The sequence below is a fragment of the Peromyscus eremicus genome, chromosome 4, assembly GCF_949786415.1.
Source record: "Peromyscus eremicus chromosome 4, PerEre_H2_v1, whole genome shotgun sequence".
Taxonomy (NCBI): domain Eukaryota; kingdom Metazoa; phylum Chordata; class Mammalia; order Rodentia; family Cricetidae; genus Peromyscus; species Peromyscus eremicus.
Window position 1 is genome coordinate 9,542,432 of NC_081419.1, and position 71,859 is coordinate 9,614,290.

General features: G+C 48.9%; 1 protein-coding gene across 1 annotated transcript; it reads right to left on the bottom strand.

The window, feature by feature from the left end:
- Positions 1-803: 803 nt before the first annotated feature.
- Positions 804-29,888, bottom strand: Ggta1 (glycoprotein alpha-galactosyltransferase 1 (inactive)). Its single transcript, XM_059259055.1, has 7 exons — positions 29,785-29,888; positions 22,077-22,165; positions 19,634-19,669; positions 17,411-17,473; positions 15,531-15,632; positions 8,013-8,150; positions 804-3,578 (listed from the first exon to the last, which is right to left on the bottom strand). The coding sequence occupies exons 2-7, from the start codon at positions 22,154-22,156 to the stop codon at positions 2,885-2,887; spliced, it is 1,113 nt and encodes a 370-aa protein (XP_059115038.1). The 5' UTR covers positions 22,157-22,165; positions 29,785-29,888; the 3' UTR covers positions 804-2,884.
- Positions 29,889-71,859: the final 41,971 nt, after the last annotated feature.

Sequence of the window (71,859 nt, forward strand, 5' to 3'; positions counted from 1 at the left end):
GCAAAGCCCATAGGCAGCGAAGACCTTAGGTAAGGCCGGAGCCAGTCAGGACCGTCCCTAGGAACTAGTTTCCCTTGGCACCTTGCTCTTTCCCCTACTCTGCTTTACCCTAAAGGTGACTGCCCTAATGTAGCAGTTCCCGAATTTTTGGTAAAGCACCTGAAATTCACTGTTTGGAATACTTGGGTCACATTCCCATCCCTCAATCAGTCATTCCCTCACACGAGCTGGAAAGAACAGATGAACTTAGCCAAGATAATCTCCTCCAAACATAGCTCCCATATCCAGACATGACGGGTTCCCTAGAGCCCAGACTTCTGGGGACAGGAGAGCCACAAACCCTGGCTGAACACAGGGCAGCCAAACAGTGCCCTCATGTACTCTGCCTCTTACCACATGGCTCTGCCAGGCAATTTCATGTGTGTACACACACACACACACACACACACACACACACACACACACACACACACAGCTTTATAACTTGGGAGTGACAGTCAAGCCTGCTATTTGTGGCTATCTCTGTAATAGGGCAAGTCCAGGAGGTCGCGACGGCTTTTCTAAGCCTAAAGTCCTAAAATTCTGTATCATTATAGACAACCATAATTGATACTTTTGAACATCTCTGGGAGAAAATGCATAATCCATGACCAGACCAGAATATACTGAGAAAATAATTTATTCAATTGTAAACCAGAATTTTTATTTTAAAAATGTTTAAAACATTACCTTTAATAACATTCTAAATTTACTCATTAAGGATTTAAATTTAGATGAATATTTAAAAATCATGAAATTCCCTCAAAATTTCTTCAGCCTTTTGCTACACTTTCAGAACAGATCATTTCTTTGGTTCAGGACTTCACACATCAAACTCTCCCTCTTCAGTCTGGATCCAGCACAACCTGAACGACAGGGAGGTGGGGTTCTTAGCCAGTGTGCAGTCACCACTTCCTTCTGCAAAGCCCACTCATTCAGGAAATTTGTGAGCTTTTTTGTTGCTGCTGGGTATATGACTTTTTTTTTCAACAACTGAAGAGTAAGAGGTGGTGTAATGTGGACAAAATGTAAGACGGTTTTTTATTGAAGCTCTTCACACTATACATTGAGAGTGCAACGGCTTTTTAAATAAATTGCTTGAGAATGGAAACAGATGGCACAACTGGAAGACAAGCAAAATAAATATGCACATATGGAAATATGAATATATGCATACATGGAAATATGAGCCAACAACCCCCTTACACCGATGTGCTTACATTACCATATAGAGCAGTGGTTCTCAACCTTCCTAATGCTGCCACCCTCTAATACAGTTCCTGCTGGGGGATGCCTTTCTGTATGCTATGGTATATGTTGTTCCCATTGGTTAATAAATAAGCTGCTTTGGCCTATGGCAGCTTAGAGGCAGGCGGGAAATCCAAGGAGAGAGACAGGAAAGAGAAAGGTGGAGTGGGAGAGACGCCAGCCTGCTGCCCAAGGAGCAACATGGCAGCAGACCAGTAAAGCCACAGAATACGTGGCAAAACACAGATTAATAGAAATGGTTAATTTAAGATATAAGAGCTAGCTAGCAAGATGCCTGCCGTAGGCCATACAGTTTGTAAAAAATATTAAGCCTCTGAGTGATTATTTTATAAGCAGCTGAAGGACTGTGGGACCAGGTGGGACCAGAGAAACTTTTGACTACAAGTTCCTCATGTTGTGGTGGCCCCAACCATAAAATTATTCATTGGTACTTCATAATTATAAATTTTGCTGTTATAAATCAAAATATCTGATATGCGACCATTGTAAGGGTTGTGGCCCACAGTTTGAGAATCACTTACAGAGAAGTTAAGCTTCTCTCAGAGAAGGGAACTGAACGTTTAGCAGCTCAGTTATGGTGACTGGGTCTCCCATTGCTATAGTCAGTTACTCATGTTGTCCAGTACATCTGTCTGGCTATCACACTTGCGTAGTGTAGACAGAGCAGGGGGAAGCAAGGTCACATGATGGAGGGCTTTCTCTTCATGTCAGCCCTCCAGACTGGAACATGATGGGCTGAGGAACCTTGAGGTTCAGAGTAGGTGGTAGGACCAGATGATGACCGAGTGTCCTCCGGCAGAAATCGGGTCCTCTCCTTCCGTAATGCCACCCACTCACCTTCTATTCCATTCCTGCTATTAGTCATTGTCAAGAACGCTGCCTGTATTTACACCTCAATTCAAGCACCAACTCCCTGCCATGTCCCTCAGCACAGCACAGCCCCTAGGTGGTCAGCCCCATAGTACTGGGACTCTGGACATGTGCCACCACGATGCCCATCAGCGCTCTCGACCTTCCTCATGCACAGAAGCCAAACAATAGCTGAATGGCATCTGGGCTGCCAATGGCTGGATGCCAGTGGCTGTAAAAATCCTTTGAGGACCATGCTGGTGTCCTTATACAGTTCTCTTCTGCAAAGTCTCTCTGTGTTGCTTTAGAATCCCCACAAAGAAGGCAATGAACCGAGGGGACAGCACCCCCCACTCCGATCTAGCCCATTTTGTTGCCAAACATTTCTCTTAGCACCCTGTTCTCCAATAGGCTATCTGGCATACTACGTAGAATGTTCTGGCTTTTTCTTTACCTATGGCAAATCAATTTTGATTTCAGCCTATACAGTATTTCCCCCAAACCCAGAATATATAAGAAATCACTGAGAATTTACATCTGATTACTTACCATAGACTCTTTTTCACATATTACAAGGCTCAAAGTTGTAAGGAGAAATAGTATGTGTTTGCCATGTTGGTGGGTTTTGGTTTTGATTTTCAAGTTAAAAATTAACTGTTACTACTTTTTTGAGGAATTAGCCAGAATAATTCTGTCAAATTTAGAAATCTACCAGCACAATTTGAAGTCAGACATTACTTCTAACCAAATTATACTCCTTTGTCTGCCAAGCTACCTTGACATTTTTAATTTCTGAAGGCAAGCCTATCTGATAGTCCCAACAGTACTCTGGGGATAAGACTTTAGTGGGTTTGTTGAAAAGGAAGTATTTGTTAAGGTGGCTTTCATCATGCCACTCGGCTTCTATGTTGTTTTCCTTGTCCTGGAGGATTCCCTCAAAGCACTCCCGGGTGAGGTTGAGAACGCGAGTGGGCGTTCCTCCAAAAATGGCTGCATGGTAATAAAAATCCCCCTGTCCAAATGGGATGTACGCCGCCGACAGCTCCCGCCTCTCATAGGTAAACTCATCATGATCGGCCTTGTACCACCAGGCCTGGAGCTGAGCAACCAACTGACCCAGAGTCTCCACACCAAAGTTGTCTTGAAAGACCTGATCCACGTCCATGCAGAAGAGGAAGTCGACTTCGTGCTGTATGTGGGCCAGGATGTGCTCCCCGATGGTCTTCATGCGCATCATGCTGATGTCTTGCCACCTCTTCTCAGATTTGATCTCAAACACTTGTAAGGAATGCAGAGGACTCAGGTGTATAAAAGGCATTCTGGAGGTATCGTCTATCATGACATAAAATATGACCCTGTGGCCAACCATGAAGTGCCTGTTAGCGGACTCTAGAAAATCTTCCAAGTAATGCTCAATGTACCTGAAACAGAGAGGGACAAATTTAAGCCCACGCTATGACACTCAGATGGTCTGTATTTTGTGTTTAGGAGGGGAATGACTTCTCCACACACCAGTTACGTGTTCTCATGTAGAGGACACATGTTTGTACAGCACCCTGCTGTTCTCCACCAGCTGGTCTCCCAGTCCTTGAGGAAAGTGGAGCAACTTCTTCTACCGCCAACTCCGTAAGAACACCTGGGCAGGCACAGCCCTGTCCTCTTGCTCTTGGAGGCCAGCCAGTCTGAGAGTGTGTTCTCAACTGCTCCGCTTTGCACTAAGCTCCATGCTAAGGCTCTGTTCTCCTATTTAGAAGCCCTGCTGTCAAAGAAAGTGCAGCTCTTGAATAGCCTGAAATGGCCAATGTGGCTACTCCCAGGCCAAACACAAAGTATGTTGCTCAAGTTCACTGAGGATTCATAACATCTTATCTTCTCTGTGTTAGGTTAAGTCTAGCCACAGCACTGTCCCATCCGCTCTGTGGTACAGGGAATGGTGTGTAGAATGTAGATCTACACCTACACTGCGTGGTCATTCTACAAACCTCCCATTGGTTGCCCCAAATACCAGGGTATCATCCAGACAAATAGGATGCTATGAATCCATCCAAATACTTGAACAGTCTCTGATTTCACCTCCTTTTAACTTTTTTTTTTTGAGAAAGGTTGTCATGTATACCAGGCTAGCCTCAAGCTCACTATGCAGCCAAGGATGGCCTTGAACTTCTCATAGTCCTGCTAGGATTACGTGTCACGGTATCTGCAGTGTCTGGGATTAAACCCAGAGCTTCACGCACATCATGCAGTCAACCATCTAAGCTACAGTCTGGCTGTATTTTAACACTTTTGTCTTTTTAAAAAAGCACTCTTGAGAACAATTTTGAATTCTGAGCAAAACTGGGCTGAAAGTATTGGGAGTGTCCACATCCCTCCCGCCTAGACGGCCTTTCCTGCTAGGACCGACCACGTTCCAGGTATCAGGCCTGTGGCGGCTGTCACTTCCACACTGATGCATAGTTTATCCCAAGGTTCACTTTGGGAAAGGCGCAAAAGCACAATGTAGGGTGTACCCACCGCTGTGGTATCACTCAGAATAGCTTCACTGCCTTAAGAATCTTCTAGGCTCTTCTTTTTTTCCCTTCTCTTTCCCCCAGCTCCTCAGTCACCAATTCTGTTCCTGACACTATAGTTTTGCCTCTTCCAGAATCATAAGCAGAAGGAGGTCAGAACGGACCTGTCCTAGGGTTATGTTGCTCTGGTGGAACACCAAAACCAAAAGCAAGTTCAGAAGGAAAGAGTTATTCAGATCACACCTTCACATGGTAGCCCACAGAAGCCAGGACAGGAACTTAAGCAGGGCAGGAACCTGGGGACAGGAGCTGATGCAGAGGCCATGGAGGGATGCTGCTTACTGACTTGCTCCTCATGGCTTGCTCAGCCTGCTTTCTTATAGAACCCAGGACCACCAGCCCAGGGATGGCACCACCCACAGTGTGCTGGGCCCTCCCCCATGGACCACTAATTAAGAAAATGCTGGAGTCGCCAAAGAGGAGGAGCCTCAGTTGAGAAGATGCCTCCTCAGACCCAGCTGTAGAGCATTTTCTGTGACAGGGACCAGCAGTGCCAGCACAGGAGCCTTTCCAGATCGGGTTCTTCACTTAGTGACAAGTGACAAAAATTTCTCCTTGCTTTCTGTGGCTTCATAGCTCACTTTTTAGCACTGAATAATATCCTGTTGTCTGAATTGACCACAGTTCATTTTTACATTCACCTGTCAAAGGAAAACTTGTTTGCTTCCAAGTTTTAGCAATTATGAATAAAGCTCCTAAAAATATCTGTGTAGGTGTTTGTGCAGACATGTTTTCAACTCACTTGGGTCAATACCAAGGAATCTGATCACTAGATCATGATAAGAGCATGTTCAGTTTTGCAAGCAACTGCCAAAATCTCCTCCAAATGGCTGCACTGCTTTGTATCCCCACTAGCAACAAACAAGGGTTCCGTGACTTCACATCTTTTCCCACATTTGGAACTGTCGGGGTTTTTTCCATTCTAATAAATGAGACCTGTCAATTTGACTATTTACTCATTTGAGTGACATTATAGTGATGCTCCTACAAGCTCAAGCTACTTCCCAAGTCACACCAAGGAGACCGCAGAGATGAGAGGCGTCACATGAGCCTTTTCCAAACCTCGAACTTACACACAGAGAATACGGATCAGAGTTAGTTACTGAGCGCACAACTAGCCAATCACAACGTTCTGAATGCAATAATGACTGCTATTTTCTGTTTTGTTTTTCTTGATGCTTGGGCTGCTCTTTGCCATTGAAATAAACTGCACTTTTACTGTTGGCATTGGGAAGCCCCGGGTTTCTAGGACCGATTCTTCACATGAGGCAAACACAGCTCAGTGGTAAGAGAGGGCTCTGACATGACCCCACGGCTGGGGGTCAGGGCAGACTTCTGTACGCTGAAATTTAGAAAAACCAGTGTGCCCTGAAGCTTGGGAAACAGTACTTAGGGGTGTGTGGGGTGGAGTCAGTGTGACACCCAATGACATTTAAGAGGTTAAAATACCACAGTTAGCTCCAGGCACTGAAATAAAAACAAAGCAAATCTCACACCTCCCTGAAGGTCCGGATGCATTTCCTCTGCGATTCACTGTTGCAGACTTGCCTAGCTGGGAGCACAGCTTGCCTAATGGGGAGCACGGCTTTCACCAGGAGGTGGGAGGGACTCAAGGGGCTTTTTTATTGTTTTGTTTTCCGTTTTTCTGCAAAGTTGTGGTGGGATGGTGGATAGTATCATGGTACAGTGGGTTCGTTCTGTTCTTTGGGGAACACCAGGCAGGATCAAATCAATGTGCAGTGTGGCTGTCTTATCCCTTCTGTGACGAGGGGAGCTTTGCTGAGTGGAGCCCTGAATCCCACCCCAAAACAACACAATTTTATTCTTCTGGTGAAATGTCCAAACTGCACACCACTGTTTCCCGATGGCATGCCATTAGGCTCAGGGACTCAGCACACCGAGCAATGTTGGGACTTCCCAAAGACAGCCATGGGCACTGGGGGTCCTGTGGCAGCCTCACGGTGCCTTCTTTGAGGTCCTTGTCAAAGCCCAAGCTCAGGCCAACCTGCCCCTTCTGCTCTGTTTGAACATGGCAGGGGGCTGGGCGTCCTGCATATTTTGTGGCTTTTTCGTAAGAGGCATCAACACAGAGGCCCAGAGGGCAGATAAAGAGGCATGTCCAGCAAGCGTTCCTGTACGTAGGGGTGCTTGCTGCCAAACCCGAAGACTTGAGTTGGATCCCCAGAAGCCACCCTGTGGAAGAAGAGGGCTGACTCCAGACAACTGTCCTCTGACCTCCACACGCATGCTTTCTTTAAAAGCACACGTGATTCTCTCAGAAGCCCACACTCTCCAGCATGTCTTACTTTGTTGGTAGCTCTCTCATAATCCTCACTCAGCCTTTCTTAAAACATCCTGAAAACTCGGGCGGTGGTGGTGCATGCTGCCTTTAATCCCAGCACTCGGGAGGTAGAGGCAGGCGGATCTCTGTGAGTTCAAGGCCAGCCTGGGCTACAGAGAGAGTTCCAGGACAGGCTCCAAAGCTACATAGAGAAACCCTGTCTCAAAAACAACAACAACAACAAAATCCTTAAAAATGAAACTCTGCATAAAAAAAAAAAAAGAAAAGAAAAGAAAAGAAAAAAATTAGAAATTAAACCTAATGTTTTATTTTAGGGGAAAACATTTAATTCACTAAGAAAACAAAATGAAATGGTTTATTCTGTAAAACCAATGGCACAGCTCAAGCTTCGGTAAGAATGATTACAATTTTCCTGCATCAAATGTTCTGAATAAGGAAACAGAAGCTGGGGCAGCCAGAACCTGTCCAGTCTTAGCAGGTTCTGCCCACCCAAACACCAGGGTCAAATCCTCCAGGATGATCAGGTAGACAGGACCAGAGGAACCCACGAAAGAGCAACAGCCACACATCGGCATGGAGGTCACGGTGCACAGAGCACACTCCTGGAGCTTGTGTAAGCCCCTGTCCATGGCCCTGGGCGTGCCGAGCACAGGAGGAACACTCACATCCCAGCCAGCCAACAGCTGGCCCTTGCCGCCTCCCTAGGAAAGCCCTGGAGGTGACTCAGGGAGGAGGGAGCGGTAGGTATGCTGTTGGCTCTGGGATCAGTGGCACTGAAGACAGTTTCCCTCCCCTCTGTGGTGGGAATGGGTGGACTTAACTACTATTGATTTTGTTCCTCAGCCTTTATCAGAAAAGAGACGGGAGTCTCCTGTCTAGTAACTCCGACAAAGTAAGGCCTCTGTGTGGCTATGGGTCCCTCACAAACAAGACTTTGATGGTAGAACAAGAAAAAAAATGAAAGGCCAGTCTGCCAGTTTGCTTACTTTCCCACAGCAAAAACCGTCAGCCCCACGGTGATTCTCCGTCTGGCGTAATACTTTTCCAGCACGGCTCTGTCGTAAGTGCCTTCCCACACGATGGGCGCCTTCCACGGAGTCACCGACAAAACCTCCGGGCGGTTCCTGGAGACAGAACATGCAGCACCGTGAGTCAGAACCTCTATGGACGGTAAGAGGCTGGCCAAGGAAGAGGAGGCCAGCAAGATCCGTGGCAACCAGCCCTGAATCCTGAGTGAAGCTTCATCCCCAAGGGCCTGAATAGGTGTGACGTGGGCGTGGGCAGCACTGGGCCCAGGCACCTCTGAAGGCTGCTTGGGCACCTTCTCGGATTCTCACTGTCTATTCATGTAACTAAGGCTGACCTCAAACTCCCTATGTAGCCAAGGATCACCCTGAACTACCGACTCTCCTTTTTCCATCTTCCAAGTGTGGGATTACAGGCATGGACCACCCCTTTAGGAGGTGCTGGGAACAGAACCCACGTTCCGTGTGCTTGGTAGGCACTCTACCAACCGATCCACATCCCAGACACCTTTGCGTTTCTCTCCAGGCCCTAACTGACATGTTTGGCTTTTTATTTGTCCTTGGGAATATCATCAGAGCCTAAGAAGACCTCAGATGTGATGCAGGGGGATGAGCAAAAGAAGTCGGAGCTGAGAGAGAAAGGCCAGGAAGGGCCCCAGACTCAGGGGATGCTGGTGTCACCGTCCTGCAGGATGGAGAGACTCTAGAGACTGCGTGTCCCCTCTCTTCAGCTGGCAGGCTACTGAGACGATGTTCTTTGAGGAACGGGGACTTCTCCAGCAGTCTCCTGCTGAGGGAAGAGAGAAGCCCAAGCCTGTACCAGCCAGAGGGGGAGCTTGTCTCGCTACGAAGAGGTCTCACAATCCTAACCACTTGTGAAACCACGCCGAAGGCCAGGCTGCTGTGGTGATAAGGACGGGTCAATGCTGGGCAGTTAGTTATGCACACCTCTGCCTAGTGCCTAAACCTAAAGGGCAGTCAGTGCCCCAAAGACAGAGCTGGGGGTCACTAGACCACCTTATGTGTCCCTCTTCCCAATGGACACATCAAATGATCCCGTTCCTCTCATTTTCACTGTTCTCTCACTTTTTTAGAACTTGAAAAAACTGCACATGTGGGATGCATGTATGGATGCATGTTTGCATGTATGCATGCATGTTTGCATGTATGCATGCATGTTTGCATGTATGTAAGTGCGGTGAAGGCACACTTAAGGTTGGTGTTGGGAGTCTTTGTTCACTGAGACAAGCCTCTCAAATGAGCCTCGCTCGTCAGTACAGACTAGTCTAACCAGTTAGCTTGTTCTGTGGAATCCGCTCTCCAGCTTCGAAGCGGTGGGATCACGGGCAGGCTGCCACACCCACCTGGCGTTTTACATGGGTTCTGGGAATCTGAACTCATGCCTGTAGAGCAGACGGAGCTTATCCACAGGCCATCTCTGCAGTCCTGTTCTTGTCTCTGTAATTAGTGTATAGCCAGGGTTGCCCTGGGGTCACACTGGTGTTACCAATTTCATTTTATAGACAAGGACGCAGAAGTGCCCAGAAAGGAAGGGACTCTGTGGAGCACAGCACAGCCAAGGCCGGAAAGCAGGACTCTGGCAAAGTCCTTCCCCTGCCCGCATTGTGTCTTCGTTAGGAACACAGGAGGCTTGTTCTCATTACTCAGAAAGCTTGATTGAGACCCAGCGGCACCAACACAGGCAGCCAGGCCACAGTGACTGAAGGCTGAGTGCAGGAAGGACAGAAAGCAGCAGCCTAGCAGGGCAGAGTCTAGGCAGGAGTGCAGTGCAGACTCATACTGGATCTCCAGTTCACTTGGGACAGACTGACACACCAAGAGGGTAGGCCCTGGCTGGGTGGAACACACCCTGACCAAACTTACTTAGCTTTGCACAGCGTTTGTCTGACATTTAAACCTAAAGCTCACTGGCTCCCATGTTGACATCCCGCCATGCTGTGAGCATGTGGTGGTGGTGGTGGTGGTGGTGGTGGTGGTGGTGGTGGTGGTGGTGGTAGGACCCAAGAGGAACATCCCCTGCACCTTCCACAGTGGCTGGAGGGCAGAGTGTGCACATAGCTGCCATCTGCTGCACAGAGCTGACGGGCAGAGTGGAGAAGGTGCCCATCACCAGGCTCTGCTCTCTGACTCTTGAGGTGATCCTGCCCCCCACCCTGTGTTGCCTCTGGCTGGCCTTCTTCCCCAGGACAGCTGGAAATATCTCCTCTTGGTGGAGTGGCAGGGTAGGAAAGACCTACCGGCCACCTGCTCTCCTGGCCACCTGGTGCCTTGGTGCCAGCTTGCTTGGAGTCTCCGACTGAGACTCGGCTCCATCTTTAGCACACCAGGTGTGCCCGCTGCAGTGTGGACACACGTGCTCGGGCACACGTCAGTCATGAGAGGTGCCACAGTGGACTCTGTACCAACCCTAGCCGGGTTTGTCCTTTTCACGTGCCTGTGACATGTTATATCCATTATCTAGGCACGAAAGCAAGGTTCAGGGAACTTATTAATTTGACCAAAGACATGTAACTGGTCACAGATGTTGACAATTACCTAAATGAACATGGAGCACTTCCTGTGAGTTTTGGTACCATGTGTTCTTCTGAGGCAGGGTCACATCTGAAGTCAACTGTACCCACTCTCATTAAGCAATATTATCTGCCAGTGCCCCAAACCAGAATCTACAGAGGGTTACATTATGCCAAAGTCATGTGCAAGTAACTAACTGATTCCTTTCTAATCAATTAAGAACTTGTAACAGGAAGACTAAGTAATTTGCCTGAAGTCACACAACTACTAAGTTAGGGACCCGAGACCCAACCCAGAGAGGCTTTCTCTGGAGGCCAGTGCTTTGAGCCCCAGTCTCTGCTGCTCTTTAGATGGACACTTGCTGTGCTGATAAAATCAGGTTAAACCCCAGATTTGTCTTTGTCCCTTCAGTAGCTACTGTGGCATCTCGTCAGCACTGATGTGACGAGCCTTGTGTCACGGGTGTTAGGCGATCGCAGGGCCCAGCTTTGTGGGAGCTCACTTGTAGAGCCTTGCCCTGGAAGCACATTTAGTCCTGCTGCACTCTGGCTTTATTGAATGACAGGATTTCAAAACAAAAAGGGAAAACAAACATACACACATTCTATTTCTCAAAAGCAGCATTTGCGAACTCCACCCTCCTCATATATCGCAGCCTTGTTTGCCGGGCTGTTAGTTTTGGCTAAGGACATCTCAGTAGCTCTAACCAACCAACTTCCTCAGTCTTGCTGCTGTATACGAGCCACGGTATTACTTCTGCTGTATACGAGCCACGGTATTACTTCTGCTGTATACGAGCCACGGTATTACTTCTGCTGTATATGAGCCACGGTATTACTTGCTGCTATATATGAGCCACAGTATTACTTGCTGCTATATATGAGCCACAGTATTACTTCTGTTGTATACGAGCTACAGTATTACTTCTGCTGTATATGAGCCACAGTATTACTTCTGCTGTATATGAGCATGCAGTATTACTCTCTTTTTAATGAAGAGAGGGAGCAGGCACATATTTAATGTTTCATGTACCAGGAGCTACATACAAGTCTTTCACTCCTACATTTAATCTCTGCCAGCACCTACTTTACGAGTCAAGTGAGGCGGGGAAGGGGAAGGGGACTGAGCCATTGGTGACTTAATTTATACAAAGCGCCAAGCTGAAGTTAAACAGAAATGACACCTAGTCCTTCCCCTTGAGAACCTCTGAGTCCCAGTGGGTGTTCAACCCGCCAGCACCTCTCAGCTGCATGGCCTATCAGGCCACGTCTTCTAGAAACCGAGTAAGAATCCCAGCGTCCACTTTGGTTACTTGAGCAGAAAGACAAATCAGCACTATTAAAAATTAATGCTAAATTAAAAATTAAAACATTCCATTTCCCAGCAGTTAATTGTTCAGTTCCATGGACAATCCCAGCATGTTGGCAACCCTTGACTGAGAAGCCAGAGGACAGCCTGGAGTGCAGGTGCGAGGAGGTGGGAGGAAGGCTGAGGAGGAGACCAGCTTCCAGAAGCAATCTGTGCCTGAAGCAGCTGAGGCATCAAATCCCACCCCATCCCCCAAGGAAGCCGCTGTGATAGTCGGCTGCCTTAAAAGATCACCACGACAGAGCTCTAAAAGGAGGGAGGGAAACTGCCAGCAAACAGCCACACAGACGGCTGTGTGACCTCTGGGCGCCGGATCCACCACACAGGACAAAAGTCCAGGGATCACAGACCTCCTGGAATAAAGCATTCGGGTCTCTGGGTTACTAGGGGTTGGTCTTCAGTGGTATGTCTTTATGCACAGGTACATTAATGGTATCCAAGGGCGAGCTAGAGAAGTATTAAAATTCTGTGAATTAGGCCAGCAAGAGGGCTCAGCAGGCAAAGGCATTTGTGGGGAACCTGACACGTGAGTTGATCCCCAGGACCCACACAGTGGAGGGAGAGAACCAACTCCCACAGGTTGTCCTCTGACTTCTACGTGAGTGCCTGGTCACATGCACACAAATAAATGACTTAATACTTAAAATTTTTAATAACCACACAGTAGACGGAAGAAAAGATGTGGAACACACACCACCACCAAAGAGCTGATGGCAGCGTGAATGGGGTGGCAGCTGCGGAGTGGAGGAAGGATGTGGACAGGATTTGGGAGCAAGAATTGATAAAAGAATTAAGACCTGGCGGACAAAGGAAAAATTCTCCCAGACTGAGACTGAACTGTTTGCTGAGACTGGAAGTGAGAAAGAACAGGGTGAGGAGGAATTGAGGAATCCACGTGGGTCCTATGAAGCACGCAGGGATGTCAGGCAGGCAGGCAGGCCGACACAGGTCAGGGCTCAGAAGAAGTGCGTGAGCGAGACTCAGCTGGGAGAGTCAGCCTCTCCATGCTGTCTGACGGCAACGGACGGAGGCATGACAGAAAACAGAGCAAAAGAGGAGGTGCCGTGGGGAAATGGCCATCCCTGGCCGTCCATCCCTGGCCCTCATCCCCACAGCGGCCATCCCTGGCCGTCCATCCCTGGCCCTCATCCCCACAGCGGCCATCCCTGGCCGTCCATCCCTGGACCTCATCCCCACAGAGGCCATCCCTGGCCCTCATCCCCACAGCGGCCATCCCTGGACCTCATCCCCACAGCGGCCATCCCTGGACCTCATCCCCACAGCGGCCATCCCTGGCCCTCATCCCCACAGCGGCCATCCCTGGCCCTCATCCCCACAGCGGCCATCCCTGGCCCTCATCCCCACAGCGGCCATCCCTGGCCCTCATCCCCACAGCGGCCATCCCTGGACCTCATCCCCACAGCGGCCATCCCTGGCCGTCCAGCCCTGGCCCTCATCCCCACAGCGGCCATCCCTGGACGTCCAGCCCTGGACCTCAGACCCATCTAAGAGACTTAGCAAAGAAGCCGTGCTCCCGACTTCCTACACTCACAGTGTCTCCCAGGCAGCTACCCCACTGCCCAGCCTATCAAAAGACACAGACAGGCTGGAATTCCCAGTCCTGCACAGTGGGAATTTCTCCTATTCCAAGGAATAAGTGCACTTGCCCAACAAGCCCAAGATCCTTCCGGAGGACAAGGCAGCCTTCTCCCTTCCTCTGCAGCTCCTCATCCTGTTCTCCACCAGCTCCTCCAGTGCGAAGACAGAACAGACCTGGGCCCATCCCTCCCCCTGGATGACCTCAGCTAGGTGCAGGTCCCTGCCACCTGTACTGTGACGGCACCTCATCCCCGTCTCCAGTTCACACCTTCAGCCAAGCTCACCTGAGAGCACCCGAGAGTCTCCATCCAGATGCCCCTTGACACAAAGCACACAGCGCCACCTCTCAATTCCTAAGCCCGTGTCCCTTCACGTCCTTTCCTGGATGCCACCGTAACCGCTCACAAGTCTCCCAGGCCCCGCGGTCACCCTGGGCAGCTCTGTTCTTAGTCACTAAACAATATCTTTCCAGTCAGTTGATCACGTGACCTTAATAATTGTGGCAAATGCTCGTTTTACATCTACTCCACCTTCTCCCCACTTCCTGCCCTTTCCCTCCCTCCTTTTTGTATCAGTACCTGGGATTGAACCTAGGGCCTCATGCATGCCAGGCACACGCTCTGCTACTGAGCTACACAACCCCAGGCCCAACATCAGAAACTTCCTAATTGTACCATTGTCCCCAACACAATGCCTGCCACAGTATTTTTGTAAAGCCATAATTTATGGTGAGAAATACAGATTTGGTTGTGATCAAGTGAAGAAATAGTTTATGTTATATCCAAACACATACATATATACACACAGAAACCAATTCCACTTATTAGTACTCGTCTTTAGTGTGGTGCACTTTGATAGTCTATTTCAGTCTTATGTGTACACGTCTGTGTGATGTGTATGTACTACATGGGCATGCACACTGCACGCACCCATGTGGAGACCGGAGGGCACCCCAGGTGCACACTGCACACACCCATGTGGAGACTGGAGGGCACCCCAGGTGCACACGGCACACACCCATGTGGAGACTGGAGGGCACCCCAGATGCACACTGCACACACCCATGTGGAGACTGGAGGGCACCCCAGATGCACACTGCACACACCCATGTGGAGACTGGAGGGCACCCCAGGTGCACACGGCACACACCCATGTGGAGACTGGAGGGCACCCCAGATGCACACAGCACACACCCATGTGGAGACTGGAGGGCACCCCAGATGCACACTGCACACACCCATGTGGAGACTGGAGGGCACCCCAGGTGCACACTGCACACACCCATGTGGAGACTGGAGGGCACCCTGGTGTCAGTCCTCAGTCGCCCGTTTTTGAGGCAGGGTTTCTTGTCCTCGCTTCCTCCACCCGGCTGCTGGCCCACGTCCTCCCAGGAATTCTCTTGTCTGTGTTTCCCGACTCGATGCAGGGCACCAGCATCACACACACATGCTACTGCATCTGGCTTTGCATGGACACACCCACACGGCAAGCACTTTATCCACGCTGACACCTTAGTTCTTATTTTGTTTTAAAAGCCAGTTTAGGCTAGTTTCTGAAAACATGAGTAGGTAATGACCAGAAGTTCGGGAAATACCAGCTAACATATCCTAATTTCTGATAAACATTTGCTGTTTGCTGTGTAACAAGTTCATTCACAGCCCTGAATCTCTTAGCTCCTCATTCCTACCTCATGGATGAGTTAGTTAACTGAAACTAAAGTTTTCTTGGCCCACTCCAGATCTTGCACATTTCCACAGATCCTATGTGGCCCGTGTGCTTTACCTGCCACTGGCCATTTCCTGTTGCAATTACCATAGTGCTCAGTCTGTTTGGTTCAAGGTACCCAGAGCTCAGTTTCTTAACCAAAGCCCATTGATGAAGATCCAACAGATGCTAAGACACCCCTTTCCCACCAGTGCCGCACTCAGCACGCCCCAGGGTGCCGCCTCCCCCAGCTCTGTGCTTAGTGTCAGTCCTTACTTTGGATTAAACCAGTCCCACAGCCGAAGCTCCTCAATGCTGTCTCCATTTTGTTTCTTTTCTCTGCCTCTTCCTACGTCCTCTTCTTGGTAACTGTGGGACCTGTGTACAAAGAGAATGGAAGCTGGATGAGGCAGGTGGCCGGGCAGGTGGCCGGGCAGTGGGGCTCTTTCATGACTCGTGTCTCGGGGGGGGGGGGGGGGAGTGCATTCTCCGTTGCTTACAGCACTAAGCACCGATTTTACAAACTTCAGGTAAAGGCAGTATTTGTCTCTTGCCACATACAGGTCAGCAGTTAGGTTCCAATGACCCTGTAACCGTCGGTTATTCCAGGACATTCCCCCGAGGAGTATCCTGCTGAAATGTCTATTCTGAAATTTAAACTCCAGCTGAACTTCACCCTTAACTGGGGGAGGGCACAGGAAGGAGGAGGGAGACGGGGAGACTGACTCGGAATTCCACTTAGAGTCCTGTGAACTGGTGAGATGGCCCCTTCAGTGACACCGTCTGTCACGAAAGCCTCAGAATCTGAGTTTAATTTCTAGAACCCACAGTGGAAAGACAGAATTGTCTCCCGAAAGCTGTCTTCTGGCCTCATACGTATGCTGTGGCACACATGTATCTGCATGCATACACACATCCCCCCACACACATACACACACACACACACACACTCATTCACTTCCACAGCCACACACATATATATCACTCATACACTCACACACACACACACACACACACTCATCACACATATATCACACAGACATATACACATCACACAACCACATACACACACACCATATATACATACATCACATACATATCACATATACACATTATACACACATACACACATCACACACACATCACACATACATACGTCACACACATCACACACACAGAGTAATGGAATGTTCCCAAGTCCCTGCCCTGAGAAAATTCTTCCCAGAGTCCTGGGGAAGATGCTACATCCGGTGTGAGGTATCTGAGGGAAAAGAATCTATGCACACCATGCCCTTTGTTAATTTTATTCCTCTATGACAAAATTCTATCAACACAGCTTCAGCTCATCTCTGTGCCCAGTTTTCCTGTCCTCATGGATCAGCATCTGAGAAGCTTACACTGTTTGCCAATACAGTCAGTAGTATATGGGCCCACAAGAACTTCACAGAAGAAGACAGCTGAAATACTAAAAGCTAAATAACACCAAATATTCCACAATAAATGGTTTCCTCTAGAAAAATACCTTGAAATTTCTAGGTATAGCTTTAATACATAGCTGAATCTCTATAATATATTCTTGTGGCCTGCAAGAACACAGTACATATACCACACACACATACACACACACACAGCACACACACATACAGCATACACACACAGCACACACACATACATACATCACACACACACAGCACGCACACATACATACATCACACACACACAGCACACACACATACATACATCACACACACAGCACACACACATACACACCACACACAGACACACAGCACACAGCACATACACAGACACACAGCACACACATACATCACACCACACACACACACATACATTACACACACAGCACACACACATCACACACACACACCACACACACACACATTACACACACAGCACACACACATACACATCACACACACACCACACACACAGCACACAAACATACATACACATCACACACAGACACACAGCACACACACAACACATATCACACACACAATAACAACAGAAATTAAAAACGACAACAAAAGAGACTCCTTGAATGAGTTCAGTGAGCCAGAAAGGGAGTGAGAAGGCCACGGCTCTGAGTGTCAGGGACGGAGGAACCCGGGACGGAGGAACCCGCCCCGACCCCTTACCTGTTGCTAAACCAGCTTGGGAACCACCAGTCCTGCCTGCTGCTGTCACCAACCTCTGGAATTCTAGGAAATGAAAAAGAATATAAACACTTCTAGAAAATGAGGCATTCCCCAGGGGGAGGGAGGGAGTTTCCAATGCTTTCTAAGTGTCAGATATGACACTTAAAGTGAACCTCACACTGCCAGTTCATAAAACAGGGAGAGGCAGAAGCCTGAACCAGAAGGCGGCGGGCAGACCCGAGGAGCCTCAGCCGGCCACTTCCAGGAAGCCCCCAGCACCCGCCTCGTCCCTGGACCCCTGAATGACGAGGTGCAGGGATAAAAACAATGTTGGGAGCCTTCGGACACATCAGCCGTGGTCCAGAGCTCTGCTTGCTAATGGAGCGGCTGTGCCAACGACCAATGAGACAGCCGACATGTGAGAGTTTGGTGAACTGGACATGGCGGTAATGAGGGGTAATCCTAAGAAAAGCAAAACCAAAACCAAACTGTTCACCTTCCTGAGAATGAGAGTGCAAGTGTGTGTGCGTGTGGATGTTACAAAGGCCAGTCTGAGAAAAATTTCGATTGCCCAGTCATTGACAGCTTCGGGAAGTCTGAGGACTGCCAAAGGAGAAGTTAGAAAACTAGTTAGAGGCCATCTTAGCCCTGATTTGAGATAGTCTGCATGCTCTGTCACTGTGAAAGTCTCTGGGATGAGAAGAAAGGGGGAAGTTGGATAAGGTGGCAAGGTAACCCTGAACAGGGATACAGTACTGGGGGGAGAGGGTCCTGCTGTGTAGTTCAGGCTAACCCTCCCTCTTGGCCTTTGGCTGAGATGAGAAGCACACTCCACCACTCCTGGCTAAGAAACCCACTACAGAATTCATCTGGAAGTGTCTGAGATGATTCATGAACCAAAGGCATGGTTATAATAAGTGGGAAACAACCTAAGAATAAAAATCACAGGAAATAAAAAGAAAGGCCAGCAAGATGTCTCAGTGGGTAAAGAGGGGCTTGCCACCAAGTCTGAGGACCTGAGTTCAATTCCTGGAACCCACATGGTAGAAGGAAAGAACCAAATTATTCTTGGATCATCACATCACATGCACACACACACACACACACACACACACACACACACACACACACATTTTTATAAAAGGAAATATTGGTGGCTGGGAATACCGCTCCCTAGGGAAAGTCCTTGTTTCAGAAGCATGAGGCCCTGAGTTCAGATCCCCAGCACTCACAAAGACGTCAGGGAGAGTAGTGTACATCCAGAATCTCAGGACCTGGTGGGGAGGTGGAGACAGAGGATCCTGGGGCGGGCTGGCACTCTAGTGTAGCCAAAACTGACAACTCTGGGTTCAGTGGGAGACTTGGTCTCCAAAATTAAGGTAGAAAATAATAGGAAAGATACTCAAAGCTGCCTTCTGGCCCACACTGTACACACATAGGCAAGCATACTATAGATACACTTGCATATACCACACACACACACACACACACACACACACACACACACACACACACCAACCTCCCTCCCCCTTACACACACTGAGTTGGTAACCCCAGTATGTATTTTCACATGACCTTGGCCATCCTGAATAAAAGTGTCATTTTTGTTCTCATTTTTACAGTTGAGGTAAGGGCTTGGTGGGTTTGAGCATGTGGCCAAGGTCCCTCAGCAGGTAAGGATACAATTCAGATGCAACACCTGGGGATGGATTACACTCAAACGAAGACTAAGCATGTTACAAGCAGTTAAGAAGAATTTGTTCTGAGCTTTCTGGCCACCACACCAAAGACAGGAAAACAGAGCTTAACCTAGCTCCTCCCTCAGCCCCTCCACCTGGATCACAGGTGTGTGCTCCTCCCTCAGCCCCTCCACCTGGATCACAGGTGTGTGCTCCTCCCTCAGCCCCTCCACCTGGATCACAGGTGTGTGCTACAACACCCAGTTGCCCCATCAGTCAGGCAAGAATGATTCTCAGATGACACTATTTGAAAAGAGTCCCCTGATCAGAAATGAGGGCAAAGCATGTTACTATTCTATAAAGACCGGTCTGGGGACTGGCAGAGTACAGCCCTGACCCCAGGACCCTAGGCATCTGCCTCCCTCTCATTGCCTCTCTCCTCCCCACCCCCACACTGTGGCCTGAGCACTCCAGTGGCTGGGACGCAGAGAATCAACTGCAGGTGGGAGACATCCGGTAGATATGAGGAGTTCAGACCACTTACTTTGTGTGACATATCCACAAGAAGGAGCCTTCAGGGCTAAGAGCAAACAAGAAACAAAAACATGTCACTTTATGTTTAATTCTCAGAGAGACTGTCGTGGTTCTAACTCTTCCCAGGCTCCACCTTCCCTTGAGACCAGCGACAAAGGCCCTGGGGTTCCCACAAGCAATGCCAAGGAAGGGCAGGGACATCTGACAATCTCAATTTCTGTTTTTTTGTTTTGGGGATTTCCCCTCTCTTTTTGTCTCTTTTACGGTTGGTCAGCTGTTATGGACAGGAAGGTCCTCTTCTACCACACATTCTCAGATGCTGGGCAATGAGGAAGGTGGGAGCATCCAGGCCAGCCATCCCACGCTGAGGATTTATCTTCCCCCAGGAAACAGAGCCTGGGACATTCACCCCAGATCCCTTCTGCAGAGCAGATCCCAAGGGCGCTGCTTTAACCAGCCAAAGCAGTGAGGCTAACTTGATGCCATGAAGGCTGGACCAGGGACTGTAGAGCGTGACCTCTATGCAGTACTCTCTAAGTACTTGCTGGGCATGTCCTGCACACCCAGTGAAGGGACTCTCTGCAGGCCAGGGCAGATACCGTCCTTAGCCATGACGGCTATACAATGTAACAGAGAAGGCAGGCCAATCACACAGCTACCAGCTGTGGCTGGTCTGGAAGTCACTATGTAGACAACCTTGGCCTCAGACTTGTAGGATCCTCTTGTCTCTGCCTTCCAAGTACAAGAATCCAAGTACAAGTCCCTAGCCAAGGCGTGCAAGAGAGAGCATAAGAAGTAAAGGCCCTTTTCCGGAGGACCTGGCAAGCTTCCTGGAGAAGGCAATGTATTCTGAAGGATGAAGAGAAGTTCACCAAGGTGAAAAGACACGAGAGAAAAGTGTGAGAAGAGTGTGAGAGAAGAGTGTTTCAGAATGAAATAGCAGAACCTCCTAGAAGTGGTTACGTCTGTCACACTTTGAAACTCATTACCTTTTGCATTCTGACTGGAGGTTGCCCGACCTATGCCTGTACCTAAGGATACAGTTTCTTTTTTGTAGCCAAGACAGGTTTGCTGGCTCACCCAACTTTAAAATTCAAAATTCTGAAAGAGATAAATCTGGGGGCTGGAGAGATGGCTCAGAGGCTAAGAGCACTGACTGCTCTTCCAGAGGTCCTGAGTTCAATTCCCAGCACCCACATGGTGGCTCACAACCATCTGTAATGAGATCTGATACCCTCTTCTGTGTACATAATAAATAAATAAATCTTTAAAAAAAGAGAGAGAGAGAGAAATCTGATGTTAACCCAGACCACCAGAACTCTTGGGCCACTAAAACATTCCCACCGTGAAAACAGTCGTCTTCGAGACAGCTCCTACAGTTAGCTGTACACTGCACTTGTTGAAGCTGAACAGAGTTCAGCCAGTGTCCCTTCTTAGGGACCTGCTGGGGTTGTGCTACGGAGCTGTATCTCCCCCTGAGGCCACTGACACTGGAGCTTCTCTGGAAGCGGCACAATAGATTTTAATTCACAGATGAGTTTGATGACTGAGAAACATTTAATTCATCCTGCTCTCCAAAGCCAAGGGGAGCAAGGGAGGGAGAGGGTGTTTCATCCAGGCACAAATGAATCACTAGTAAAACTTAGTATTTTTGCACCAAAGCCAACCACTTGGATGGCGCCTTTAAACCCTAGAAATATTTTAGGATTGCAGGACTTAGGGCTGGTTTCTTGTGGAATTCCTATTTGAATTTTATTTATTTCTCTTTTGTCCTTTATTTTTGTTATTTTTAAATTTTACGTGTATGAGTGTTTTGCCTGTGTGTACTGGTGTGCACCATTTGTGTGTCTGGTGCCCATGGAGGCCAGAAAACAATGTAGGATCTCCTGGAACTGGATTAGAGGTGTTGTAAGTCACCATGTGGGTGCTGGGAATCAAACCCGGGTCCTCTGGAAGAGCAGCCAGTGCTCTTAACTGCTGAGCCAGCTCTCCTGCCCTTTATTTTTCTGAATCAGGGTCTCCCTATAAAGCTGTGGCTGGTCTGGAAGTCACTAAGTAGACAATCTTGGCCTCAGACTTGTAGGATCCTCTTGTCTCTGCCTTCCAAGTACAAGAATTCCATGCCTGCACCCCTGCCTGGCTTGAAATTTCTTGTATCTGCTTACATAAATTACTTGAGACTGTTTTTGGCTTAATGTGCCTTCTCTCTGGGTTTAGCCTACAGAAAAGCAAGGTACTAGGAGCATGGCAAGAAGGAAGAGAATTGCTTAGGCAGAAGTTACCTGGATGGTCTGTGGTTTTAACAACCATCCAGGGCTGGGGAGCACAGGAAGGGTGGAATCCTGTTTACAGCTCAGTTCTTCATCTTCACCCTGCTTCACTCAGCGGGCAGCAGTCACACAGAATGAGAACAGCCTTCCCATCGTCACAAGTCTAGCTGGTTTCGTAATTACCTGCTGACATATTCCCAAAACACGACAACCACCGTTGTGAGCACCAGCACCATCAGGACCACTTTTCCCTTGACATTCATTCTTTTCTCCTGGGGAGCGGGGAGAAAGAGGGGAATGAATGAAATAAATTAAATCTGGAGTGCGAGACGGCTCCTGGGGCTGGAGAAGCAGCTCAGTGGTTAAGTACACTTGCTGGGTTCAGTTCCCAGCATGCAAATGGTGCTCACAGCTGTCGGTAACTCAGGTTCCAGAGGATCTGATGCCCTTCCTCTTCTGGCCTCCATGAGCACCAGACACACATGTATGGGTGGTGTACATACATACACAAAGGTAAAACACTCATACACATAAAATATTTTAAATAATAAAAACAACACAAGGCCTCTGCCCACATCGTTTCTAACAAGATACATTTATGTGTAATTCACTAGAGCTGAGACATGTGTCCCTGCTCAAGGGCACAAACTAGTCACAGCAAATTAGGCCAACGTAGTTAATGAGACTGCATGCTCTGCGAATAATGCTGGAGCTGCAGTCCCAGCCCCACCCCTGCCCCTGCCCCCACCCCTGCCCCAGCCATATGGGCATCTTTGCAAGTGAGGAGGTAGGTGTTAACTGTTAGTTCCACAGAACTCCAGTTACCTCAGAGCACCTCTGACTCTGGGGGATGCGTCCCTGCTCCCCAGCTCTGTTGTCCCTGGAGTAGTGACTACACATTCTGATGCCTCTTTATAACCCAGGCCTTGCCCACTTTCCAGCCCCACCCAGTTCACTCCACCACACACCCACAAGCAAGCAAACAACTGGAACTACGGGAGGAAAATTGTGAAAGAAAAGGAAGCGGGTGCTGGCCAGAAAACAACAGGCTGGGAAGTACTTCAGTGTGGTGGTGAGGAAAGGCTAGGGGGGGGGGGGGCGGGGGCGTGAAAGGTGAGTGTTGGAGATGAAGACAAGGGGTGCCGCTAAAGAGGTGAGGGCCTCTGCGGGACGACATCCATAATAGGCTAGCCAGAGAGGAAGCTTTAGAACATAAACTGCACCTCCAAAATGCTGCACGAGAAAGAAGAGGGTGAGCAGGGGCAGACAGGGCTCTCGGATGTCCACCAGGAGTCTGGGAGGTACCAGCCTTTGGGGTGGTGAAGAAGAATTGGATCTACGCCCAGAGGACCTGCTCACCTGCTGAGGGGTCAGAGGAGGGTACCAGAACCTCGGCATTAGTGGGGAAGTCACGGACTATTCTAATGGCCAAATAGAGGGAGCAATTGTATTGTCCATCTGCATGTTGCTGTCCCTATATCAGGACATTCTGACATAACACTTTTAATACCTTACAACACTTGCCTGTGTCGGGAGAAATCGTTACCGGAGACTTGCAGGCTATCTGAGACTCCAAGAGCTCAGACAGGATGTGCCTTTGACCCACAAATGAGCCAGCCACTCAGGAGCCCGGCCTCCTTCATCTGGCCCATGCACCTCACAAGGCAGTAGGACCTCGCCTTATCACCCAGCGTATCAGACACCTAACTAGTCCTGCCAAAAGCACTCTGAGAAGATCTTAGCTGCTTTCTCCGCTCTCCTGGCTGTTCCTGTAAACCCCAATTTCCAACTCTCAGTATCACTGTGGTGGGTGGTGCTCCAGAGACCCCAGGAAGAAAGGCTAGGTAGGAAACCTGTAAGAAGGCAGGCTGAGCAAGCCATGGAGACCAAGCCAGAGCAGTACCCCTCCACGGCCTCTGCATCAGTTCCTGCCTCCAGGTTCCTGCCTTGAGTTCCTTCCCTGACTTCCCTCAGTGATGGAGTGTGACCTGAGAGGTGGTTTCCTTGGTTTGACAATGGGGATCACAGTGATGGGGGAGGATGCAAATTTAAGGCCAGCCTGGGCTACACACCGCAAGACTACCTCACATCACAAATAAGGGCCAGTGAGATGGCTCTATGTGTACACCCTCTGAGAAAGCCTGTGACTTCAGCCTGTACCAAAATGTACCATGGAAGGAGAGAACTGGCTACACACATGTACACAAATGTACCGTGGAAGGAGAAAACTGGCTAAGTATTTTCCTCTGACCACTACATGTGCATTCTGGCATACAAGCCACTACACACACACACACACACACACACACACACACACACACACGCACGCGCACGCGCGCGCGCGCACACACACACACACACACACACACACACACACACACACACATCTGTAATCCCAGAACTCATGAGGCAGAAGCAGGCAGATCACTGTGAGTTCCCGGGCCACATAGTGAGACCCTCCCTCAGGAGAGAGAGAAAAACCTAGTAGTGACTTCAGAGCAGTGCCATAACACAGGACAAATGCTTTTTCCAAATGTCAGTCCTCTTCACCACTGACGTTCACAAAGGAGGCGGCAGGGAGGCTCTGCTGAAAACAGCAGCTGAGATGGAGAAAGTACTCAGACGTCTGGAGGAGGGAGAACTCTGGACTAAGAACGGCTTATACAAATGGATGCAACCCAAGGTTTCACCACCCATCCCGGCTCAGCCTGAGTGAGAGCCACTCCAAAGGGAGACCAGCTTCAGTTCCCTCTCATCAAGTCCTAGGACACCTGTGCCTGCTGAGAGGCAAGGGTGAGCATTGGCTTCAGGCTCAGCTGCGCCAACCCCACTCACCAAGGGTCAAATGCGAAGCCTCTCCCAACCGGAAGGGGCAGGACACAGCGACAGGGTCGCCTGTGCCACCAGAGGCAGTCCAGACCGGCACACCTCCCAGTGCCCACCACCAACATCCTGGTGGATGTGGGCAGCTTTTTTAGGCTCCAGGAATTCACATCAAAAGTGACTCTTGAAGCACACTTCTCCGTGGGCTTCACCAATGGCTTGAAACCACCTGCCTATTGGCTGTGGCTAATCCCCCTGCTGGCGAGGGCCTTGCAAACTGAAAAGCTGTGCAATGCTAGAAACGGGCACAACATGCTTCCTAGAATCTTCCTAGAAACCCGAGTCCCCGGGGAGGGAAGGGCTGGCTGGCTGGCCAATTAGTCTTTTAAAACCATTCTGTATTTCTCTCTGGACCAAAATGAGACATTTGGCAGACAATGTGGCCTACAAATCCTTCTCTGTCCCTCAGAACTCCAAAACTACACTTCTGAAGAGTGGTGGGTGGCAGTGTTCCCTGCCAGGTAAGAAATGAGTTTGACTTCTTTCAGGTCTTGACTCCAAGATGACCAAAATGAAGGAAGAGGAGGAGGAGGAGGGAGAGAAGGAAGAGAGGAAGGGAGGGGTGGAGGGATGGATGGATGGAGGGAGGGAGAGAGAGAGAAAGAGAAGAAAGGAAAGATTGAACCAAAAAGGGTCTCAGGTGTGTGCAGCCAAGTTACCACACAACTGCGCCCGGTGTGTGCCCAAGGACAGGCCATTAAGAAGTTCGTTACTCGGAACACTGTAGAGGCCGCTGCCACCAGGGACATTTCCTAAGCAAGAGTCTTCGATTCGTATGTGCTTCCCAAACTCCATGTCAAGTGCATTACTATGTGAGCTGGGCCAGCCACAGCAAGGTGGTCAGGAACTGACCTCGTGAAGCCAGCCTGGAGAACCAAACACTGCCACCATGATTCAGACCTGCTGGTGCTGCCCCTCAACCTCCACCAAAGCCTATGTAGTGGCTTCAGATAGGCAGAAGAAAAAGCATCTGAGAAGAATAAAAATGGAAGTTATACTTAAAAAAAAGAAAGAAAGAAAATAAATGAGTTTGAATCATGTAGGAGACCCCTGGGTGATCTTAGCTGGCCCAGCGGTCTAGTCTGTAACAGCATGAGTCCCTCCTGCCACCTCTGAGACCCTCTGACTCAATGCTCTTGTCATCTGTGGCTAACTCCATCCTCTGGACACTCCCAGACTCAACCCTGCAGAGCATTGCTCCCGCATGGGTTCTCAGACGAGCACCTGCACCCCAACTCCTGGAACATATGTTGATGCTGGTGGCATTTCACAAGGCAGAGCCACGCTGCAAAGCCTCCACCTTCCTGGCTCCACCTCACGGTTCAGTGAACACCCCTCAGAGAACCTCACAGAGCCACACCAACCAAATAAAAACATTCCTTCCAAACAATTCCTCTCTGGAGTGAACGCTGGGCAATTCTGTTTTCTCCATCTCATATCAGGGTGAAAGGTGAACCTCAGCTGGAAGCTGGATGCAGAAGAGCCCTGGAAAAGCCATTATCATTATTGTGGAGAGCAGGGGACAGGCAGAGAGAAAGCACTTGCCAAAGAAACCAAACCTCCTAGGAAGCACTCGCCTCCCTGCCTGCAACCCTGCCACCATGGCCTGGAACCTGCTCTTCTTCCCCAAAGAACAGCCAGGCATGATGAGTCCAGGTTAGCACATGCCCGGCAGGGTACTTGGTAGATGCACCCATATGTTTGTGAAGTGAATAAACCAATGAGAGCCACCCAGACCCATTAACCACCATGGACTAGGCTACTGGGGACTAGTGGGTTCTTGAATCAGAGACACATCAATAAACAAGGCCACTATGGAGCTTCCACTCCAGAGGCGGAGGTTATAGAGTGCCTAGTAGTAACCAGTAGTAACCAGTGCTACAAAGGCAAACAAAGCAATAAAGTAACAAACTGGATATTGCCTATTGACTGTACAAGCGCTGCGTGCGCACGCACACACGTTGCTGATGACGGGACCCCACACTTCACCAATGTATAATCCTCTGCTTAAGACACCATCCTCTGGTTCCCCGAAGCCTTCAGTTATAACCAAAAGTATTAATCCAGCACTACAGGTAAAAAAATTAGATGAGGTGAAGACTGACCCTGGCAAGGTCCCAGACATATCCCCTGGGAAGTTGCTTTAACCAGAGGTTCTATCTCATGTATAATACGGAGACACAACATCTTCGTTGAGGCTTTGCAAAGGTCAGAAGTAGACCATGCTTACAAAGCTCCCTGGGCCAGGCAATCAGCAATACTCCACAAATGGCGGCCGTAACCATGACAATGTTCTTTAGGGAGAGGTTCCAGCCATGGATGCAGAGCTGTGTTTTCACCAGAGACAAGAATTAGGCCCATATAACAAGCCCTCACAGAGCAGTTGGGATGAACCCAAGACCCCAGTGCAAGCTAAGGGAAACCTTGCTATGCCCAGTCTGGGGCAAGGTTGCAGCCAAACATCCCTGCTGATTCTGATGAGTTCCCACATTAGGCATTTGCCAAGATCAGGCAGGAGAAGTGGCCAAGGCCCATCCTTTCCAAAGACCAAGGGAGGCAGAGTTTCACAGTCGATAAAGAAGTCTTTGGACTGGCCTTCTCCTCCAGGCTTTCCCCTCTCACCCAGGCCTGGATGAGAAACCAGTCCCAGGGCATATCCCTTAGGCACAAAAGCTCACCCTGCTGCCTTGGTCCATGTGCTTTGCCTAGACTGATCAGATGATCGGATGATAGACTCCTTGGCCAACCAATATATCTGAAGTACAGAGGCGGGCTTACCAGGCCTCATGAAGCTTAGGTCTCCCGGTCCCCTCACAAGATGGAGCTTTATTCCTATCAGAGTACAGGTAGGCGAAAACCCAAGCACTTCCTAGAGTAGGAAGAATCCCCTAGAGTCTGGAGGAATCCCTGGCTAGCTCTGGCAGCTGCTGGAGGCTGCAAGAGGTGGCAAAGAGCTGCCCCCATTCGCTTACCCACGGAGGTCCCAGAACCTTGTACAGCACCCAGGACCCACCTTCTCCCTGCTCAGGGGTCATGATGGGCCAGGCCTCAGTGCCTCCCCGAACCGGCACCCAGACCTAGCTGCCCTACTGCACTGTCTATCAAAGAACAAAGGACTACACTCTCTGGGATCTGCCTGAAGCCACCCCAGGAAGCTGCCCAGACCATCCCAGGTGTGGCACCGCTAACAAACTATGGAGCCAAAAGCAGTTCTGCCCCATGCTTAGTAGTGAGCAATGATCACTCGTGAACTATAAATGGAAACCAAATGAACTAATCTGTCTTTTAGTTTTCTTTCTTTTTTTTCTTTTTCTCTTTGGCCTCTCTACTGAGTTCTATCCCCGGGGCAGTAAAGAGTGCACACTGCTCTTTCAGAGGACAGAGTTTGGTTCCCAGAACCCACATCGTGCCATTCACAATCACTGTGACTCCAAGGATCCAACTCCTCTGGCTTCGGAAGGCACTTGGACTCATATACACAAAACTCACACAGACACACATGCATGGGCATTATTAAAAGTAATAAAAATATCTTTACATTTGCAGCCAAATAGAGCAAGTGTGTCATGCAGCTCCACACATCTCATCCATTTTCCAGTTTTTCTACTGTTTTATTATTGTTTTCTAAATGTCATGTTTGAAGGATTGGCCTTTTTTACCTACTGTGATATCCCTTCTCATAGTCTACACATTCGCTTCCCTACCTAATACTGTATCTACAACTTTAAATCCTTTTTCTTAAAGCGCCCTGCCCCCCATCGAGTCAGCCTCTAGACACAGAAACCTGCATCCTTCCTGAGCCAGGCCAGGCCAAGCTGGGCTAAACCATTCTCCAGCTGTCTTTCAATTCCGCCTCAACAACCCTGTCATGTAACTCTGTTATTAATCCCATTTCGCAGAAAAGAAACCAGGTTCAGAAAAGTTAAGGAACTTGCTCCTGTGCTCAACACACAGTGCTAAGGCTGGGAACCTACCTCCAAGGCCCTGTCAGTCATCACGGAAAGACTCGAGTCTCTTTACGACACTCAGGATCACCACGTTGTGACTGACCCCAAACTGGCCAAACACCAGCTAGGGTCAGCTTCTCCTCAGATCAGCTGGGGGGCCTGACTGGACCCCTCTTCTGCCACTAGCCAGGGCTCTCCTGTGTGTTCCTGGTGTGGGGGCATCCTCACTTGTCCTACCTCTCCACTTCATAGTGGCCAGTGGTCACTGTGGTGACAGAGGCTCTGCTCTCTGGCTGAGACCAAACCCGAGTGAAGGGCTAACTGGCACAAGGTCGCTGGACATGCTCAGAAGCAATGGATCTTAATTAAGGTCAGAGTGTCTGCCCCTAGGCCTTGTTCTCGGCTGTGGGGACGTGTCAGGGTTGGGGGCGCATTTTACTATAAAGTTCCCCACGGGGAGAAACACAATACGCTTGGTTCCCGGCACCACATCACAACTACCTATCCATGGTCAATTGTTGCTCCAGCAGCACACACCGTCACAGGCAGTACAACCTTTCTAAGACGTATGTATCTCACTGACTCCACCTCAGTCTCCTTCAGGAAGCCTAAAGCCAGGATCCAGCTACCATTTTTCCTGGCTACCCTAATCACTCATCAAAGCTTTTCTACAGTAGGAGACATGTTAGGGGAGTGCTGTGCTGTCCCAAGAAGGCTCGGCACTGTCCCACGGTGCCCTGCCCCCACCCAAGGCTCAGCTCCTGCCCTGCACTATCAACTCAAACCCCACACAGAGAACTCCGGGCTACAGCCTTGATTGGCACAGCACTGAGCCCTGCCAAGAGAAGCGGATGAAATGGAACTTGCAGCCAAGTCCCTGAGCCCCGTTCCACCAACCCCTGCTTCCAGCCACTGACAAAATGACAACCAAGCTACACAGGGGGCCAGGGAAGGGTCAGGGAGAGAGCGAGGATCCCCCCTTGGTGGCCATTTGGTGGCCGGACAGTAGCTCCTGGTAGCCCAAGGCTGGCAGACAAAAATCCTTTCAACAAAGCACGTACCTCATCGTCCACTGTGTTCCCTCCGGAGCGAATGGCAAAGTTCTAGTGAGCTCCGGCCTGTGGGAGGCAGGGCCCAGAGGAAGGGAAGGTGCAGGGTTCCAGCTCCTGTCAAAAGAATAAACAGCTGTTTCAGGAAGGGGGGGTGGGCAGACAGATCCCGCAGGAGCAGCCATTGGCTTTGTTCCCTCAGCCCCGGGAAATGGGCTGTTGACTCAGAGCTACATGCCAAGGCAGAGCTGGTGCTCTGGGCCGTCCTGACTCCCTCAAAGAGAGAAAAACTACAGGGACCAAACCAGGCCAGGACTCACAGGAGACGAGGTCACCACCCTCCACCTCATCCACTCCTGGGGAAAACTGGGAGCCATGTGGAGTGCAAACATCCTCAGGTTCCACCTCCCAGGGACAGCCAAGGAGAGCGTATGAGACAGCCCAGAGCAGAGGCCCGTGAGCGGACATTTGATGATTTGTCTAAAAGTGATTCTGAGAAATGCTGAGAAACCTCTTCGTCCACAGCCTGACTCTGGAAGCCGAACTGTTTTGTGGAACCGTGCTTTAGAAAATGATACGAATCTCCATATAGAAGCCCTTACTATATAACCTTGGAAAGGCCACAGAGGCCCACACCTGCTCCCGAAGGGACAAGGCTTGTCCCTTCCCACCCCACTGGAGGCAATTTAAGGAGGGGGATTTCTGGCTAGGACTTTTTTCTTTCTTTATTTTCCCGTTCTTTTCGAGACAGGGTCTCAAGTAGCCCATGAACCCACTGTGTAGCCTTCTTGCCTGTCTGTCAGTAGTACTAGGGTGATAGGTGTGCACCCCCACATCCAGTTACGTGATTTGAGGGATGGAACACAGGGCTATGTGCATGCTGGGCAAGCCCCATCAGCTGAGCTGCAGATGGCACACACTGGCTCAAGCAGAGAGGCGATACTCAAGGCCCCTGCCTCATTCCCTCCCCAAGTAGCGGGGACACTGCCGGGAAGCCTGGGAACCCCAGATGATGGGAAGGGACCAATGCCAGACAGGAAGGAGTCAAGGCCTGGCTCCGGGTCACTCAGCCTCCTCCCCTGTTCTCAAAAGGAAGTGTCACGGCTTCCTCCTCTGAGGGCAGGAGCCAGTTGACCACCACCTTCAGGGACTGGAAGTTCTTCCTAACAGCTGGCTTAAGTCCTTCTGATGACATCCATTAGACCCACAGGAACACAGGCCTGCGACAGTCATTCTGCTCTCAAATCTACTCCCAAGAGATGAGCATCAGAACATAACACACCCCACACCAGACCCAAGGCCCATCAGAAAGGGTAAGTTGCCACCAAGTGCCACAAGGGCATCCTATCTGTAACAATGAGAATCAGCAAGCTGCAGCCACGTCCCATCAACAGAACGACCTCAACACTCGGTACGCAGTGAAAGGAACTGACCCATAAGGATGCACCCAGGGTCGGGCATGGTGGTGCATGTCCATGATCCCAGCACTTGGGAAGGTAGGGCAGGAGGGCAGGGTTCCAAGGCCAATCTTGGCTACACGGTGTGTTTGAGGCCTGTAAGCATGCAGCTCAGGTGGAAAGGTGTCCTGGCAGCCAGGAGCCAAGGAATACTACAATCACACCACAAAACAAACCTCACACAAGAGATTTATTGGGAGGGAATAAAACCAGGAAGGTGGCTGCCTCTGTTCGGGCAGAAACAGCAGCATACTGAATAGGATACAGAGCTTATATAGAGTTTCTTGGGAAGGGGGCGGAACTTTTCAGGGTAGAGTTTTCCAGGGTGGAGATTGGTGGGATTTCATGTTCAGAGATTGGGCTTTTTACTCTGTAGGGTGGGGAAAGGGTCCAGCAGTTAGAGCATTCTATGGGTGGAACTTGGCAGTTAGAGGTCCTTGGGGACGGGCCTAGCCACTCACATGGCTCCAGGGGTTTACATTCCCCCCTTTTTTGTTTATTATTGATAAACAACTAGGTCACAGGAAAGGGGGTTGATATTATCATTAGACTACTTCCTAATCAGTGAACTGGATCTTTACCATTGGTATAATCAGAAGTCACTGGCCTCTGGTTCTGGAGCTAGGGGATGGTCATCCTGTAACAGCAACTGATTAAAAGTCTGGTTAGAGATCTTTAGAGTCTGTTGCTGAAATCTAGACAAGAAGTTTATAAGGCAGGGTGCAACAAGTAGGATTAAGAAAAGCAGGAGAAAGGGGGTTAAGAAGGGTAGTATCCAATTCCATACTGGACTGTCCATAAGCCGCTGGCCAGAGGCAGTGAGCTATTTCTTACATTTTTGGAGATCCAACTGGAGTTGTCGGATCTTGCCTTTTAATATACCTGACTTGGTTGATATAGAAGCAACATTCCTCCCTAAGGAGGAGACCAAGACTATCTCTCTCTGCTGTTAGTGAATCTAATCCTCGCCAATTTTGTAAGAGCATGGTGGCCAGTGAGTCTATTTGGCCCTGGAGGGTAAGAATGGTCTGGTCCACCTGTTGGAGATGCTGGATGAACTGAGAGGAAACCAAGGGTAAGTAGCAGGGAAGTGGTCAGTCCTGAGTATAGGCACCTAAGGGTAAGTGTTAGAGCTCTGGAGGGAAAGGCATCTTGTCACACCTGTGTGGCTTTCGTAGTAAAAGTAAAAAAAGCAGAGTGGGGGTCTGTAGTGACACTTACCCATTAGAAGGGGAGAGACAAGTGGTTAGAGCAGGTACAGGGGAAAATAGTTGGGGAAGTGCAGGTGTTTTAGTAAGTAGAATTGCACAGTGCTGGGCCCTGAAAGTTGCTGTGGGGAGCATGCCCAAAGGGCATAGAAGATTCTTTTTCAAAAGTTAGGAGATAAGAGGCTTAAGTCCCCTGAGGCTATGGAGAGAGAGTGGATTTTGATCCTGGGTGATATGTTTAGTGGGATTTGATGAGGCTGGTAAAGCTGTCATCCTACACTGACAATAGGGGAACAAGAAGATGTGAGTCCCTAAAACTCTGTCAGGACTGAATAGGTGGCCCCAGTGTCTAGAAGGAGAGAGATGGATCTCCCTGATACTGTGATGTCTATCCAAGGCTCCCAGTGAGAGATGGCAATGGTCAGGCCAAGGGAGCCCGGGCCCCTCAGTCATCCATGGCCAGATCTAGGTCAGCTGAAGGGCCACCTGGGCAATCAACACCCCAATGTCCTTCTTGATGGCACCTTGTATGTGGTCTGGGTGGTTTATGAGGGATCAGACAGGCCCGGGCCCAGTGACCCTCCTGACTGCGTTTGAAGCAGGGACCTGGAGGTTCTTGGGTGCTGGGAGGCCAGGGAGCCTGGGCAGTTGCTATGGCGGTCGAAAGGCCTTTGCTAGCACCAGGTATTTTTGTTTTCAGGCTTTTCCATCTCTCCCACGGTACATCTTAAAAGCCATTGCTAAGAACTGTGCCTGAGGAGTCAGGGGTCCTTTCTCTAGACATTTAAGTTTGGCCCTGGGAGAAGAAGTAGGTCATAAAGAGTTGTTTTCCATCTGGGGTCTCAGGATTCAGATCGGTATACTGTAAGAGGGCCTTTGTAAGGCAGTCTAGGAATTGAGATGGGCCGTCATGCTTGTCCTGGATGATCCCTTGGATTTTTTCATAATTTACTTCTGTAAGGGTGGCCAGGCAGGAGGCAACTTACAAGCTGAAACTTAGCATGGATGCCCTCTGGGGTACTGTAATTCCATTCAGGGTCCTGGTCAGAGACTGCCTCAGTCCTGACTGGGTGGGCAGCCTGTCACTGAGAAGGAAAGGAAACCAGAGAGGCTGGACAGGAAGAGAAGGGACTGTGGGTTGAGGCTTGTTAGTGTGACCGAAAATAGTGGAGGAATCATCCGCTTTGGGCCTCACAGCTAGGAGGATGGCTTATGCCATGTGGTCACTTTTATCAGGATGGGAGTGAGGTCACACGGCAAAGTCCACCCTTTCCAAGCCCAGCGAAGATGGCTGTCAGCCACATGGCCGCCTCCATCCCAGTGTAGAAAGGCAGCTACGATGGCAGAGAGCCACATGTTTCCTTTACGGCTACCTATGTAGAGATTTTTAACTGTCAACTCTGGTGTTACAACTTTAACTCTTTTGTTACAGATTTTACAGATTTTTAATCATACCCAATATGCTTACAAATCTGGAGGTAAGATTTATACCTTAGCAAAAGTTTTAGAGAGTTAAACCAAAGCCAAAGGTGTAAGAGATGAGCAGCAATGGACCCGGTGGGAATAGTCTGTCCCTTTGTTTTGCTCCCCTTTCTCTGTCACACAGCAGGTGGCTCTCCTGATATGGGACAGAGGTTTTGGAAGAAACCTTTAACAGGCATGCTTGGGTCTAGAGGAGGAGGAGCCATACCCTAACTCTAGAGCCAGATTTTAATGCAAGTGGGACAGCATAAAACAGTCTAATGCCACTCATCCCTAAAAGACACCCGAGTCCCTGTAAAACAGAATCCAGTAAACTGAGAACAAAGAAGGCTTGGAGATAGGTGATTTCTGAGCTCTGGCTATAGACAGAGGATGCTGCAGGAGGGAGCTGAAGCCCCAGGCAGTGTGTGCCGGGTGTGTGTGGGGTGTGTGCGGGGTGTGTGCAGGGTGTGTGCGGGGTGTGAGCACGTTGCAGCTGGCCTACTCCTTTGCTTTCTCCCCCTCATGCTAGGTCTGGTTCCTGGCTCCCACTCTGCGACAAACCTACAGATCCATCTATGGTAACTTAAAAGACAGGGCACTGCTGGGCAGTGGTAGTAGTGTACGCCTTTAATCCCAGCACTTGGAAGGCAGAGGCAGGCGGATCTCTGAGTTCGAGGCCAGCCTGGTCTACAGTGTGAGTTCTGGGACAGCCAAAGCTACACAGAAAAACCCTGTCTTGAAAAACCAAAACAAAGAAAAGAAAAGGAAAAAAGACAGGGCATTTACACAGTGTGTGGGTGTGTGTTGGGGGAGACCAAACAAAAACAAACAGGGCTTGAAGCTGAGAAATAGGGAATGGGGAATCTCTTTCCATTTCCCGATCGCTCACAGTATTTGTAAAAGTCCCAAATATTAGGATCTAAGGTGCCATTGAGCAGCCCTCTGGATTGATTATCTAAGGGGTATTAAAGCCAAATTTGATTGCAAAAGTGAATAAATTTAGGGCCCTTCAGGTTGGGCGTTGGGGGAGAGGCTGGAAGTTTTCTAAGAGGGGGAATGAGAGGGTATGGAATACATAGTTCCCATGAAGGAGAGAGAAGGAAGATGTCACTGCAGCCTGTAGTTGTGGGTGTCCCCAGGACTCAGGGAGGACCGAAGGAAGACCAAGCCATTCAGTGGGTCATCACCACTCAATGGGAGTCAGGGGCTTAGCCTGGCTAAGCCAGTGGAGAGACTCGGTGCCTGGTACCAGACCTTTTGTAGAGGCGAGAAGGCGAGAATAAAAACCAAGCTCTAGAAGGTCTCATTGACAGGGAAGGGTCGGGGGATAGGGTCACAAAAGCCATGAGGGCCTAGAGGAGCTGTGGCCTTACAGCCATGAGGGCCTAGAGGAGCTGTGGCATTACAGGCAGCTCCAGGGGGAAGGTGAGAGAAGGCAGGAAGGGCACAACAGCCTGCTTTGGCCTAAGTTAACTGCAGGATTGCAGCTCCAGGGGTGGTGAGATGCGGTCAGGTGAAGAGGGCCAGCTGCAGCCTTAAAGACTGTGGCTGGGGGGACCTATGCCTCCAAGAGCACCAGGGGGTGCCGGACACTCAATGGTTACTTCCTCAGACTCAGGGAAACGTTTAACTAATTGCTGCTGCTGCTGCTGCTGGATGGGTGCTGAGTGATCCCTGAGCCAGAAGGGTGAGTCTGTTTCAGGTGGACTGGAGATGAGGGATAGGGTCCCGGTGCAGCTTAGACCGTGAGGGGAAATGCAGGCACTAGGAGAGCCTATCTGAGTCACAACACCAAATGTAAGCATCACAGCTAGGAAAGGTGTCCTGGCAGCCCGGAGCCAAGGAATACCACAAAGTCACACAAACTTCTCACAAGAGATTTACTGGGAGGGAAAAAACCAGGAGGGTGGCCGCCTCCACTAGGGTGAGAAACAGCAGGACACTGAACAGGATATAGGGCTTTTATAGAACTTCTTGGGAAGGGGGTGAAACTTCTCAGGGTGGAGTTTTCCAGGGTGGAGATTGGTAGGACTTCATGTCCAGAGATCGGGCTCTTTACTCTGTAGGGTGGGGGAAGGGTCCAGCAGTTAGGGTATTCTGTGGGTGGAATCTGGTAGTTAGAGGTCCTTGGGGAAGGTCTTGACCACTGATGTGGCTCAAGGGACTTACAAGGCCAGCCTTGGCTACACGAAACCTTGTCTCAAAAGCGGGGGAAAGGTAGGGACAGAGCATGAACTGTATGCTTCCACTTAAAGTTCTATGCAAGTAAAATTAACCTGCTGTTAGAAGTGGGTATGGTGGGCTTCCAGGGGTGGCAAGTTTGATCTGGGTAGTACTTACACAGACCTGCCCACCCGATGAGGACACACAGTGGGCCTCATTAACAGGCTTTTTCCATGTGTATGTTAAGGATAGAAAATTCCAGAATGCACTCTCGGGCACCATCCCCCTGCCTCACCCCTGAGAGCCCTAAGATCATGGGTAGGCCCTGCCTCTTCCTTTTCCTGGATTCCTCATGCAGACTGAGCCCCTTAAGAGGATGCAGCTATGGTCTGCTATGGGACCAAGGCCGCTGGGGTAGGGAGAGGCAGCAGGGTGGAGGTGAAGGGCTGTGCTAAAATAAGCAGGGCCTCTTTAAATATTTGCAGCGCTGGGGATGGAATCCCAGCAGAGCTTTGTACCTGCTAGGCAAGCTCCTCACCAACTGAGCTACACCCCAAGTCCTCATGGAGACCCCAGAGGATCCCAATTCCCCCACACTCCACAACATTGCAAGCAGCCTTCCTCCTATACCTCAGTGAACCCTCACCACCACCCTCCACGTGGCCTGCAAGATACTCCCCACCATTTTCACAGATGAAGGGAGAAATTCTGAGGGTCAGGGTACCCAGCTGGGATACTTCCTTCCTGGGGCCTCCTGGGCATGCTCTCCAGGTCAGCTGGTGTGCTCAGTGTGGCTGGCAGATGCTACTCTGGGGGAGGGGCGAGAAGTCTTGCCATGCCACACTGTCCCTCTTGAGAGGTCGGCAGCTGCTACCCCAGAGTGGGGAGCCCTAGCTTTGTTCCAATTCACTTCTGGCCAGGAAACATGAAGGCTGATTCCCACCCACTTACCTCTGTGGGAATGTGGGGATTAAGTGTTCTTGGCAGAGAGCACTACTAACACAAGGCTTGCTAGCTGTCATTTGTATAATCCCAAATCTCCTTGGGACAGTCACAGAAGACAAGTTTGCTGAACAAGGAGGGTGAGGTGATTTGGTGGGTTTCTTGTCTTGTGTGATGGGGACATCGACTGAGGGGCTGTACCATGCCAAGCGTGGCTCTGCCCCGTGGGCCACGCAATCCGGGGAGACTTGAACCCCTGTGCATGTACTGTCTGTAAAATGGGAACGGTAAAGCTGGACGGAAGCCTCACCTAGTGAGGGCCACAGACACACAACATCACCAACTGAATGGGTTTGTCCTTGTGAAGGGCACGGCTTTGTCTCAACGCCATCATGGTGACCCTGCAGCGAGCAGCGAGTGCCACTCTGTTTTACATTGGTAAAGGCATGCTGACCTTTTCAGTCTTGGGAAGAGATTTCTAGAATGACACTCCCATGGCTATTAGAACTGTTGCTGACCTGAAGTGTACTGGGTAGTCTTTGTCAACTTGATACAAACCAAAGTCACCCAGGAAGTAGGAACCTCGATTAAGAAATTGTCTCCACTAGCATGGTCTGAAGGCACTGATTACTGATCAATGTGGGAGGGCCCAGCCCACTGTGGACGGCGCCATCACTGGCATGTGGGCCTGAATGTATAAGAAAGGTAGCCAATGCACCAAGCTTTGCTGACTCCCCATGGGAGCCCTTACCCTTTTGGAGGAGGGGCTGGAGGGTGGGTTTGAGGGGAGAAACTGAGGGGCAGTGGGAGGAGGGATGGGAGGGAGATCTGTGGTTGATATGTAGAATGAGTGGAAAAGTTTCTTAAATAAAAAAAGGAAGGAGCCGGCGGTGGTGGCGCACCAGCATTCGGGAGGCAGAGCCAGGCGGATCTCTGTGAGTTCGAGGCCAGCCTGGACTACCAAGTGAGTTCCAGGAAAGGCGCAAAGCTACACAGAGAAACCCTGTCTTGAAAAAACAAAAAACAAACAAACAAAAAAAAAGGAAGGAAAGAAAGGAGAGGGGGGAAGGAAGGAAGAAAGGAAGGAAGGGAGGGAGGGAAGGAGAGAGGGAGGGAGGGAGGGAGGAAGGAAGGAAGCTGAGCAAGCCAGGGACAGTGGGTCAGCCAGTGAGCAGCACTCCCCCACAGTCTCTACTTCAGCTCCGACCTCCAGTTCCTGCCCTGACTCCCCTTAGTGATGGGCTACAAACCGTAAGATGAAATAAACCCTTCCCCCAAAACTGCTTTTGGTATCATAGCAACATCTCTGAAACGATGAAAGTGGCATCCTCAAAAAGTACTGTGGTCAAGGGCATTTACTTCCATGAGTAGAGACTCAGAGGACACTCAGCCCTCGCCGAGAAAATGCAATTATTGTCTTTTTTTCTTTCAGTTTTTAAAAGTTACATGTATTTGTTAATTTTCGTCTGTATATTTGGGGGGCACATGCCACAGCACAGGTAACTGAAGGGCAACTTTTGAGACTGTTCTTTCCATCTACTGTATGAGACCCAGGGATCAAACTCTGGTCAGCAGGCTTGGCAGCAAGCTCCTTTACCCACTGAGCCATCACACTGGCCCCACTGCTGAGTCTTCCCGAGCAATACACAGTCACACATCTTGTGCAACCTGGCTCCAAGACAGACCTCCCTCTGTGGCCTAAGGTTAATCTAATCCCTGGTGCTGTAAATGAGGAAGGGGCCGGTCCTGTTGACACCTTGGAAGCTATGAATGCTGTGCTCCACAGGGTAGGACTGGCAGGTCTGTCCCAGCTCTGACTTCCACTCCACTCAGTAACCTGTGTGTAGTGTGCCTCCTCAATTCCTCCTTCAACTCTTCCAGATGCAAAGGGTGGACCAGCTTTTCTCTCTGAACATCTATGATGCAGCCCTGGGAGTCCCTGGCACCTGGAACATACAACTAGGCTCCAGGTGAAGGTTCTGGGCTTTGGAACCACCAGTTTCTTCAGAGCTAGAAGACATGCTATAGCCCCAGAGCCTCTCAGGAGAGTTACTTAGCAATGATGGGAAAACAGCAGCCTTTGGGCAGAGGGTATGCAGTCCACCCAGGCAGGTAGGAGCAGAGAACATGCTCTCCCCATGCAAGGAGAGCAGCAGGTGCCCTTTTCTGGGCTTTGTTTATCTAGTCAGAGGCACAGCTGTGCTATGGGATGCCTTTCTGTACGCTGTGAATGTGCTGCTCTGATTGGTTGATATATAAAGCTGCATTGGCCTATGGCAAGGCAGCTTAGAGGCAGGCAGGAAAATCCAAGCAGATACATGGAGAGAAGGGCGGAGTTGATGAGAGATGCCAGGCACCGCCTAAGGAGCAGCAAGATGCCATCAGACTGGCAATGCCACAGCCACGTGGCAACTTATAGATTAATAGAAATGGGTTAAGTTGTAAGAGCTAGCTAGCGAGAAGCCTGAGCCATTAGGCCATAGAGTTTGCAAGTAATATAAGCCTCTGTGTATTTATTGGGTCTGAGTGGCTGCGGACTGGGTGGGACACAGGAAAACTCCCAACTACACAACTGCCGAGAATTGGAGGCACCAGGAGAGCAGGAGTTTGGCAGACTGGCCTCTGCCTGTTTCTCAGTCTCCCTTCCAGCAGACACCATGTCTCCAGGGCCAGTTCCTATATCTTGGTCTTGCTGTCTGAGTGACGGACCCCCAGCTGGCCAGCAGTATGGCCTTCTGGATGACCTGAAGGGAATAAGCCATGTTCACCTTTCCAGCTTTAAGTCTCCCAGGCTTTTAACTTGTCAGTCCTCCCAGGCTTCCACTAACCTTCTCTCCCAACCCCGCTTTAAGTTTTCTAGGGATAGGGAACTTGCCAGTCAGCTGCATACCTGTTTTGCCCCTGACTGTTTGATTTGTAAGACATACATCTCAGTGTGAGGTCAAGCTCATTCCTACAAGATTCATGAAGAAGGAGAAGGAGAAGGAAGAAGAAGAAGAAGAAGAAGAAGAAGAAGAAGAAGAAGAAGAAGAAGAAGACGACGAAGAAGACGAAGAAGAAGAAGAAGAAGAAGAAGCAGCTGCCAGGTAATGGTGAAACACGTCTTTAATCCCAGAACTAAGAAGGCAAAAGGAAGCCAATCTCTGTAAGTTCAAGGCCACCCTAGTCTACACAGCAAGTTCCAGGCCAGCCAGAGTGACAGGGTGAGACCTTGTCTAAAATACTTTATGCATGAGTGATTTGCATTTTGTGTTGTATCCATGAGTGCAGAACCTGCAGAGCCCAGAAGCGGTCATCAGATGCCCCGGAACTGAAGTTACCAGATGGTTGTGAGCTGCCATGTTGGGGCTGGAAAGCAAACATAGTTCTTTCTCTGCAAGAACAGCAAGTGCTTTTCATCTCTGACATCTCTCTGGCCCCAAGATAACCTGAATAATGGTCTCCCTTCATCTTCACTGCAGCCAGTGGGCAACCTGCCTAGTTCCCCAGGCGGAAAAACTGCAGCTCAAGGTTGGGTAACACTGGTAAGACCCCAGAGCCAACAACTCCTCATATCCATGTGAGTGCCTCCCTTCCACTGGATAGAACAGCTCCTTTCAAACAAACAGCTCCTTCCAGACATACTTCAGGGACACCTGCAGTGCTGGCCAGTTTTATGTCAACTTGACACAAGCTAGAGTCATCTTAAAGCAGGGAGCCTCAATTGAGGAAAATTGAGAAAATGTCTCCATAAGATCCAGCTGTAAGGCATTTTCTTATTTAATGATTGATGGGGAGGGCCCAGCTCATTGTGGGTGGGGTAATATTTGATCTGGTGGTTCTGGGTTCTATAAGAAAGCAGGCTGAGCAAGCCAGAAAGCAGCACTCCTCCATGGCCTCTGCATCAGCTCCTGCCTTCAAGTTCCTGCCCTGTTTAAGTTCCTGTCCTAACTTCCTTCAGTAATGGAAGTGTGGAAGTTGTAAGCCAAATAAACCCTTTCCTTCCCAACTTGCTTTTGGACATGGTGCTTCATCACAGCAATAGAAACCCTGACTAAGGCACTTATCCACCGGAACCAAGTCCATCCACAGACATGAGGTACTTTCCCAGGCACTGGGTAGTATCTGAGTGGGACAGACCCAGAGTCCTTCTCACTCTCTGCCTGCTTTCAGTGTGGACTGGCGAAAGTATTCTGTGTGCACAGGGATGCTAAAGGTATTCGTAGGCCTCTATTCCCATCAACCACTGCCCAAGTAGAGTGTGGCCAGTGGGGGATGGAGGGCTCCCCCAGTACCTACTGATGGGCTCAGGACTCATCTCCTGTGCTTTGCCTGTGGGGCCCTGCCTCTCTGCAGTGACCCTTCAGTGTGGACAAACTACCTTTGCTTTATAGATGCAAGACTGGGGCTCAGGGTAACCCCAAAAATCAGGATGATTGCATGCCCAGAAAGGCTCCAGCTAACTGCACAGGCTGTTCTTGCCTATCTTCTGACTTCTGTAACTTGCCTGATTTGATGCCTGAACAGGGGAGACAAATAAACTCAAAGGAAGCTGTGCACGGCCCAGAGGTATTTAAATCTAAGGATTTACTGGAAAATCCTGAGATTGTTCTGCATTGGATTTTTTCTTCCCTCCTATTAGATTTTGCTCAATCTCTTATAATAAATTGATAAAAACACTTTCAGGAATTTGTGTCTAATATAAGAGGCTCTATCAGGAAGTTAAAAAAAAAAAAAACCAAACGGAACCTCTGAAACCAACCAACAAACAGAATAACTCTAATTCAGGTTATGGGGAAATGTTTTCTCTGTCTGTCCTTGGAATGAGACAGCTCTTGTTCAAGCACCAGAGAGCCTCTCATTTCTTCCCCTGTGACCCTGGACATCAACCTCCTGGAGCCTCAGTTTACCCCTCCATAAACAGGGATGATAGAGTGTGGAGAGACGTTTACTAGCGTGGCATGAGTGAGGTCCTGAGGTGGACCCTACACTACAGAAGAAGCACGAAGAGGTGATGGAGGAGGAGGACAGCGGTCTCAGCCAGGCTCTATGGCTCATATCTCCAAACACAACAGCTAAGGAAAATGATGTGTTGATCCCAGGGATTCAAGGCCACTTGGGCAAAGACCCCACATCCATTTTTTTTTTTAATTATTTAGTCGTTGAATTATCAAGATCAACAAATCCATCTGTAAAATTGGAACAGAGAACGTACTTAGGAAATAGTTGTGTTACAGTCCCTAGTGCCTAAGGAACAAACTGTCTCCAGCTCTCCACAGCCCAAAGACAGAGCCTCATCTACAGGAGAGTCTTGGGGGACTGACTGACTGAGTGACCTTGGGCAAGTTGGGCTTCTAAAGACTTGCTTTCTCCTGCTTGTACAATGAGAACAGCAAAGCGTCTCTCTCAGGCATCACAAAGAGATGGTACCCATGAAGTGTGTGGCAGAGTGCCCATGTTAACAAATCCCCAGTAAGCCACAGTTTCTCAGTTCACGGTGATGATTATTCCAGAACTCTCCTCACAGGCTCTGGCACCATTTGCTCTGTATAGCCAGAGTCCACCATGTACTCGTGGCCTGAAAACAGCTAGCTCTGCCTTGGCATGGATGGAGCAATTCCCAGAACACTTCTGAATCACCTTTCCTACCAGGGCCTTGACCACAGCCTTGGAGGCAGGGCCATGGTACCCTCAGCAGGGCGGCTTGTCTCAAGTGACTTTCTTACCTCCTCATATCCCATAAGAAGTGTGCAAACAGGGGCAGTGCAATGGGGTAGTGGGTTAGGGCATTTGCTGCTATACCCGATGGCGTACATGGTAGAAGGGGAAAGCCAGCTCCCACAGGTTTTCCCCTGAACTACACATACAGGGCACCCCCACCCCCAAATATATTCAGTCTGCAAGAAGGCTGGCGATAGGGCGCCATGGTAGAGCACTTGTCCAGCAAGTGATAATTTTTTTAAAAAATCTGTAAGCCACGGGTCCAAACCAGAGGAAGCGAGCTGTTCATATGTTTACGCATTTGTTAGGTACTTAGAGGGTGCCAGGCATCATGTGGGTCTACAGTGGTACAGCTTCTGTCCGGGTGTCTCAGCGCACAGTGGAGGACAGGCCTTGAAGCCAACCATCTCTCTACTAAGGTGGGTGTCCTGAGACAGCGACAAGCGAGGTTCCATTGCTGGCACCTTCGGTCACCAGTTTACTTTGAGCCCCATGGATTTCTAGAGGATTCTGAGGCCACCTCTGAAAGCCTCTACTGTGGATTCCTTCCCTCTCAAGCTAGCCCCAGTCTTCTGAGCTACAGACACTGTTTTCCAGGTAAGGAAACAGGGCATCAGGGAAGGGAAGTGGCGTATCCAGTGCAACGCAGCATGAGGTAAAGAAGCTGGCTTCCATCCAGGCATCCAACAAACCTCCCCCGAGACAGTGAAGGAAACCACAGAAATCAAGGAAGGGCTGGGTGTCCTCAGCCGCCTTCCTAAACATGCTCGACTGTGTCTAAAAACACTCCAGAAACAGCCACATTGCTCTGCTCCACCCAGCGCCCTACTCAAGAACGGTTCTGGAACACATCACATTGCTCTGCTTCCCCCGTGCCCTGTGAAAGAATGGTTCTGGGCTCCCTGATGAAGGTACAGGCAGGCCGCTGCAAAAGTGAGCTTCACCGCCAGGGAAACTTGGACAAGGCAGGTGAGGCACTGTAGTGGGAGAACAGTCAGCCCATGCAAGCAGAACACAGCTTAGACATACAAGAACCCTGAGAGGTGCTCCGTTCACCAACCACAGCACAGCTGGGTCTACAGAACCATCTAGAAACCCAGCTCCATCCCTTGCTTCTGCCTTCCCCACAGGCCCCTCAAGGGGCGTCAAGCTCTTAGCAGGTACCATTGCCCCCTTCCTGGTCACCTCTTTCTACCTCCAGCTTCAGGCTTCTGTTCCTCCAGAGACGCCAGCTGACAGCCCTTGAACACCCTTTCTTTCCCTGCTGAGTGGTGTCTTCAGAGTAGAAAGCCCACAGGCTGTGTGTGTGGGACCCAAGGCGGTATTAGCTTCCTCAGCTGTTGTCAGCAAATTTGACAGGAAGGGAACACACAACCTGAGATCATTTTTTTTTAATGTTTGACTAGGGATTTCCAGCTCTCTGCTTCCATGGTGAGATTTCAATCCCTGGCCCTTTGGAGTTGGTTGGTAAGGGCATGTGGCTAATCTGACCAATAAGATGGGAGTGGACTCGAGCACTTGACTGCTCACACAGACCTTACTGACTGCTCACACAGACCTTACTGACTGCTCACACAGACCTTACTGGACTCTCTTTGTGCCACAGAGCAGATTCAAGAAGACTCTTCACTGGCTCGTGAGTGAGTGCAGCCCCCAGCTGGCCCAGGATGACCTGCTGATTTAACCTGCTGATGGGGGCGGGGGCGCCTAATGCCCCTGAGAAGCCCATTCTGTCAGCCCCATCTTACAGAGAGGAACAAGTCCAGAGTTCACTTGCCCACACTCAGGGTCAACGCCAGAACCAATCCAAGCCTGGTCACACGGAGGCCTCACCCCTACACAGTTTTCTTCCAGCCAAGAAGCAACTTCCCTCTCTGGGCACTTCTGCTGCCTTTGTCTGGGCTTCTCTTCAGCATCTGTGTGTTTTCCCTCAGCAACTACCATGCCAGTCTGTCTCCTCCCCCGGTTCAGGTTGTGAACGTCTTAGCACTGAGGATCTGTAGCCCATATAATGCCATTAATTTTGATGATAATAACCGCCACTGCAAATGTTTCTCACTGAAGACACAAATGTTGCCAGGCAGGGTCCTGGGCACATGACTCTCACTTCCTTCCACTCCTATTTTCTGTGAAGCATTGAGATCACCCCATTTTACAGATGGGGACCCAGCTCAGTTCTACCAAGCTGAGAGACAACCTCGAGAATCAGAATCAATTGCTCTTTCGTTTGCTGTTCAGTATGCTTCGGCTCCTCTCTTGGCCTGCCTACTTTATCTTTATACGTAAAAGCAATCTCAGAAGAGGCCTGCCAGCGGAGCCCAAGGCCACAGAGGACTCTGTCCTCTTTCAGTCCCACAGAATCCAGAGTCTCTGGCTGCTCCAAGGTAAATGATTATTCGGTCATCTCAACACAGGAGTGGAGAGTGGGGGGTCAGTTAGCCGGCTCAGTGGGTAAAGGCACTTGCTGTCCCTGTCAACCTGAGCTCTGCACCTGGACCCACACAGTGGAAGGAGAGAACCAACCCCTGCAAACTGTCTTCCGATCTCCACGTGCATGCATTCATGGTGCCTGCATTTGTGGACATGCGTGCACACATACACACACATGCAAAGAGGAAAAAAAATGTTTTCCCTACCATGAGGGTCATATGACAATTATAATTAGATTTTACAAGTAAAAAGACTCATATACACACAAGTAAACAAATTCAACTTTTTAAAACTTTTTTTCTTTTTCCTAGCTGGCCTGAAACTCACTATACAGACTAGGCTGACCTCAAACTCACAGCCTACCTCTGCCTCCTAAGTACTGGGATCAAAGGCAATTTTATAAAGAGCAGAGACTCCTACTCTAGCCCATCCACACATCAGACTAAACTTGAACTTAAGCAACATATTCCATTTGTAACATTCATCATAATTAACACATTCCATGTTTCCCCAATTAAAAATAAAAACAAAACAAAAAACCTTCAGCATTCAGTGAGTTCACTGGCAAAGCACCAGTTGCTGAGTCAAAGCTGGGGTAAGGCGGTGGCTTCCAGAAGCCACCGTGCTACACAACACTAGCAGGGCCCATCTGGAGTGGGCATCCTTGCAGACAGGAAGGTGACCTTTGTCTTAGCATCCGTGTGCTGGCTCACCTCTGGTGGCACTCGCATGTTAACTGTCCCATGTCCTTTATACTGAACTTACATAAACTGCAGGTGCCCAGACAGAAATACTAAATCTCAGGCCAACAGCACCCTATGGATATTAGGAAACCCCTGGCTGGGACCAGCTGCTGCGAGATAATCCCAGGACAGTGCTCCCCAGTCTCACCAGACAGCTGAGTGCTGACCAGTGCTGACAGCTGAGTCCCATGACCCTCAGGTACCTGAGGGGCCATGTGACCTCCACACCTGCCTATCTGGGCGATCCTATCCTCCAAATACTGGAAATGTACCAGATCCTGTTCCAATCAACAAACAATTTTAAAACACCTACTGTGTGCCTGGCGCTGTGGGAGATGCAGAGATTGGACAAACCCCTCATGTCTTCCCCTAAAATGCTAACATTGTAGCCGGACAGCAAGGCCTGGAAACTAAAGAGACTGAAGGAAAAGGGGTGAAGGGTAAGTTTTGAGAGCACAGCGGAAGGGGTGAGTCTCAGCCTGTGGGAAGACGGCACACTTCCGCCTGACCTCTGCACTTGCTGTTCTACAGTGAGAATGTATGACTTCTGTGACCAGACAAAAATGTATTAATTAAGTTAGGTGGTTCTCCGACACTCAAAAAGTAAAAATAAAAATAAATTAAAAATAACAGAGCAATGTTGACTTTGCATAAACGTAAGCCATATTTTCTGTTGTTCATTTGCAAAAGGAGCCAAGTTCAAGGACGCCACTTGAAACACAGTCCAGGCTGGTCTACCAACAGAAACGATTGGCAGGCAACATGGTCTTCGTTTATAAGAATCCGGTTCTCGTCTACGTTTTAAATAAATTTCAAATAAAAATGGAACCAAAATAAATCTTCTGAGGAGCCACCCCAGAAGCGTCTAGCTTGGAAAGTTCAACCACAAGCCCAAGAGAAAAGGCTGAATGAAGGACAGGGACTGGGTGCCGGGGGTTCCTTTTCCTCTTCCTCTTCAGGACAAAACGCACTGCGGCTTGGAAAGCATCTCTGTCAGTCACTTTCTGTCCCTTATGCTTCTGCAAAGGTCCTTGTGTGGGGTGGGACCCGGGGAACCAGAGCAGACCCCACCCCCTCCAGCTGGCTTCACGCCACATAAACTCTGAGCAAACGTTTAGAGTATTGATCTGAAGGCCAGCCAGCATGTCTGCTTGCCAGGGTGGCCTTGGTTCCCAACTCCAGGGGTCCACCTCGCCTGCTTCCTCCACGGCCTGCTCTAGGGTGGCTCAAGGACAGACAGGAGAATGAGGAAGGGTTTTGGGGTACTGCAGTGAGCCACACTTATCTCCCCATTCCATTGTGGGGCAGGGTCCTCGAGCTCCAAGGAGAAGAGGGGTGCCACTCCGCTGGACTGCAGTGAGGACTAAACCCAGTGGTACTCCTTTGAAACAGTCTTCACGGGTGACCAGGGGAAAGGGAAGCTGTAGTCAGTGACAGGTGACAGAAAGTAAAACAAGGGGGCGGAGAGGAGACCCACATACACACTCCTTGAGACTTGGCTCAAGGAGAGGGGCCTCTGTCCATCAGCCAATTCATGGAGGGCTCAACTACTTGTTCAAGGCCACAATTAAGGAGCCTTAGGGACTCCTGACACATGCGTGTGTGCATGTGTGTGTGTGTGCATGTGTGTGTGTGTGTGCATGTGTGTGTGTGTATGCGTGTGTGTGTGTGTGTGTGTGTTGCTAGTGCAGGACACCACCTTGCATGAGCTTTATATCTGAGCTCTCTCTCTCACTGGCTTTAGGGTTTTCTAACCCTACTTTGGCATGAGGAAAGAGCATTATTTTTTAGTACCCCACGCCTTCTGGCAGCAGCACCTCTTTAGTTATGTGATTACCTCCGGCCTCTTGCCTTAAATCAAAGCGAGGGAAGCCAGGAGAGGACCAAAGTTGGCCCTGGCCAGGCCACTGTTTGGACATGTGTAATTGATTGCTTGATGGATTTCCACCCCCAGTGGCAGATATAAACTGCTCCTCAGTCAGCAGCCAGCAAAGGAGGCTTCCGGTGTGTTTGCTGTGTGTTGAGTTGAAAATAATTTGTTCTCTTGGCTCAATGTGAAAATCTTCTCCGGCCCAGGCCGGACACTGCCAGCCTCAACTCCTGAGCTATGGGATGCGGGGAAGTGGGCTACTCGGATGGTTTTAGATTCTCATCATACTCCTAATTCATGACTCCCGGCAGACTATGGGAGCAGGGACAGGTTCTCACATGCTTTTCCTCAGTTTCTCTCCGTTTCCCTATCTACACAAGGAAAGATTAGCTCATTTTAGGCTCTTTCCACCTCCAACTAGTACAGTTTTGGTAAGAAGGCTCCACCCACCCCCTTGCCTTTCACCCAAGGTCCCACTTGGGTCCCAAAGGCAAACAGGAAATGTGACCTGAGCAGCAAGCCAGCAGCATGTGGCTGGAAAGGGAGTTTCTGAACTACCTCTCTGCCCCAACCATGTGGAACCCAAGTTCCTTTAGGGTTGAGAGTGCCTCTGTCTGGAGCGAGCTAGGCCTTACCTCTAGGACATGGGAGGTGAAGAGCAGTAACCCTGCTTCTCTGCTTCTCAAAAAAAGTGTCTGCAACTGGGCTGGACCTCTGCTTCTCCCCTCAGACTGCGGAGCCTCCATTCCAGAAGCTTCTGGACTTAACGATGGTTGACTTAAAATTTTCAACTTTCTGATGCTGGAAATGCCATCCGTGTGCTGCTGAGACCACACTTTGCATTTCGGATTTTGATCATTTTCAGGTTAATAACATGCAGTAAGATAGTCCTGCCATGACACTGGCCAGTGGTGGGACCCCAATCCCGAAGCAAAAACCCAAATCCCTACACATACTATACACCTTACAGTAAGCCAGGACATTCCTCCAGCTAGGTGCACTCACTGAAATTTTGATTTGTGATATTTCGAGTCACTATGGATTTATCCCAGCACAGCCCCATCGTAAGTCAGGCTGGATCTGTTACACCCGCGGATGAGAAAATGAAAGCGAAAGGCAGCTGTAGAGTCTCCCAGGGCAATGGCTCTCACCACATGGCCCACAGAACCCTGAAATTTTTGAGTCATTTTACTGTATATGACCAAAATACCAGTCCCCTGAGTCCCGGCGGGGGTGGGGGTGGAGGGTGGGGCAGAACTGTGCCAAGATGTAAGGTGGGGTATGCAAATAAGGAGTAGGAGTATGTTCCCACTCTTGGTGACACCCCACTGGGTCCCACCAGGCACCCAGGCTGTTCACCCTTCCCCTGACCCTAACACATCCTACCTAGAAACAAAGGAACATCCACACACTTTCAGCTGGCTCTGAGGAAGGTGTGCTCAGCACTGCTCAGAGGGTCGGCTTCCTTTGCATGTAGCTCAAAAAGCTAGGCCAGGACTACCCATGGGCACCAGAGGGAAGTCTCTAGTAATGACAGATGAAAATGGACAGTCCTGAGAACCAGCACATCCCTGCTCCTTGAAGTCACTCAGTTGTGGACCTCTACCTCTATCATGTTGTGTAGGAGAGTGTAAGGATACCCATTTTCCCCTGGGGCACTGGACAGGTGTTACACACTGTTCAAAGAACCCACCGAAAGTCACAGTGCTGCTAAGTGCTTTCTGCCACACTGCAGGCATTTCTTCCGATCTCCTGTTCCTGAAGAGAAACAAAGACCTTGATTCCCTAATTACCGGCTGTCAGACTCTTGCTGCCCTGGCTGCTGTGCGCATTAACCAGCTGGACTCCCCGTATCCAGCAGCCATCATCTTCAACACTCCATGGAATCCTGGAGACGACTCCACAGTGAAGACTGCAGTTGACTGGTTCCTGGAAGTACAGCCTCAGCCAGGGGTGTTTGCAGCAGCCTGTACCAGACCTTTTGCAAGCACAAGCCTTGATGAACTCTAGCTAACCCTGCAACCATTTCCTGGTAGGCCAGATGTGGAGCATGTCCCACAGTGGTTTAGCACACGGCTTCTTAAGCTGTGGTTTTCGGCTCCACGTATTGGCACGTTACAGAATGAATGAGTCAAAAACCTTTGCAACAGTGAAAGGCTAGGAACATGAAATGACCAAAACCCAACTTAAAAATCACACATGGAGTGAATCTGAGGTGCTCATCCATGTTGCAGCTTCACTCTGGCCCGTTCTGAACACACAACACACAGTTTGCAGTGGTCACGATCACACCTCTTGCCCCACTGACCCGGACTACTGTGGCTGCTCAGCGGTCAAACCCTGGAGTAAATAAAGGTCCGAAAGCACACCACCAAAGAGCTGCTCCCGGCAGGCCCTCAGCCGGTGACTGGCGACAACCAGGCACAGGGGCGTTTCACAGCTGAAGGAAGCCGAAGGTCAGTTCTCGACCTTCTCTTTTACAGACAAACTACGGCTCAAGGAAAGATACACCACACAGCGAAGGTGGGAAGGATGGGAAGTCCAGAAGGCTCCTTACATCAGTCAACCATATTCTGAGTGCCTGTGAGGTACAGGGCAGGACCGGGCTAAGCATGGGATTCAGTGGTGAGGCCAGCAGGCCAGCTGTCTGTCCTCAAGGCACTCACACCCAACTTGGCAAGTGTTAGCTTTCTAACTGTAACAGTAATTGAGATATTCAGCTTATAAAGAGAATGCTTGCTGGGTGGTGGGGGCATTCGTCTTTAATCCCAGCACTAGGGAGGCAGAGGCAAGTGGATCTCTGTGAGTTCCAGGCCAGCCTGCTCTATAGAGCGAGTTCCAGGACAGACTCCAAAACTACACAGAGAAACCCTGTCTTGGAGGGAGGGAGGGAGGGAGGGAGGGAGGGAGGGAGGGAGGGGGAGAGGGAGAGAGAGAGAGAGAGAGAGAGAGAGAGAGAGAGAGAGAGAGAGAGAGAGAGAATGCTTTAGTTCATGCTTTTTGGGTTTCAATACAGAGTTGATGGCCTCTGGGGATACAGCCGTTATGATGCTTTGGGGACATGGCAGTACTTTATGTCAGAAAGGAATGCAGCTTCCCTCATGGCCAGGAAGCAAAAGAAGAAAGAAGAGGAACAGGAGGAAGAGGAGAAGAAGCTGGTCCTGGTAGCATATATGTATGTTCCTAGCATGGAGGAAATGGAGTCAGGCGTACAGATTAATACCATCCTTGGCTATCTAGGGGGGTTTGGGGCAAGCCTGGGCTATGAGAAAAAGAAAAAGGTCTGGAGAGACAGCTCAGGGCTTGAAAGTATTTGCTGTTCCTGCCAAATTCTGTTCCCAGCACCCACACCCACTACCACCCGTGACTCCAGCTCCAGGGGATCTGATGCCCTTTTCTGGCCTCCATGGCACTCTCGCACACCTGCATACAGTTAACTAAATTTCTTTTCATCTAAAACAGAGGAGGACAGAGAAAGGGGGTCTACAGGAACCCACTGCCCCCTTGAGTGCATGCTTCCTGTAACCTGAGACTTCTGTCTGGGCCCCGCTCCTTAAAGTTCTCACCTCCAAACAGCACCACTGTGGAAATTGAGCCTTTAACGCGTGGGCTTTTAGGTCCATGGTTCTCAACCTTCCTAATGCAGCGACCCTCTCATGCCGTGGTGGCCCCCAACCATAAAATTACTTTCATTGCTACTTTGTAACTGTACTTTTGCTACTGTTATGAATCGTAATGTAAGTATCTGTGTTTTCCGATGGTCTTAGGTGACCCCTGTGAAAGGGTCACTCAACCCCACCTTTGAAGGAAAGGGGTTGTGACCCATGCATGGGTTGAGAACCACTGCTTTAGAGGGATGCTTAGGAGCCGACCTAGAGCTGTAAACAAGGGATAAAGAGAGGGGGACAGGTGTCAGGAAGAGTTACAGAGCAAATGAAAGGGAGGGGTGTGTGCGCGTGCGTGCGTGCGTGCGTGCCTGCGTGTGCGTGTATGTGTGTGTGTGTGTGTGCATGCGCGCGCGCCTGCGTGTGCGTGTGTGTGCACGTGCGCCTGCGTGCGTGTGTGTGTGTGTGTGTGTGTGTGTGTGTGTGTGTGTGTTTAGACAGGGCCCACGTAGCCCAGGCTGGCCTCTAATTTAACGTTGGTGAGGATGGCTTTGGACTCCTGATCGTCCTTTCTCCTGCCTCCCGAGTGCTGGGATTACATGTGTGTTCACCACTCAGCTCCCACCCCAGGCTCCAACAGAAGCTCTCGACTAAGGACAAGGGAGGGTCTGACCTGGAGCTCTCAACAGTCCCTTCAGTCAGAGGATGCCCCAGACAGGTGATCCCACCCAAGCAATCATCCCCAAACACGCACACTAATGAACTCGGTAGGTTGTTTTCATAAATGTATACATAAGTGGGTGACAATAATCAAGACTAAGAGACCATGGAAAATAAAGTTCAGCTAGACACATTCACAAGTCTTACCAGTCAACGGGCCACACTAAGAAGGAAGGAAGTGGCAACACCATCCTTCCTGACCATCGTGTTAGCTATCCTCTGGGTTTGCTTTATCAACTGAATGTAGGCAGAGTGGAAAATGCCACCCACTCTGGGCTCCCTGCACCTTTCTTCCATTCTTCAGGCAGCAATTGGAAAAGGACAAGGTGGAAATATTTACACTGTGGAAACTGGGAAACATCACCCAGCGAAGTGCTGTGTTTGGAAGAACCAGTCACCACATATCTGCTAACACATCGCCTTCCAGCACTGTGACTGTGAGAGGCTGTGTTTTCCTGTGGATGAGGAGGAGTCCTTAGGCCCCACCCCAGGGAAGGTGGTAGCTGCTGCAAGACGAGAGAATTAAGATAGAACTTAGAGGGGACAGCAGACAAATGTACAGAGAACTCAGGCAAGAAAGGAGCTAGGCATGAGAACCAAACGGAAGCTGTGTGGATAGGATTTTATCCCAGAGGAATAAAGTAGACGGACAAAGATCTTGGTGTACTTAGATTCATTTCCCGAAAATAGTTCTCGCCGTTCGTAGTTTCTCTTCTGGACTCCTGGGAAGAATATTATTAAGGCTGTCCTTAATAATATTTGAGACCTAGCCCTTAACATGTGGGCATTTAAGGTGATTTGGTAGAGCTATTTGCTTAAAAGAATATGGTTCTTTTTGATGGAAGTGGTGGCTCACACCTTTAATCCGAGCACTCATGAGGCAGACAGACAGATCTCTGAGTTCAAGGCTAGCCTGGGCTATACAATGAAATCTCATGGGGGGGGGGGTCTTTAACAGTGTCCAGGTCTCTAGTATCCCAGGACAGCTATGTAGCCAATGCTGACTTTCCAATCCTCCTGCTTCCACCTTCCAAGTGCTTAGATGGCAGGCCTGCACCACCATGCATGCCCCATTTATGCTGTGCTGTCAGCAAAACCCATGTCTTTGTGCATGCTAGGCAAGTACTCTACCAACCGAGCTACATCCTGGCCTTTTTCTTTTTGATAAATTAACCCTCCGTATTCAGAGGTTGGGAACATAGCTCAATGGTAGAGTGTTTACCCAGCAAACATAAAGCCCTGAGTTCCTTTCCCAGAACCAGGCCAGGACTGAAGGCGGAGGTGGTCCTCTTTTTAAGCACATCAGAGAGGTTACAATTGGAAGGAGCCTCGGAGACTCTTAGCATAAGGCTGCACGGAAAATTCTAGTTCCTCCAGGTCAGCAGTTCTCAACCTGTGTGTGGGTCATGATCCTGAGCAAGTCCCTGTGTGTTGTCCAGACCTGACTGGTTCAGTAGCAGCACATATCCTTCCTGGCACTCCTCATCTGCCCCGGGTGCTGGCATCTCCCTCTGCTGTCTATACCCACCATCTCTGCAGATCCACCTTCTGGGGGGCACTGAGCACCTCCCTAGTGATTAAAGATGTAGTATTAAAGACGGCATCCCAAACTCTCAGTCCAGCTGGCATTTCAAAATATTATTTACCCTTCCTTTGCATGGTACTGGCTAACAAACAAACCAGATGTTCCTAAGGATCTACAGGCATCCATCAGCAACCCCGGACTGTCTCCTACCCTTGGGAGCCAAGTCACCCCAACCTGGTTGCTACTTTCGTGAGTGTTGTAGCTTCTCCCCAACCGATGGCAGTTCCTCCTAAGGGACAGCTGGCCCGCCACATATGCACTCATGGACTTCTAGAAGCCGGAAGAAGACAGGCAGCTGCTCCCTGGGTGTGACTAGCACTAATTTACCCCTCTGGGCATCCGAGTGCGTACCAGGCTCGCTCCCTCCTCTGGCTTCCTTTTTGCTTCCAGCCAACACTGCTCTCAGCATTCTGGAGCAGCTGCAGGGAGGATGGGAGGGTTGGTTCTCACCAAGGGTTCCTCTGCCTCAGACACTTCCCTCTTCACTCTCTGTCAATGCAAAGGTCACATCTGCGGGAAGCATTCCCGAGTCACCTCAGCCAAGATTCAGGCTTGTCTCTCATGCGGAGACTCTCAGTGCATACTCAGATGTCTAACCACCGTCTCCCAAGGGAGATTTCCACCTCTCCACGGGCTGGTGTATAGTCTTAGTAAGAGCTCCATCAATCCTGAATGAATTAACAAACCTAAGAATGGATTGAGGGCCGGGCGGTGGTGGTGCACACCTTCGATCCCAGCACTTGTGAGGCAGAGGCAGGTGGATCTCTGGGAGTTAAAGGCCAGCCTGGGCTACAGTACAGAGTGAGTTCCAAGACAGTCAGGGCTACACGGAGTAACCCTGTCTTGAAAAGAACGGATCGTGGGCAGTTGTGCAAATGCTGCACAACTGGCAGAGTCCCGGCGAGTCTCCAGGCAGGCACATCTGGAAAGCCACTTCCTGGCGTCTAGACCGTCAAGAGAGCTGACAACTCGGGATTCCTCTGGGAATAGCAGACACCTCCTCTCTTCGGGTTTTACTTTGAGAATTCCTGTGGGTTTGGATCCTTCCTTTTGGCTAGCTGTGGATATCCAGGCAGGTTATCTGATCAACCTGGACCCGTGCTGTCGGACTGGCAGGGAAACTGAGGCTCACCCACCACCGCAGCCAGAAGCACTAAACTAGGTGGGACATGGCCACCTCTCTTTCAGCCCACAGCCCTTTTTTCCAGTGGCCTAGCCTCAGAAGAGCCCAGACCAAAGCATCGAAATCAGTGGTTCTCAACCTTCCTAATGCTGGTGTAATTTTGCTACTGTTATGAATTGTAATGGAAATATTTGCTTTTTTCTGATGGTCTTAGGCAACCCCTGTGAAAGGGTCATTCGACACCCTCCTGAGAAGGGGCCCACAGACTCCAATGAAATAACCTTGTTACTAGCAAACCCTAGGGTCAGGGCTATAGCTGAATTGGTAGAGTGTTTGCCCAACCTTCAGGAGGCTCTGGGTTTGGTCCCCAGCATCTGATAAACTGGGTGTGGTGGCTATAATCCGGCAAGAACATGAGGCCTTGTGGGGGGTGGGGGGCAATGACAAGATTAGTCCTAACGTCTCGCCCCGCCCCCCAGCGTTTCCAGCAGCTGCCTCTTTCTCACTACTTTCTCTCTGTCTGTCTCTCTGTCTGTCTGTCTCTCTCTCTCTGTCTCTCTCTCTCTCTCTCTCTCTCTCTCTCTCTCTCTCTCTCTCTCTCTCCTTCTCTGATTCCCTAGGACCCAGCAGCTGCCTCCAGAACATTTTCCCTAGTCACTCCCAGGACTCGCAGCCACACTCCTGGAGTCCAGTATCTAGCTTACATAACTCAGCTCTCCCATTTCACTCTTCCTTCCTGGCCAAGCCTCAGTTTGCCTGCGGGTAAAACGGAGAAACAATTCCTATCCAGCTGTCCTCCCAGGATCACACAATCTCGCTTCTCGAGCTATCCACTGTGTAGACAATTCTGGTCATATCAATTCTGTGACTCCTTCCCGCTTTCCCCCAGAATCCTGTGATTACCCCACAGTCAGGTAAGTTCATTCTTCCAGGGCCTGTCTCCCTCTCCAGCCTGTAAGAAGTGCCAAGCCCTCCCTTCCCTCTGCTTCCCGCCTGTCTGTCTACATGCTCCTCCTCCATCTTACTCACTCTGTGTGGGGCCTTGCTTCCACAGGAAATTTCCACAGCTTCTCTCAATTTCACGTCCCAAAGCCCTGCAGCCTTCTCATGGAGACTGGGCACTAAGATAAGATCAGCCTTGGCCGGAGACCTAGACGATCCATTGTTACTTCCTCTTTTTAGATCGGAAGGATTCTCAAAAGTAATTCTGGGTAAGTATGCTAAGTGATGACTTCTGCCTACAGTCTGGCCTAAAACTCTCAACTACTCTTTCACTTTCCAAATGCCTCCGGCCAGCCTCCTCTCAGGAGGGAAGGCAATGTTCCCAGGAGCCCATCAATGGAGCAGGACTCAAGTGTGATAGCCGTTAAGGACTGAAGCATGGGACTGGAGAGATGGCTCTGAGGTTGGGAGCATTTGTTCTGAAGGGCTGGGTTTGTTCCCCACACTCACATGGTGGCTCACAACCATCTGGAACTCCAGTCCCAAGGGATCCAATGCCCTGTTCAGAGGTCTACAGACACCAGGCACACACACAGTGCACATACACACATGTGGGCAACACAATTATACTCAAAATCTAAAGAAAGAGAAAAGGAAGGAAGGAAGGAAGGAAGGAAGGAAGGAGAAGGGAAGGGAAGGAAGGAAAGGAAGGAGCAAAGAGAAAGGAAGAAAGGAAGAGAGAGAAAGAAAGGAAGAGAGGGAAGGAAGGAGAGGACAGGGAAGGGGTGGGGTGGGGAAGGGAAGGGAGGAAAAAAGGAAGAAAGAAAAAGGAAGCTCTTGCGTGGGCGCGCGCTTTCCCAACAGCAATTCCCTCTCTTAGGATCTCTTCCCCTTTAAGTGCCCAGCTCTTTCCTTCACCCTTGACCCCGGCAACCCGGAGACCCCTGGTCTGAATCCAACCACTGCTTTGGCAAATTAACCGACAAAAATGCCTGGAACTGGACATGACCTGCAGAGGCCACTATCCCAGCACTGGGGAGGCTGAGACAGGAAGATCATGAGTTCAAGGCCAGCCTGTGCTACATATCAAGACCCTGTCTCAAAAACAAAAGCAAAAAAAGGATAGACAAGATGGTTCTGTGAGTAAAGGTGCTTGCTGCCAAGCCTGATGACCTGAGTTTGATTCCTGGGCTCCACGTGGTGAAAAATGAGGACAGGTTCCTGCAAGTTGTCCTCTGGCTGTTGGAGAATATTATTTTAAGATGTGTTACCTTTGTTTATGCCATGGAACATTTGTTTAATGATGCAAAGATGTGATGCATTCTTTTATGTTGCATTTGGTTAACTCTGTGAAGCTGTGTTACTTTGTCTGCCTAAAATGCCTGATTGGTCTAATAAAGAGCTGAACGGCCAATAGTGAGGCAGGTGAGGGATAGGCGGGGCTGGCAGGCAGAGGATAAATAGAAGGAGAAATCCAGGAAGAAAAGAAGAAATGAGAGAGAAGGAGGAGGACACAAGGGGCCAGCCACCCAGCTACACAACCAGCAATGGAGTAAGAAAGAAAGATATCCAGAAATAAGAAAATGGTAAAAGCTCAGAGGCAAAAGGTAGACGGGCTAATTTAGGTTAAGAAAAGCTGGCATAAAACAAGCCAAGCTGAGGCTGGGCTTTATAAACAATAAAAAAAAATGAAAGAAAAAGGAAGAGTAAAGGACCCCAGGCAGTGTTCCCCACCAGCCACATCAGCCACTAGTGTGTGCCAACCAGAGAACTCTGGGGTCTATAAAGCCAACTGTGAACTCTCCAGCTCCGTCAGGTCCCAGAAGGAAAGAAATAACAGCACCTGGCGGCCATGCAGCTGAGGCTCACGCTGCAGGATGCCCAGGGGACTGGTGGAGAGGGAAGGAATGCCTAACCCACCTAGGACACAACGAAGAGACTGACTTCAGAGAAAGGGCAGTGGCCCGATGGGCTTTGAAGGATGAGTAGGAGTCTGTATAGGCCAGACTTGGGAGGGAGTGTGTATGTGGGGGGTGGTTCTAAGCAGGGATAAGAGGGTCTCAGGAATTGCAGTAATTTCTGAGGCTGGAATAGAGATTGAGGTATGTGGGGGTGAGGTCAAGGCCAAGGCCAAAGTGCAACCCTTGCAGCGTCCTGGATGTCACATAAAGGAACATGTGCTTGGAAAGATCAAAACACCCCATCAGCTTGCTATCTGGTGAGAGGGCTTTGACTGTAGTGTTGTTAACAGCACAACAGAAGCAAAAGCTAACGGTTACACACTGTAGACAAGAGCTAACAAGTCAGGTCGTGAAGATAAGGAGTTGTGAGCAATGGAGACTCAACAAAGCTTCCCTTATCTTCTACACCTAGATTTGGGGGGTTGGGGGGTCTCACTATGTAGCCCTTGGCCTAGAACTCACAAAGATCCACCTGCATATACATTCATGCGGGCAAACAACTCATACACATAAGTTTTTTAGTCTTAAGATTAAAATAAAAAATCAAAACATCATGATCAATCAGTTTCATCCCAGGGATGAAAAATTGGTTCAACATATGCAAACCAGTAACTATGACCCTTCACATAACAGACATAAGGGCAAAAATCACATGTTCACCTTGATACAGAAAGACACTTGAAAGTTCAATATGCTTCATGATAAAAAGTATGCTAGAAGCTAGGAACCAAAGGAACATATTTCAACATAAAGAAGGCTTATGTAATAAACCTAAAGCAAAGATTAGACGGGAAAATTGCGCATTTCCTCTAGACTCTGGAGGGACACAAAGATGCCCACTTCTCCACTCATATTCAGTATACAGCTCAAAGTCTCAGAGCTCTCAGACAAGAGGAAGAAAACGTGAATGGACAAGAGTAGGAAAAGAAGCCAAATGGCTTCATGTTGTGAATAACATGATTCTACACTTAAGACCTTACAGACTCCACCAGAGAACATTTAAATCTGATAAACATTTTCAGGAAAGTTGTGAGAAAGAAAAAAAATATTATATATATATATAAAAGAGCCATTAGGTTTTATATGTACCAAAAATGAACTCATTAAGGAAAAAAATTAGGAAAAATATTCCATTCTCAATAGCTTCAAGATAAATAAATAAACAAATAATATGCCTAGAAGTAAGCCTAAGAAAGGAGGTGAAAACCTCTACAATGAAAACTTTAAGACATTGAAAAAATAAATTGAAGAATAAAAATAGATAATGAAAAGACCTTCCATGCTCATAGTTTGGCAGCACTGAGAATGTAAAAATATCTATACTAATATTAGAAGTATAGAATTAATCTACAAATTCAGTGCAATCCCTATCAAAATTTTAATGATATTCTTTGTGTGTGTGTGTGTGTGTGTGTGTGTGTGTGTGTGTATGTGTGTGTGTTTCGAGACAGGGTTTCTCTGTGTAGTTTTGTGCCTGTCCTGGATTTTGCTCTGCAGACCAGGCTGGCCTCAAACTCACAGAGATCCTCCTGGCTCTGCCTCCCGAGTGCTGGGATTAAAGGCATGTGCCACCACCGCCCGGCAGAAGGTTATTTCTGATCATTGTTTTACATGTCAGTATTTACAGTTTTGACACGCTGTCTTTGTCACTATGGCCCAATGGTATAGTTCAGGAATTGTCTTCAAATTAAAAGGAAAGAAAAAAAAAAGAACTGAAGGATGAAAATATGCCAAAAAAAATCTGCCAACCAACAAGTGAGCCAACGAGCTGAACAGTCCTCAAAAAAAGAAACTCAACTGGCCAATGTTTTGTTCTTTAAAACGTGTTCAGCATCCTTCACCATCAGGGAAAGGCAAATTAAACTGGCTTTGAGACTCCATCTCGCCCTAGTTAGAAAACAAATGGCAACGAATGCTGGCAAGGATGTGAGGCAAGAGGAGTCCTTCTTCACCACTGGTGGGAGTGTAAACCGGGGCAGCCACTGTGGAAATCTGTGCAGAGGTTTCTCACAAAGCTAAAAACTGAACTGCCACATGACCCAGCTCTACCACTCCTGGACTCTATCCTACCACAGAGATCCTTGCCTGTCCATGTTGACTGCTGATCTAGTCCTAATAGCAAAGAAATGCAATCAGCCTTGCTGTCCATCCACTGGCGAGTGAATATAAAAATGCAGTATATATAAATACACAGGGGAATCTTTTTAAACCACAAGTAAAAATGAAATGTGCAGTAAAATGGATGAAACTGGAGGATATTATATTGAGATAACCCAAGGTCATAAAGATAAATATCCCACGTTCTCTCTCATTAGCTGACCCTAGCCTTATTTACATATGTGTAGTTATGTGCTTATACGTTAGTTATGTGAGTGTGAGTATACGTTATGAAACTAGAAAGGGGACTATGAGAGGAGAAAGGATTTCAGGAAAGGGAATGGGGAGGTGCTGTGGGATGGTCTGTATGTCAAATTACTCTGATTGGTCAATAAATAAAACACTGGTTGGTCAGTGGCTAGGCAGGAAGTAGAGGCGGGACTAACAGAGAGGAGAAAAGAAAGAATAGGAAGGCGGAAGGAGTCACTGCCAGCCACCGCCATGACAAGCAGCATGTGAAGATGCTGGTAAGCCACGAGCCACGTGGCAAGGTATAGATTTATGGAAATGGATTAATTTAAGCTGTAAGAACAGTTAGCAAGAAGCCTGCCATGGCCATACAGTTTGTAAGCAATATAAGTCTCTGTGTTTACTTGGTTGGGTCTGAGCGGCTGTGGGACTGGCGGTGACAAAGATTTGTCCTGACTGTGGGCAAGGCAGAAAAATTCAAGCTACAGGAGGTATTGGTGGTATGAAAGAAAAAGGCCCCCATAGGCCCACAGGGAGTAGCATTATTAGGAGGTGTGACTTTGTTGTATCACTGTGGAAGTGGGCTTTGAGGTCTCATATGCTCCTTTATAAGAGTTGCCCTAGTCATGGTGTTTCTGTACAGCAATAGAAACCCTAACTAAGACGGAAGTTGGCACCAGAGACTGGGGTATTGCTGTGATAGGCCTGACCATGCTTTTCTTTGGAGGAATGGAGTTTCGGTTAGGAAAGCAGTGGAATGCTTTAAGCACTGCTTAGTAGGCCATCCTAGTGGGAGCATCAAAGACAAGGGTGCTAAGAGTGATTTGACAAAAAAAGTAAAATAAAGCCGGGCGGTGGTGGCGTACACCTTTAATCCCAGCACTCGGGAGGCAGAGCCAGGCGGATCTCTGTGAGTTCGAGGCCAGCCTGAGCTACCAAGTGAGTCCCAGGAAAGGCGCAAAGCTACACAGAGAAACTCTGTCTCGAAAAACAAACAAACAAACAAAAAAACAAAAAAAAAAAGTAAGAGTGATTTGAACTGAAGGGTCTCAAGAGGTTTCAAAGGAGAAGAATTTTAGCATGTGGCCGAGAGACTGTTCTTGTGATATTTTGGCAAAGAAAGTGGTGCTTTTTTGCCCTTGTCCCAAAACTGCCAGAGACTACAGTGAGGAGTTTTGGATTCATTCCGTTGGCAGAAGAAATCTCAAAACAGCCTAGCATAGAATCTGCCATGTGGTTATATGTTATGAAATATTACTTTAACTATGTAAAGGTGTGTTACATTTGTTTATGCTTCATTTGTTCAATTATGTAAAGATGTGTTGCTTTGCCTGTCTAAGGTAACTGATTGGTCTAATAAAATGCTGAATGGCCAATAGCTGGGCAGTAGAGTGATAGGAGGGGCTGGTGGGCAGAGAGAATAAGTAGGAGGAAGAATCTAGGCTTGAGAGAATGAGGAGAATGAAGGAGAAAGAGAGGGCCCAGGGCCAGCCAGGCAGCCACCAGACAGACAGACATGGAGTAGGACATACAGAATGAAAGAATGAAATGAAAAGCCCTAAGACAAGCCATAGATGAGGAGAAACAGGTTAAATTAAGTTATAAGAGCTAGCTAGAAATAAGGCCAAGCATTCATAACTAATAATAAATCTCCAGGTCATGAACTGGGAGCTGGTTGGTAGCCCAAAAGAAAGCCTGCTACAGTTATGTTTTCACACATATGAAGACCTATAATGAAAAGGAGCACGCTGAACAATGAAAAATACAAAACATACAATTTGAGGAGAAAAGGGGGACCAGGAAGTGGAATGGAGCTAAGTTCTGTGTTCAAGGAGATAAAAAAGGTTTAAGAAAAGTGGGTATAAAATGGAATAAAGGGAGTGGTGACCTCAGGGCAAGATCCCATCCAGCTAAGCTTCCAACTCGTGAAAAGGAATTAAAGAAAAGCTTGAGGCCAGGCATGATGGTGCACACCTTTAATCCCGGCACTCCAAAGGCAGAAGCTGATGAATCTCTGAGTTTGAGGCCAGCATGGTCTATAGAGCAAGTTTCAAAATAGCCAAGCTTAGGCAGTGAAGGAACCATCAAAAACAGAAAGCTGATAAAGATGTAATTGAATGAGAGGGCCATGTTCCAGCCCCAGCAAGCAGCAGAACTTGGCAGCTTCAGCCATGTGGTTCTGGCTTTAGAGTCAAGGATACAAGAAAGGGGTCATGGAATATCCCTCCAGGACTATGGAAAGCTGCTGAGGCCAGGCATGTGCCAGGGGTGTCCCTGTGTGGAGGCCAAGAGAGGCCATTATGTGAAGCTGTGAAGGTGAAGCCTGGATTGCCTTGGAGACCCCAAAATGTTGAAGCTACCAGAGCTGTGGGATTCCTGCCAAGAAGAGCTGGCAACAGGGAGTGGAACCAGCCCAAGAGAGAGAAGTGTGTTGCAGTCAACAAAGCTGAAAGGAGTTGGAGCTCTGACATGAGATGCACTTTGGAGTTTGCCCTGCTCACAGTCTCAGAGGTTTAGTCCATTATCAGCAGGACAGGAAGCATGGCAGCATGCAGGCAGATACGGTGCCGGAGAAGGAGCTGAGAGTTTCATTCTTGCTTTGGTCCAGTATTTCCTCACTAGGCTCCCTTTCCTCCCTTTTGGAATGGTAATGTACATTCTGTGCATTGTATGTCAGAAACGTGCCATCTGTAACAGGGCCCCAGACCTGAGTAGGCCCCAAGACCTTAGCACAACTGACTCCACGATGGAAGTGCCATTCAGGCTGTAAAACTCAGCACACAGACAGCACCACCTGCCAAAAACGAAAACACCTCAATGAAATGAAAACATCACAGTCCACAGTTCTGGGAAAGTCTTAACGTACTAACCTTGGTTTTTGGCTTCTGTAGTCCCTCTTCTGGCTAACTGCTCTTGTTAATGGAAGTATGTCAACCTAGAACATGGTTTTTGTGCTTAAAAGCTCACCCTGAGAAAATCCCGAACACTCAGCGTAGTCGTGTTATAGATAGACAATAAAGACTTTCTATTGGCTTAAACCCATGTCCAAGCAGTCTTCTCTGGTAAATACCACACAACATGAACAGCTTTTTTATTTGATTTTACAGGGGGCTATAGCTAAGAGATTGCCTTGATTCTCACAAGAGACTTTGAACTTGGACTTTTAAACAGTGTTGAGGCTGTTATACAGAGTATGGGGACTTTTGAAGTTGGATTCAATGCATTTTTGCATTATGATATGGCCATAAACCTATGGTGGTGGTCTGAATAGAAATGACTGATACAGGCTCATAGATTTGAATGCCTGGTCACCAGGGAGCGGCACTATTTGAAAGGATTAGGAACTGTGGCCTTGTTGGAGGATGTGTGTCAGTGGAGGTAGGTTTTGAGGTTTCAGAAGCCCATGCCAAGCCTAGAATTTCTCTCTTCCTGCTGCCTGAAGATCCAGAGGTAGAACTCCCAGGTCTTTCCCAGCACCATGTCTGCCGTGCCCCCCACCATGATAATGACATCAGACATGGAGATGCAGAATTTGCAGTTTGCCCAACTCATTTTCAGTTTTGCTTTGGTCCAATATTTCCACACTATGCTCCCTTTCCTACATTTTGGAATAGTAATGTATATTCTGTGCCATTGTATGTTGCAAGTATGGAACCTGATTTTTATTTTTATTTTACAGGGGGTTATAGGTAAGAGATTGCATCAGTCTCAAAAGAGACTTTAAACTTTGGACTTTTAAACAAGTTTGAGACTGTTGTAGACTATGGGGAGTTCTGAAGTTGGACTAAATGCATTTTGCATTATGATATGGCCACAAGCCTATGGGGGCCACAGAGTGGAATGTGGTGGTTTGAAAGAAAATGGCCCCCCTAGGCCCATAGGGAGTGGCATTGGGAGGTGTGGCCTTGTTGGAGTAGATGTGGCCTTGTTGGAGAAAGTGTGTTACTGGGAGTGGGCTTTAAGGTTTCATATGCTCAAGCTACGTTCAGTGTGCCTCACAGTTCACTTCCTGTTGCCTGTAGATACAGATGTAGAATTCTCAGTTCCTTCTCCAGAAACATGTCTGCCTGCATGCCACCATGTCCCGCCAGGATGATAATGAACTAAACCTCTGAAACTGTAAGCTCACCCCTCAGTTAAATGTTTTTCTTTATAAGAGTTTCTGTGGTCATGTTGTCTCTTCACAGCAATAGAACCCTTAACTAAGACAGGAGGGTGCCGAACACAGGTGGCATGTGAGAAGGGGTTCTACTGGGGGCAGAAGTGGGGGGCACAGGAAGAGGGCAAGTGAAGCTCAGCATGAAAACACCTCAAAAATCGTGCTGCTCTGTGTGCTAATTCAAAAATAAGGGAGGTACAAACTGCCCACTGACCTCCACACATTCATCGTGGCATGCACGTACCTGCACACACACACACACACACACATACGACAAATAACATTGTAATAAAAAATGTCAATGCTTCTTGCTGGCTCAGCTTCCGTGGCTCTGGCTTGCTCCCCTCCTCCCCACCCTCTACTCTTGGCAAATCTTGTTAATTTATTTGCCCGGTGGGACCTCTGTGTCCCATCCTGTCCTGCCCCCATGCCCCACCAGCACTGTTCTGCATCAGTGAACTCAATTCATGCCCTTCCCTGCCGCAGACATTCTTCCTGTTCTCTCAGCCACCAACACCATCGTTCATTAGTGATACAGACAGAAGGACACCGTAAGAAAATGACTCCCTCCTGGACTTGTTGAGATTTGCAGTGCCTGATACAAGCCCAAGAAGAAATGTCCAAACAGTTAAAAGTCGGGACCGAGGAACCAACACTGAGGATAAGGCAAATGCTATAGATGTTACACTTAAAGTCAGGAACATTCTTGAATTTGCCTGGATTATTGACTACAAGAACGAAGTCTGAAAATCCCAGTTGACAACAGAGAACACGCTGGAGCCCGGGAGTCTCTGTGGAAAGCCACTGTGAGGCAGGCAAGCATGCAAGACAGCTCGTAATCCACAATGCGTTTGGCAGCCTCGCTCCTTCACCTGCACATACTACACACACAGCCCTCTGCAACGCACCTGGCAGCCTCGGAAACCCTCCACCCTCCCCCTGCATTAGGACACACACACACACACACACACCCGTAACAATCACCTTTCGACAACTTCCATTCCAGTGCAGGAAAAGAACCACCACAGTTGATTATCCAGCTCAAACCAGTGTTGGATAAGTGAGCAATACGGCAAAACTATGACCTTTAGTAACCTTTGGGGAGAATCCCCTAGGTGTACATATGACTAAAATCAGATATATTATAGGAAAGGACATGTGCAATAAAAAAAAATGAATATGATCTAATTTGTCAATCGATAAAGAGACACCCATCGGTAACCTGGCCCTCCTCGTGAAGGCTATAAAAGGAAGCCCTGAAGAAAAATAGGGCCTTTTGATTTGCCCACTCATGTGTCCTGTTATCAGTTTTTTTAAATGTTTTATTTTGTTTTTAATTAAGTATACATGTGCATGGGTGGGTGGGGGGTGCATACAAATGCAGATACCCAAGGAGGCCAGGAGAGGGCAGTGCGCCCCTGAAGCTAGAGCTACAGGCAGTTGTGAGCCACCTAATGTGGGGGCGGGAACTGAACTCTGGTCCTCTGCAGGAGCAGCAAGTACTCTCAAAAGCTGAGCCATCTCTCCAGATGCCTCCTGCCACCCCATCCCCACTGCCAATTTTATCTCAATAAAATTACCCTGACTCTTTTGTAAATGTCAACTCTTTCTGTTCATTTGCATTGTTTTTAACAGGGTCTCACCACGCAACCCTGGTTTCCCTGAAACACTCAGTGATCAGCCTCCCCCACCCCCCCATCTTACCCCAAGTGCTGGGATTAAAGGTGTACACCACTGTGCCAAGCAAAAGGCAGGGGTTTTGATGTAGTTTTGTTTGTTTGTTTGCTTTTTGCCTGTATTTTATTTGTTTATTTTTGAGACAAGGTCTTACTATGTAGGCGTGGCTAGCCTGGAACTTACTATATAGGCCAGGCTGGCTTCAAACTCACAGAGATCCACTTGTGATTCCTAGTTTTCAATTCTTTGGATGAGTTGTCAAGAACCTGAAAATAGCCGGGCGGTGGTGGTGCACGCCTTTAATCCCAGCACTCGGAAGGCAGAGCCAGGCGATCTCTGTGAGTTCGAGGCCAGCCTGGTCTATAGAGCGAGATCCAGGACAGGCTCCAAAGCTACACAGAGAAACCCTGTCTCGAAAATACAAAAACAACAACAACAAAAGAACCTGAAAACACCCAGCCTGGACCCGGACCACCAGTAACAACTAGTCAACCACCACTTCCCCCCAAACCACGGCCGCAGTGGGCCTGCACATCACCAGCTTTCCAAACCATGGCCACAGTGAGCCTGCACATCACCAGCTTGTTTTATATGTTGTCCCTGCTCATGTTCTCATCTCCAAATCCAAAATTCAACAGTTAAAAAAAAAAAAAGGCAGTGACACTATCAATCAGTCACTCAAATGGCAAAAATCAGAAAGACCATCGGCACTGAATACTGTCCACAGCAGTTGGCCAGAGTTGGCTCAGTGGGTAACCACTTGCTGGGCAAGCATAGCGAGCTAAGTCTAATGTCAGGGATGACGGTGCATGTCTGGAAGCCCAGCACCGGGGACCAGGCAGAGGCAGCAGGGAGGGTCCTGGGGCTTGCTGGACACTCAGTCTAGCCAAGGTGGGAACTATGAGACCCTGTCACCAAAAAAGTAGGTGGAGAGTGAGGAGGAGGAGGAGGACACCTGACATCTCCATCTTAACTCCATATGTGGATGAATGGATCAGCACAACCACACATGCAGGGGTGCGCGCACATGCACGTATGCACACACACACACACACACACACACACACACACACACACACACTCAACAACTCCAGTTCTCATTCACTGCTGTGGGAACATACAGTGACCCAACAATTTTACATTTCACTCCTGGCTGAACACCAACGTTCTAAAAAGGTTTGAACAAGAATGCCTGCATGCTAGCCTCACCCTGCAAGGGACTAACCTGGTCTTTAATGAGAGAAGACATAAACAAACTGTAGCTGTCAAACAGAATACGACTTAACAATAGCAACAACCAAATAACTCATTAGCACACACAATTGAATCGCAACACTGTGTGAGTGAAATCAACCAGGTATGTTTGATTCTGTTTACATGAAGTCCAGGAACAGGAAAAATTAATCAGTGAGCAACAAACTCAGGAAATGGTTGCATTGGGGGGGTGGGGGGGTGAGAAAATGAGTATCTTCTAGCATAATGACAGTTTTTAAGATTTATTATTGTTAATGATGTGCATGTGTATCTGTCTGCATGGGGTGTTGCACACGCATGCGGGGCACTTGGAGGCCAGAGGAAGGTATCAGATTCCCTGGAGCTGGAGTCATAGGCATTTAGGAGCCACGTGACTTACCCTGAGTGCTGGAAATAAAACTCAGGTCCTCTGCAAGAGAACACACTCTTCAGCTGCTGAACAACCCCACGAGGCCTGATGAAAATATTTTGTCTCATTTTGGGTACTTTCTTACACAGGGGATGGAGCTCAGCTGCTAGCGTCCTTGCTTGGCATACACCAAGTCCCAGGTTCAGTCCCCAGAGATCACACAAGCTTGGCACAGCAGTGCACCCTACACACCTGGCACTCAAGAGCGGAGGTAAGAAGTCAGAAATCCAAGATCATTCTTAGCTACATAGAATCTAGATCTGCGTGGGCTGAATGAGACTCTGTCTCAAAAAATTAAAATAAATAAATAAGAGGCAGTTGCTTACATTTTCGTCTTCTTGCTCTTCGGAGTTCTAATACAAAACGTCTAACTGTTCCTTTCTCCTCGCTTTCTCTCTTCTTTGGGAAGCATGCTCGTTCTGACCCGCTCTGTGCGTCAGTGTTCCTCTGTAGAACCTCCCTCCTGGTACAGCTGCTTGCAGACCTCCACCACCGAGCCCATCTCTCTCCCACTTAGGGGCTCCTTCCTCCCGGCTGCTAACAAGATTTATGGCTTGTCTGCCCTGTTGCTGTTCTTGCGAATTTTCATAAAATGGTTCGAGTTTCCTTCTGAGTCTGTTTTTAAATTCTTTTACCAAGAAGACTAAGCCCCTGCAGAAGAGAACCCTGATTCTTGGGTAACATATTTGGTCACCTATGGGGGGGCCGTAAACAAGGACAGACCAGATGAGCACTCTAGCAGCTCAGGGAAGCTCCTGCTGATGGCCCACCGGCAGCTACCCTTTGGCTATGCTCTGAATTTGACCTCCAGGCTTTCTCTCTCTGTCACCGTAGGTCTTAAGGCTTCTGCTTTGGTGGCAGCTGGCACTTCTCCCAAGAGAATATATCCATAACACCATGAGGTGATTTTTTTAGGTCTTTTTACCTAAATGTACCAACTGGGTCCTAAGAGAACAGAGACTACCCTGGAGCCAGAAGCCACCAACACTCAGTAGCTAGGATAAAAGGCTTTTAGGATCGCCTCCTGATCATGCTGGATTCTCCTAGGAAGGAAATTAAAGGCATATATATCTAAGAGGCAATTATATCTTTACTGTGTGTGTGTGTGTGTGTGTGTGTGTGTGTGTGACAGTGTGTTTGTGTGAGTGTCTATATGAATTAGTATCTGTGTGTCTAAGTGTCTCTGCGTGTGACAGTGTGTATGTGACTGTGTGTGTGAGTCTGTGAGTGTGAGAGTCTGTGTGTGTTTTTGTACATGAGAGTATGTGTGTAAGTGTGATTGTGTGTGTGTGTGTATGTGTGTGTAAAGTTTGGTCCCCACCGGTCAAAGCAACTTGTGGATTCTGACCATCACCAGTTGGGGAACTTAGACCCTGATGACTAAAGTAATTTCAGGACTCGGGGGAGCATGTACCCTAATTCCCAGTAAACTTTGGGCCTTTATTCTCATCAGCCAGTGTAGCTCTGGGATTAGCAGTGCACACTCCTGCCAGCTCCCGCCTCCCTACCCTTGTTCTTCTTTGCACACTAGTTCTCACCAAATGCAGTCCCTAAGATTAAGTCAAATTTGATCCCCAAGAAAGAAGCGAACTTGTCCCTGCACAATGTCCCTCAGAGTGTAAGTCAACTTGTTAGAGAGAGTGACCAATCATTGGTAATTTAAGCTTTAATATCAAAATAAATAATAATAATAACTGTAAATATTTATCATCGTCCTCCTAGATCTGTCTTGTAAAAGGTAAAAAGTGATCAGATGTGCTCCATGTCCAACCTTCTCTTCAAGGCTGTCTGGGGGTGGGGGTGGGGGTGGGGTAGGGGAGGGGGGAGTGGTCAACAACCAAACCTGGACTCGAGCCAATGAACACACAGGGGATAAAGGAACAGCCATTATTTTACACCCTACCCCTGGGTCAATCAGGCCCCAAGGGATGATGGGACAGTTCTCCAAAGGTCCTGACAGCTCTTGCAAGTCACCTGTCCTCTGGATTCGAGGAGCCCTGAAGAGGCAGAGGTTGGACCTAACTCTTGTACATTCTGCAAAGAGGAGGGTCAACACGGAGAGAGGCCCTCAGGATGCCCAAGGGAAACAACATGGTCAACAAGCCCCCGACTTACCCCAGCAGATGGCAAAGCTGGCAGGGAAAGACAAGAGACCCAAGGGGCTCCCATAACACCCAGGAGTCACCCCTGAGGAACGCCAATAGACCTTAACAATAAAAAGAAAATTGAATACATCTTCGGGTACCTACATGGTCTTAAGCACCCAGCAGGAAAGTACGGCCAGGAGTCCAATGACTAGTAAAAATACAAAATCAAAGAGGTGAGTGGATGTAAAAGGGGTGAATCAGGCCTTCGGGCCTCCCGAGGGCTGCTGACGCACCAGGGGGAGTACTATGAGCAAAGGCCTCTCATGCTTTTCCTAACCGTAAACAAAACGCTGTTTGTGTATCCTGATAATTCTGATAAATGAGTCATCTCATCTGCTTTACACAATCTACTAAATCAGATTCAGGCCATAAAGACAATGTCCAGATTTCCATGGCAGAAATGAGGTATGTCTGCCATAACCTTAGCACTGACCTGCTCATCTCAGAAGCCACACTATTGTACCCCTCCTGTTGTTTACACTGGATCCATTCTCTGACAGACTTTCTCCTATCTAGGTCCCCCGGATTACCTTCCCAGGGCCTAAAGTCAGCAGGAGTGGAGACGCTAAGCCCTTCTATGCCTCCTTTTCAGATGGAAGTACCCAGATCCACTAGGCAGCCATCCCCTAGATGCTGGGTAGCTTGACAGTCCATTAACAAGCATGGAAGCCATTGAAGATGGCCTTTCCCATAGATGGGACTTTATCAGGACTTTGCTGAGATCCATTAAGGAGAAGCTCCTTTCTCTGGGTCAATGGAATCTGAGTCCTATCTATGACCTTAGAAGACATGGCTTTTTTTTTTTTTTTCTTTGAGACAGGGCTTCTCTGTGTAGCCCTGGCTGTCCTGGAACTCATACTGTAGACCAGGATGGCCTCAAACTCAGAGATCTGCCTGCCTCTGCCCCGCTGTGCCACCACACCCAGCCACATTCTAATCAGTCCCAAAGATAATATTACACACTATTGTCCTCTCCAACTGGGCCTGTCAATCACCTGGCCAGGAGACCCACCTGAATTAAAGCTGACACACATGAATATATGTTAAGGCCATAGAAGGGAACAATTATCCCCTTAATGAGATTATACACTCCCCAGGAAGACCACACCTCAGGAAGACCACTCCTTGTGAAGTTACTTACACATCTTCACTACTAACCCACTTTCTGAGTTCTCATTCAAAAAACATAACTTTTCCTTTCATCTCTTTTGGTCTCTTCTTTGGACAGCAGTGTGTGGGTGGTTGTCTGTGCTTTACCCCTGGATCACCGCCCCAGTAGGCAACAGGTAACTGCTAGGTACCTGCCCCCCCCCCCCGCCGCCGCCGCCAGGTGTGGCTGAAGGGGGACCCCTTAAGACCTGGAATGCATATGTGCTCACTCGCTTGGCTATCTTGTGGTCTTGGATGCTAGAGCTGCAGAGAAAGGCAGAGTTCTCCAGAGAACTGTGTTGGACTGCGCCCCACCTCTCCTGGATCCATTGACCAACTCCCTATGTTATTGTGAGTTAACCCAGAATAAATCCCTTTTACTATCAGACAGACTCCGTGGAATTGCCTCATTTCACCAGGTGAAATCCTAAGCATGTCTGCCCTGATCTCTGGGATTCTGTTTCTCCAAAGATAAGAAGTTCACACAGGCAGGCAGGCAGGCAGGCACGCACACATGTATTCCAAAAGCTTCCAGACTTCCATGAGCCTGCCCTTGGACCACAACTCAAAAAACTCCTTCCAGTCTCTGCCAAGATTTGTGCTTGCCTATCTTGCCATTTTCTTCAAATTCTAATAAAATGGCCCTGAGACTTAAAATACAAAATCGAAAACCAATCCGCACGGAAGTGTGCGAGGTGAGGTGCAGTAGGGCACACCTGTGACTCCAACACCCAGGAAGCTGAGTCGGGGGGGGGGGGGGGGGTACGGAGAGAGCCCAAGCTACAAAGCAAGACCCTGACAGATCAAAGGGGCTAGGGGATATTCTTCAGAGGTAGAATAACTGCAGGGTCTTAGGGTACAGCTCAGTGGATTACAACACCCCGGACTGGGTGTGGAAAAGTCCTAGGTTCAAATGTCCTCATCAGCTAGATCGCCCCCACCTCAAAGACACAGCTCAAGACTGCTGTCCAGTCTCTCCTCCAAGATTAAAACATTCCACCCTGCAGGAAAGTTCCTTAAGCAGGGGAGTAAA

Coding starts and splice junctions, on each gene's coding strand:
- Ggta1 (XM_059259055.1), bottom strand. CDS start 22,156: ATGAATGTCAAGGGAAAAGTGGTCCTGATGGTGCTGGTGCTCACAACG. Junction 19,670..22,076: donor TTTTGGGAATATGTCAGCAG/GTAATTACGAAA, acceptor GTTTGCTCTTAG/CCCTGAAGGCTCCTTCTTGT. Junction 3,579..8,012: donor ACGGTTTTTGCTGTGGGAAA/GTAAGCAAACTG, acceptor TCTCTGTTTCAG/GTACATTGAGCATTACTTGG.